At 35.5% G+C, this 72089-nt stretch overlaps 2 protein-coding genes across 3 annotated transcripts; both read left to right on the plus strand.

Moving 5' to 3' along the window:
• The first annotated feature begins 954 nt into the window (after positions 1-954).
• Positions 955-45150, plus strand: LOC133297450 (ubiquitin C-terminal hydrolase 12-like). 2 transcript variants are annotated; one of them, XM_061496597.1, is made up of 32 exons: positions 955-1105; positions 1444-1513; positions 2021-2171; positions 2291-2448; positions 3051-3316; positions 3407-3625; positions 3714-3822; positions 3910-4025; positions 15762-15860; positions 16972-17081; positions 26329-26403; positions 34117-34195; positions 34283-34429; positions 34755-34835; positions 34963-35082; positions 37873-37995; positions 38502-38579; positions 38675-38763; positions 38848-38956; positions 39617-39685; positions 40622-40732; positions 40970-41025; positions 41456-41633; positions 41707-41808; positions 41895-41966; positions 42296-42361; positions 42541-42606; positions 43338-43424; positions 43557-43673; positions 43807-43881; positions 43978-44064; positions 44219-45150. In XM_061496597.1, exons 1-32 carry the CDS (start codon positions 1076-1078, stop codon positions 44258-44260), a joined length of 3357 nt encoding a protein of 1118 aa, XP_061352581.1. In that variant the 5' UTR covers positions 955-1075; the 3' UTR covers positions 44261-45150. The 2 variants fall into 2 exon arrangements, with proteins under 2 accessions (XP_061352581.1, XP_061352582.1); XM_061496598.1 differs by having other exon boundaries at positions 1447-1513.
• A 1080-nt stretch (positions 45151-46230) lies between these two features.
• On the plus strand, positions 46231-56112 carry LOC133297447 (pentatricopeptide repeat-containing protein At1g20230-like). Its single transcript, XM_061496592.1, has 2 exons — positions 46231-46252; positions 53782-56112. Exons 1-2 carry the CDS (start codon positions 46231-46233, stop codon positions 55866-55868), a joined length of 2109 nt encoding a protein of 702 aa, XP_061352576.1. The 3' UTR covers positions 55869-56112.
• The last annotated feature ends 15977 nt before the right edge of the window (positions 56113-72089 follow it).

Here is a 72089-nt window from a genome sequence, read left to right on the forward strand (position 1 = left end):
TAAAAGTAGATATATTTTTTCCCTAAAAAACATATGAATTATAACATTACCCGCCCAATACGATCAAGAAATTGCATTTGTACCGTGTGATCATGCAGTTTCTAAAAACTTATATATAAAATACGAGTTGGGTCACATGTGATCGGAGAAGAAAAACCTTATTTCGAAATTACCCGACAAGTATAATATGTTTTTAGAAAAAAAATGATTTTCTTTGCTTGAGTTTTATTAATTGAAAAATAAGTGTTTAGAAAATTTTATTTCCTAAATAGGTTCATTTCACTGAACTTAAACTATTTATAGTTAAAGTGAATTTTAGGATATTAAATAGAGGGTTTGTTTTTTCTGCAGTTACTGCAGATAAATTATCTGCAGTAAGCCCAATACGATGTCGTTTTGAAGCAGAAATTATAGTATTTTTATTATTTCAGGGTTATAATAGTCTTCATAATTATAATTTTATAATCTTTCAATCCTAAAACAACGTCATTTTAGAAGTAAATGCACAGATAACTTATTTGTATTAACTGTAAAAATATTTTTTTATTAAATAAAAAGAAAATAATAAATAATAATAAATTTTAGCCATTTAAGCATAGAAGGTAAACTGGTGATATATGAAGAAATGAAATCAAATCGTGGTAGCTTATTTAGTGTAGAAAATTGAACCAGTAAGAATAAGAATATGTATTCGATCCTTTTCAAATATCACGTTTAGAAGAGATTGAAGGATTTAAAATCTTAATATCGATTCGTCTCAAATTAAACTAATTATGAAACTAAGAACGGATGAAATATTTTAAATTTTTTTTAGAAAGAAAGTATGAATTATATTTTAAATAAATTGCAGTTGTACCCTGTGATTGTGCAGTTTCTAAGAACAAGGTCCACAGCTTTAATCCGATATAAAATTAAAGACCAAAGACCTCTTTACTTCTTCCCTTTTCTGGAACACTAGTATTGCTGATCTCGTTTTCTAACACGCTACTCTCTCTTACAAACCCCTCCCTCTCCTTCTCATTATCTCTCTCAAAATTTCTCATTCGTTTCTGAACAATAACCCAAAAAAGTCACCATGACCGTGATGATGCCCTCTCCCATTGACGTACGTGTTTCCCTAACCTTTCACTCTCTTTCTCTTTTTCTATTTACACAAGCGTGCCACTTCTATTCATTTATATAACTCAGCGGGTGTGGTTCTTTTAGCCGAACTATGAGTTAGGGGTTCAATTTGATTTTCCACTTTCGGGGTGGTGTAAGTTGGGCTCTGACGGTGTTTTCGTATTTTGTTTGATCTGAGCGACTGATAATTTTGTTGCAATTTCGCTTTTTTTGGTGCTGTTCGGGTTTCGATTTTAATGCTTTGTTGCTATCGCGGTGGATCCGAACTTGCATGATGCGTTTGGATTTTGTTTTTTTGTTTTTGTTTTTGTTTTTCTGCAGCAGCAAGAGGACGAGGAGATGCTCGTGCCACACGCAGATTTACCCGAGAACAATCATCAGCCCATGGAAGGTAGTTGTTGTTTTATGCTTCCTTTGATCCGTGTGGAAAACATGTTTTAACTGTGTTTCGCTGTTTTGTTAGCTTGTATGTGATCTAATTGAATTGGTTTAAGAGTTTAGGGAAGTGGTTTGTTTATTGCTTGGTTGAAAAAAAAGGTATAGAGAGGAAGAGATAGCGGAGAGCTGAGTGAAAATTTTGTTTGGGGATTCTAGGTTTAGGGTTATCACTTTTTAGATGAATAGTAACTCTTTAGTGAATGTTTGATTTGGATTGATTTTTACACAAAAACATATTTTCAGTTCTGCTTTTCTGAGCAAAAAATAAAATAAAATCTAAAATGCCTTTATTGGTTGTGTAATTAATTCTCTCACTTATTTTTACTTATCTCTCCTGTAAGCTGTTGGAGAGTCTAGTTTTCAGATATGGTCACTTTTTTTTTTTTTTTTTTTTTAAGGTTTCAGCTAATTCCAGACATGATAGGTAATTGTTCTTTTTGTTTCTTCTGATGATCATTAGTTGTTGCTCAACCTGAAACTGCCAATACTGTGGAGAGTCAGCCTGTGGAAGATCCTCCATCTTCCAGATTCACGTGGAGAATTGACAACTTTTCTAGGCTGAATACAAAGAAGCTCTACTCGGAAATATTTGTTGTTGGTGGTTTTAAATGGTATTTTCTTAACAATTTACTAAATTGGATAATAATGTTCATTTTCCTTGAATATGCTCTGCTATGTACGCTTGTTTTCAATGATTTACTCCTGAACTTTTTTTTTTTGAACTTTACAGGCGCGTGCTTATTTTCCCAAAAGGAAACAATGTGGACTATTTGTCCATGTATTTGGATGTTGCAGATTCAGCTAGTTTGCCCTATGGTTGGAGTAGATATGCACAGTTTAGCGTGGCAGTTGTTAATCAAATCCATAATAAGTATTCTGTGAGAAAAGGTAGTTCCTTCAGTTTTATATATTAGCCATAAATTTGCATAGGAAAGAGCATTGCTGGATTTAAAAATGGAGAATTTTGCAAGATGTTTGTTGCAATCAGTGGATGGAATAGCATTTGGTACTTAATTGCATGCTGAAGATTTTTTTATAATGATTAATCTATTATTTTTAGTCAATAATCAGTACAGTATTATATATTAAATCAAGTGACACCTTTGGTCATTCTATAATTATTTTGCCTTAGTTTAATTTCTGCATCTGGTCCTTCCCCCCTGTTCTGAATTCACTATAGGTTAGCAGCATTTCCTATTTTCTTTTTGGCAAGGGTGGGGGTGAGGTTTTAGGTTAGCTGGTGTTTAAATTCATTCATACACTCGTGACAAAGTTCATATTGTGATTAAGCTTTTGTTCCACCCACTTGCACCTTGTTTAAAACTAGTTGAAGGATGAGATGTTGAGTTCTATAATCCATCACTGCTAGTTGAACTTGTCAGGCGTTACCCTTCTCAATTTTAAAACAAGAGGAGGGAAGTGAAAATACTTAAAATTTTTGGATTTTCCCATGGATGTTGTCGTAACTTCATTTTACTTACACTATGCAGACACGCAGCACCAATTCAATGCGCGAGAAAGTGATTGGGGTTTCACATCGTTCATGCCACTTGGTGAATTATATGATCCTAGTAGAGGGTATCTTGTGAATGATACTCTTTTAGTTGAAGCTGAGGTTCTTGTTCGTAGGATTGTTGATTACTGGGCTTATGATTCAAAGAAGGAGACTGGCTATGTTGGGCTTAAGAACCAAGGAGCTACTTGTTATATGAATTCTCTACTCCAAACTCTGTACCATATTCCTTATTTTAGAAAGGTTAGAATTGTTAGTCTTATTTTCTTTGGCCTGAAGTTCACTTGTATGATTGGAAAGTTATGGGGAAATTTGTTCCTGGACACATTTCAGGCTGTGTACCATATGCCAACAACAGAGAATGATATGCCCACTGGAAGCATCCCTTTGGCGCTGCAAAGTTTATTCTACAAACTCCAATATAGTGACACCAGTGTTGCAACAAAGGAGCTGACAAAGTCTTTTGGATGGGATACATATGATTCTTTCATGCAGCATGATGTTCAAGAATTAAATCGGGTCCTTTGTGAAAAACTTGAAGACAAAATGAAGGTAACAGAATGACCTTTGGTATATTTGTTCATGATTCTTTTGATGTGATGATATCAAATGGTTATAGTTTGTGTTTATTTGTTATTAGGGAACTGTTGTTGAGGGAACTATACAGAAGTTATTCGAAGGGCATCATATGAACTACATAGAGTGCATCAATGTGGACTACAAATCAACTAGAAAGGAGTCATTTTATGGTACTTCTTTATGCATTTTGAATTTCATTATATGTTTAGTTGTGCCTTGTAACATGATGCTAATTTAGTTTTACATATGCTTGTTAGACCTTCAGCTCGATGTCAAAGGCTGCCGTGATGTTTATGCTTCTTTTGATAAGTATGTTGAAGTTGAACGTCTTGAGGGGGATAACAAATATCATGCTGAACAGTATGGTTTGCAGGTTAGTTGCAACTGATAAATGCTGAAGCGGCTTATAATAAACTATTAGTGTCATTCGGAGAAGTTAAACTTCTTGTTATATGAAGAAAATTTCTCTTCTTGTGTGGATTTGTTTTAATATTTTTATTCTAATGGTTTTTACAACCATTGCCATTTTTAGAGTTAAAATTGAAATTGTGGATGTGTCACTTTAGTCTTCTGCATCAATGTTGGCTGGTCAGTTTTTTGGTGCATCTATAAAAATGTGATGCATTAGCTGGGAGAGAGCCTTGCGTCAAATTTTGAAAATCCCCTATGTGATTATAGAAAAGTTGAAGGGAAGGTTACTTATAGCATTTTTCATGGAGAGTGACTGACAACTATGTAGCACCGACGCGACACGTGACATGACACGATACGACACTCCGACACGTCAATCCTAAAAAAATATGAATTTCGACACGTTGGGACACATTTTAATATTAAATAATATTTTTAATTTATATAGTGTATATTTCATTCAAGGGGGAGAACCGGAACAGTGGTAAAACTGTTCCTTCATGACTGAAAGGTCATGGGTTCGAATCCAGGAAACAGCCTCTTTGTAATTATGCAAGAGTAAGGCTACGTACAAGGATTTCCTCCACCCCACACTCGCTAGTCGGGTTTAACGGGGAGTGATTTTTTATATTTCATTTAATATTCAATAATTTAAAAAATGAAACTAAATTAATAATACCCATCAACATGTTATAAAGGTGGAAGTTTTAATAAAAAAATAGGAACTGGGATGAGAGAGAGAAATCATATCAGAGAGAGAGAGATCAAATCAGATTAGAGAGAGAGATCAGAGAGAAGGAGACACAGCAAGAGCGTAAGAGGTGCGGAGCGGATGACCCTCCAAATTGCTCTAGCGGTATAGCGGGTCATGGAGTGGCTACTACGTGAAAAATACGAGTATTGAAAACTGGGGACTCATTCACTCAAAACATAGGACTCTGGTAGGGATATTTCTTTAACTGAAGAGGTTATGGTCCAATTGATAGATCAAGTTTGTAATAAGCCTAAAACTTGGAAGGTTTGCACTAGGAAGAGAAAAGGAAGACGTGAAAGCGGGGAATGAGGGTAGTTGTCATGGGAAGGGAAGAGAGAGCGAGTGATGGACCCCTTTACTGAAGCATCTACAAGAAAAGGGATAGGAAGTAAAAGGATAACAGACTTGGCAAAGAAGGATAGAATAGGAAATAAAGGGAATACTCGGGTTTTAACTTAATCATGAGTTGGCAAGGTATAGTAGGAGGTTGGAATTCAGTTAGGGATGATGAGAATATAAGTGGGAAGGATACATAGTCCAACATAGGCATGAATTTAGTAAAATGGTTAGGAAGGGGATAGAGGTTCTGAGTTGGCGGGCCTCTGGAGTGGAGTTTTCTTTTCATTTTTCTAATTTTGCTTTATGTAATTTCATGTTTTCTGCATCTTAATTCTTTGTATTGGTGTTGCTATGAAGAGCTATTCTCCTTTATTCTTTATTAATAGAAATAAAGTTCCATCAATTTGGTATTAGAACTTACGATCTAGGAGCCCTAGATAGTACGGTTGAGGATGGAAACGAGAGTGGATGAGGTGGAACGAAGGCTACGAGCGATGGAGCAACATACAAAGGGTATGGAAGGAAGACTAGTGAGAATGGGCACTCTCTAGAGAGTTGAGGGAGACAATATTGGAACATGTGGATCTTCTTGATTGAAGATCTTGTGAAAATAGACCTAGGTTGACGAGGATGGAGGAAATGATTGAGAAAGCCATGCAAGAGGGAGATTAGAGAGCTGATCGCACGATGGAAAGGGGAAAAAAAGGGGAAAGAGAGGAAAATCGGGGTCGCAAAGACCATCACTCTTGGCATGGCAAAATGGAGTTGAAGACTAAGTGAGAAATCCTTAGTAGCATGACGATGGAGCAGAGGCGGAAACAAGTGTGCAATAGCCATAGAGATGGGAGATATGAGTAGTCCAGGCAACCTACCAATGACGTCTGAGCCATCGAACTTGTGATGCAACCATAGGAAGCATCAGTTGCGAGAAAAGCGTGCGAAACAGAGTGAGAGCGAGATTGGAGATGCGGGATTAGCATTACAGAAGTTTAGTCAATCTTTTAACCTAATGGTCCAAGCCCAAAAGACATGGTTGTTGGAAGATAAAAGGATGGGCTTTATCGAAATCATTAGGATCATTTTAGTAGTTATGTTGGACGAAGGCCCAAAACTTGATGTGACCGAATCTAAGGGGTTGGTGACTTGGTGCTGAAAAAATTAATGGACCAAGAGAAAAGCTTGTTGCATGGGCCAGAAATAAGGGAGCAAGAAAAAAGGAGACTGCATGGGTGGCTTCTCATTGCACTATTTCAAGTATACTCTCTTTTGTAGCCAAAGATGCCATAGAAAATAAAGCACAAAGAAAACGGAGTTATACCCTGTTTCGTGGCAAGAAATGTCCTTGGAACTGAAGCACTAGAGGAGAATGGAGGCATAACAATTTGCAAGGGTGTAGTGGGATCCAATGCCGATTTTTCAGCTTCAAGCATAAGATTGATGGAAACCCATCTTCATTGGGATCCATTTCAATAGAATTGTGCATATGTTCCTATCAAATTGGTGTGACTTGCTAGATTCATGAAATCCATCTTCAAGGAGCGTGGAGGCTAATGAATTGAAGCTCGAAGCTGTGCAGACTAGAGTCCACGAATTCGTGAAGTCTTTTGTAAATTTGCAGCTAACTCCATTCAGAGGTAGTGATCTTTGTGGCTGGCTCACTATTACAAAGATGTACTTTTGAATCTGTCAAACAATCTTAGGAATTCGACTTCCAATGGCTCAGGTATGCATGAAGGTACTAGTGACTCATTGGTTCACTATTGTACTGGAGGCTTATTTGGACATTAGATAGGAGATGTTTTCTGTTGAACTAATGAAAAGGTTTAGTGGATCGGAGGTTCTAAACCCGAATGAAGTGTTGGTTGCGTTAAGGCAACGAGGTTTTGATTAGGAGTATAGAGCTGAGTTTGAAGCTTTTGCTTCTCTAGTTCCATGACCACCGGAGAAACAATATGCGGGACATTTTTTAAACCGCTTAAAGGAGGACATTCACTCTTGGGTATGGGTGCATAATGCAGATTCAAGATTGAAGGTGACAGTTGGCCAGAAATGTGGAATTGGCTCTACATACAATGTGGGAGGGAATGTCAGTTTTTGGAGCTAGGGAACTTGGTTATCCACGAGACTATCAAGTCTTTTTCACAACTTTTTCCGGTGGCCAAGTGGGCCTGGGAGTTTCAAATACAGTGGTGAAGCTCCTACATAGGGCAGTAGGGTTGAATCATTGTCAAAGACACAAAGGGGCAATCCGGGAAGAGGAACTCAACCTAACCGCTAATGAGTGGGAAGGGACTTTGCTTCAGATGTGGGCATCATTTTGGGCCTTTACATAAATGCCCTGATTTGAGATTGAGGATGATGTTATTGGGATAGGACGAAACATTGAATGAAGAAGGGTGAATTGTTTTACTTGGAGATGAAGATTAGACAGAGGAAGCAGAGTGCAGTATGGTTGTCTCTAGCCCCACTGATAAAATTGTATGGATTAGCTTTTTTTTTTGGGTGGGTGGGTGGGGGGCGGGGGCGGGGGCGGGGAATGTAACACCCTTACTAATTACAGCGTGCCACATTAAACTGACTATATGTGAATTCAATATTCTAAATTAGATTCAAGAATTAAAACACGACATACTGCAATATCCACATCATATACATAAACAGTATCAGATACATCATATGGTGGTGCATAACCCACTAGTTGATAGAACATACTGGCCTCAAAATAGATATATGTCAGGAGGGTCTCCACCAAATAGTCTATAACCGGTTTACAACTATGAACATATTTACATCACAAAATAACATACAGGTGGTAAATAAGGTGAAACTTCAAAAAAAGTAGTAGTTATGTATATCATAACTGCTAGGAAAGTTTGAAAATGTAAACAACGGCACAGGAACGTTGGAAGTTGAAGTGGATCAGGTAGTCTTTGCAGAAGAACACAAACCAAGTCATCTCTGTGGTCTTAAGATCACCTTACCTGGATGGGTTAGATAACAAAAAATTGATGAGAAAAAATCTCAGTAACCTTGAGGTTTCCTAACTATAACCTCATATAGCTTTGACTATACAGAAAATCCACCTGTCTTATCTAGGCATATTTCTCATTTTAATCATTCAGCATGTGGAATACATTATAAAATTAATATAGCACTGTAAAAACTGGATGAAAATATGTCAGTTTAAAATGTGTCATACATTGGTCCAACTTTTGTCGAAAGTATTGATGTGTCATATAATTACTTTTTTTCCGAACTTTGCGGATTAAACTGGATGAAAATCTAATACACTGAGTCCAACTTTGTGTATTGCCCAATTCTTTGGTCTTAACTGATTAAGTCTGATTTATTGCACGTCTGCACCCAATTTGTGGGCTTAATTGGATAGGTCTGATTAATTATTCCTTATTCCGTGGGCCTGTTTATGTGAGGTTTACTATATTTGGCTGGGCTCATAGTTAGAGTCGGGCATCCCTTACTGTATAAAGCCAATTGAAACCCATTTCTGTGGGCCAGGGACACAGTAAAATAATAAAGTCACCCAACCTTTGAGGGATTCTTCTTGTTTGGCCTCCAAGGGGTCATGCACTAAAACCAATTGCTCATGTGCTAGTCGCTGATTCAACTGCCTTCATTTCCCGTGCCAATGGTTCCAATTGGAACAGTGGATGCGGCCGTGGCTGCGGACAGGGTGGCCGCGGACAAAGGCATTGTTGCAACTATTGTCAGAATCTTGGACAAGTTGAAGAGCGTTGCTATAGAAAGTACCCTCACTTGAAGGCATCAACTACCAACTTTGTTCAGACCGATGCTGCGCCACCTTCTACTGGACCAGTAACTATTTTGAGTGCAGATTATGATGTTCTTCTTAAGAAGGTTTCTTCCCAGGTTCATGCCCAAGATACTAGTAATCTTGTTGCTTGTCTTTATCAATCATCTCTTGGACCCTGGATAATAGACTTAGGAGCTACTTTTCACATTTGGGGTAATAAGGATCTCTTTACCTCACTTATTCTAATAATCCACCTTCTGTTATTCTTGCTGACGGCACCAAAGCCTGTGCTCGTGGTATTGGGCAAGCCAACCCAACTCCCTATTTGACTTTGACATCTGTTTATTATATACCTGGCATTTCCTTTAATTTGATCTTTGTTAGTCAGTTGATCTATTCTCTTTCACGCACTGTTTCCTTCTCTGGCCAATCTGTCTCTATGTAGGATCCGGGTACGGGGAAGACGATTGGAGTGGACCGTGAGTCACGAGGTGTTTACTATCTGATTGCGCCTCATTCTTTAGTGGTGTGCTCCCTCACAGAGTCTCCTGAACTAATCCACTGCCGTATGAGTCATCCAAGTCTCTCCAAACTTCAGCATATGGTTCCTTTTTTGTCCAGTCTTCAGTCTTTAAACTATCAGGCTTGTTAGCAAAGAAAGCACACTCGCTCCTTCTTTGCTAATAGAGTCAATGAAAGAGCTGATACTCCCTTTTCTATTGTTCATTTTGATATTTGGGGTCCGAGTCGAACTTTGTCTGTTTTGGGTTTTCAGTATTTTGTGACTTTTATTGATGATTTTTCTTGTTGTACTTGGGTTTATTTAATGAAAAACCATTTTGAATTATTTCCTATCTATAAAAATTGTGTCAAGATTAATACTCAATTTGGTGCTTCTATTCGAGTCTTGTGCAGTGATAATGCGAAAGAGTATGTGTCTCTTGAATTTTCTGATTTTTTGGAGAAACATTAGACGTTACACCAGACCACCTGTCCTCACTCCACAACAAAATGGAGTGCCCGAAAGTAAAAATAGACATCTGGTTGAAACTATATGTACCCTTCTCATTCATATGAATGTTCCACTCCGTTTTTGGGCAGATGCTATTATAACCTTTTATTTTCTCATCAATCCCATGCCTTATTCCGTGCTTAATAATGAAGTCCCACACAATGTCTTATTTCCAGATGCGCCTCCCTATCCATTGCCTTTGCATATATTTGCGTGTACTTGCTTTGTTCATTACCTCACTCCGGGAAAAGACAAATTAACATCGAAAGACTTCAAGTGTATCTTCCTTGGTTATACTCGCTTTCAAAAGGAGTATCACCGCTACTCTCCTGACCTCAAGTGCTACATTGTGTCTGCAGATGTCACCTTCATGTATCAGCAACCCTTCTCTAGTTCCCAAACTTCTGTGTCACAGATTGATCATATTCTTCCCATTCCTCTTGTTGATTTGTCTTTATCAGTTGCAAGTGCTGGCCCTACTGCAGACCTTACTCCGACTGACTCATCGCCCTCAATGGTTGTCTCTTTCCCTTCGGATCCTCCATCAGAGATTACTCCCATTGCCTATCTTAAAGGTATCCGATCCACTTGCAACTCTCATCCACTTTATGTTTTCTTGAGTTATGACCGACTTTCTTCACAACATTTTATCTTTGTTTCTAGTTTTTTTTGTTTCCATTCCTAAAATTACAGGTGAAGCACTATATCATGCGGGTTGGCGCCAGGTGATGATTGATGAAATGACGACACTTCACTCCAATGAATGGCACATGAGATCTTGTTCGCGCTCCTCCGGAGAATTCGATTGTTGATGGGTATTCGCAGTCAAAGTTGGTGCTGATGGCACTGTTGACCGGCTCAAAGTTCAGTTAGTGGCCAAGGGATTCACTCAGATTTTTGGCATTGACTATGGGGACACTTTCTCTTCTGTTGCCAAGATGGCTTCTGTTCGCTTGTTTCTTGGCAGTTGCTTCCATTTATCACTGGGCCTTCCTTGAGCTTGATATAAAAAATGTCTTCTTACATGGTGATTTGTAGGAAGAAGTATACGTGGAGCAACCACTAGGTTTTGTTGCTCAGGGGGAGTGTTCTAGAATGGTATGTGTTACGACCCATGACTGATATTAGGGGCTCAACTGTAAGCAGAGATGCAGAGAATAATATTTCTATATGCTGACTCATCATGGAGGGAAAGTTTGTTAGGGAATTCATTTATATAGAGAGCAATGCTGAGGGAGTGGGTATCTTTTGGGGCATTTGGGACTTAGGCACCTTTGGGTGAAATTGGGAGAGATCAGGGGCTCTCCAATTCCTCTGAAACTATCAGTCTTATTTTCTTTATTTCATTTATGCAAATCTGAGCTATAGCAGCACTATAGCATGTAACCAGATTCTGTTTCTTGCTGAATATTGTTGGATTTAGTGGTTTGAGAATTAAATAGAGGAATTATGCATAAAAGTCTTTTGTTTATTTGTTTGATTCCTTACAATTGGTATCAGAGCTATCCGATCCGGGTAGCTTTGGACCATGGCCACGTTGAAAAGAAAGCCACAGAGGAGAGAAGTTCCCAAGTTCTATGAAGATGATGATGCTTGGGGATGGCTCATCTATATGGAAAAATATTTCCAGGCAGAAGGAATTGTTGAAGAAGAGAAGCTAATAGAGGCAGTGAAAGGGCTTAGGGGTTGTGCTTTTAATTGGTACAAATGCTGGAGTTGGCTCAATCCAAATGCAAATTGGTCGATATTTTTTAGAGCATTCGTACAGCGATACTTGCCGGAGATCTGTTTCGAAGAGGAGGAAGTGAAATTGGAGCCCCCAAAATCAGAATCTAATACGCAACATTTTGTGTTGGGGAAGCCAGAAATTAGGTAAGAAAATGAGAAGACATAAACTGAAGAGAAGCACACGATTCTTGCTTTTATGGAGAAAAACACAGTTGATGAGGAGTTTGAAAACCAAAAAAGAAGGACTCCTCAAGAAAAACTCATGGTAATAAAGGAAAAACAACCACTTGGTTTTGCATTAATGGAGAAAGAAAAAGAAGAGATGGCGAGGGAAGATCTAAAGGAAGAAACCGAGGTGCTTGAGGAAGCCATAGAAGTGGGGGAACTCTTGGCCAAGGTGGTACATGAATTGAACTCCGATGGTGGTAGTCGACCCACCACCACTGCCTGACCCGCCAGATTCAACCTGGTGTGGGAATGTAGCGCTGCTATTTGCAGCGGCGGCTACTCACAGAAATAATAAAAAGAACAGGGAAGGATTTAGGTTAAGAATGGGGGTGCAGAAAAGTCTAGGCCCAACCCAAAGTAATATGATGTTTTCGGCCCAATCTACAACCCAACCCGAATACAGTAAGTTCTTTGTGCTTATTTTATATAAGGATTGGATCTATGAATCCATAACAATGTTTGGGTTCAGTGGGCCTAAATACTTAGTGCGCAACCCAATTGAGTTCATTGCGGACCAAGTTGTTCAAATATGTGCATTCATAACTCAGCCCAATCGATCCAATTGTCTTGTCTACTTTTTCATCCTATGGCAAACCCTAATCATCTTGGTCAGCACCGGCTGCCACAAACAGAATGGAGCACATCAGGAATTCCACGACAAATGGGACGCTGCTGCCATCCCCACTCCATGGTGGAGTCAGGTGTTGTCAGGAAGCTTGTACATGCGATGGAAGAATTATCTACCATACAAGGGGATTTTCCATGCGATTTGCGCAAGCAAGACAGAACACAGGAGCACACCAAGACGTTGCGTTTTCGTAACGGAGAGATTCATGAATGGTTTTAACATGGATCTGCAGAACCGTCTTCGTCTCTTCCATCGTGGTTCTGCATATGATTTCAGGCATGGGGTTCACAAGTTATTTCCTAGAATGCACGGATTACTTGCTTCTTCTCCTCTGCATTATGTTCTCCAAGTTGATTTGAAACACCTTTCAAAAGTTCAAAAGCCTTATAAAGATCCTTTCACTAACAATTTCGATGGTTTTTTATGTCAAGGGAACGGTCATTCTTATAGCCTTACTTTTAGAAATTTCCAGATTTGAGGGAGGTTGAAAAGCAGTGGGAGCAAAGCCTTATGGCAGAAATCCATCAACTTAATGGCGAATTGCATGATTGTGATGAGGACAAAAACAGCTCTGGTCGTGAAAATTCTGGTGAAGTGGGTTCTTTTCTAGTACTGCAAATTATTATTCAAACCCATTCCTGCTTCAAGGTTTCTGCAAGAGTTATTTGCATTCTGGTTTATTTGTATTCTGGTTTCAACCATGAGATCAATGCCTTGAATATTCTTCAAGGGTGGGAAAGCAACGAAGTCATTAGTGCAGAGGGACAATGGGATCCGGGGGGAGTTTATATTTCTGCAAGCATCTGTTGGCCTTTACAGCTCACACAATGGGATCCTGGTGGCGGTTGTTTTGTTGCTTTATGCATCCATTGGCCCTTATATTTCAAGCAGTGGGATCCTGGGGGAGGACATGAGTTTACTGACCATCACCTTGAGGACAAGGTGAATCTGTTGGGGGGAGTATTGTTACGACCCATGACTGTTATTAGGGGCTGAACCGTAAGCAGAGATGCAGAGAATAATATTCCTATATGCTGACTCATCATGGAGGGAAAGTTTGTTAGGGAATTCATTTATATAGAGATCAATGATGAGGGAGTGGGTATCTTTTGGGGCATTTGGGACTTAGGCACCTTTGGGTGAAATGGGGAGAGATCAGGGGCTCTCCAATTCCTCTGAAACTATCAGTCTTATTTTCTTTATTTCATTTATGCAAATCTGAGCTATAGCAGCACTATAGCATGTAACCAGATTATGTTTCTTGCTGAATATTGTTGGATTTAGTGGTTTGAGAATTAAATAGAGGAATTATTCATAAAAGTCTTTTGTTTATTTGTTTGATTCCTTACAGTATGTAAGCTTCGTAAATCCTTATATGGCTTGAAGAAGTCTCCTCGGGCCTGGTTTTGTCGCTTCGGTTCTGTTGTTCAAGCCTTTGGTTTAACCCGAAGTGAAGCTAATCATTCTTTTTTCTATCGGCATAGCTCTTTTGATCAGTGCATCTACCTTTTGGTCTATGTTGATGACATCATTATTACTGGCAACGATCAAGCTGGAATTGATAAGTTAAAGAAGTACTTAGTCAATTTCAGACCAAAGACCTTGGCATACTTCGTTATTTCTTAGGGATTGAAGTGGCACAATCTAGGTAGGGCATTTCCATTTGTCAGAGAAAGTATGCCCTGGATATCCTAGAGGAGACTGGTATGTTGGGATGTAAGCCCATTGATACACCTATGGTTCCTAATGTTAAGCTATTACCCGGACAGGGGGAGCCATTGGCAGACCCCGGTCGTTATCGCAAATTAGTTGGAAAGTTGAATATCTTACTGTGACAAGACCAGACATCTCTTTTGCAGTTAGTGTGGCAAGTTAATTCCTTGACTCTCCTTGTGACATTGGGATGCAGTTGTCACGATTTTCCGATACGTCAAAAGAGCAACAAGAAGAGGTTTATTAGACACAAATAAAGGGAATACAGAGGTGTGTAGTTATTCAGACACTAACTGGGCATGTTCTCCTTGAGACAGACACTCCACTTCGGGGTATTGTGTTCTCTTTGGAGGAAATTTGATCTCTTGGAAAAGTAAGAAGCAAACTGTGGTAGCCAGGTCAAGTGCAGAGACAGAATATCGGGCAACGGGAAATGCAACCTGTGAGCTCATCTGGTTAAGACAATTGATTAAGGAACTACGTCCCATGAAACTCATTTGTGACAATCAAGCCGCATTGCACATATCCTCTAACCTAGTATTTTATGAGAGGACCAAACATATAGAAATTGACTGTCACTTCGTTCGAGAAAAGATTCAGTTTGGAGAGATAGAGACAACATTTGTCAGTTCCAGCGATCAACTTATAGATATTTTCACCAAAGATCTTAGAGATCCACAAATAGATTACTTGTGTAACAAGCTAAGAGCTTATGATCTATACACCCTAGCTTGAGGGAGAGTGTTAGAAATATTATATGTATATATTTTGTTATTATTTGTAAATATTTGTTTTCTTATTTCATTAGGATTTATGTTAGGTCTGGGCTTCTCCTTTAAGTCTATTAGGGTCTCTATATATTGTACACCTTAGTATTAGTTCAATACACAACAATATTCATATTTCAATGTTCTCAAGTGGGTTGAACTATGCTCACCCCAATTCCCTATGCAACATATTAAGTCATCATATGGCAAGCTCCACTTGCATACCAAAATCTATCAACTTCAGCGCATATTTACTGTAAATGCAAGCCCTTCTTGCTCAAGATATACTGCACCATGTCATAATATATAATACAGCTCACTCGAGGCTTACATATTCACATGCGATTTCACACCCTCAATTTGATAAAGATCATAATTTTCTCTGATAGAATTACTGTTTAACTTCCAAAGTATCTTAGAAATGTGTTTTCGGGGTCACTTCACCATTTAAACACAAGAAAAGGCTGCTGATACACATTCCAGCCAGTATGCTATGTATTTGAATACATTCTGTGTGGATACATAGACAATGTATTCAAGCAAATACATTTCTGGCTTCCAATATTATTTTATTTCTCCGAAGTAATTTGTTTCTGTATTTCAAACACTTTGTTTATTTGCTTGGAATTATTTCTTGATATTTTGTTAAGTTGCTTGCTTGTATTTACAATCAGAATGCTAACATTTAAGCAATTTCGTCTTTATTGAATTTGATGTGTAAACTCATATACCTTGTTATGGTACATGATTATTTCAGGATGCTAAGAAGGGTGTCCTATTCATTGATTTTCCTCCTGTCCTTCAGCTTCAGCTAAAAAGATTTGAATACGACTTTATGCGTGATACTATGGTTAAGGTTGGTAGTCCAATATCCAATATATAAATTGCTTTATACCTTCTCTTAGTCTTTGTTTGGCAGTATAGTATGCAAGGAAATTAGTAATGCCTTTCTATTTAGAAATTTCACCACTTAGTGCACCGACATTGGGGTTCAGCTGGTCTAACTTTGTAACGAGGTACACCGGGTGTGTCCCAACTGTACTATAAAGTGCCTATGAAGATTATTTCATTGAACTACAATTATGCTCGGCAATATTTAGTGCTACTGGTATGCTTGATTGTTGTTAGTATGATTCATTCAAGGTATTGTTAGTGTTACTATTTTATTCATGCAAGAAGCAGTATGATGGGAGAACCTCACTCTAAAAGCTAGCTTAATCCATATAAACTCCAAATTAGTCACCTATATTAACCAATGTGGGACTCCAAGTCCATACCTTGGAGTAGGATTGTAACATTCCACCATGCTCCAGTGCCCACGCGGGCTGGCTTTGCGTTAGTTTTTTACTAGCCTTGGGCAAACATTGTAATGCCAGCGTCACCACCCGCACCTCTCGATTGCAATTCGGAGACATAGTGGAAGGTTCTGATACCAATTGATATGAACCTTAGGAGAACCTCACCCTAAAAGCTAGCTCAAGAGGTAGGAGATCCCAAAGTCCATATAAACCCCACATTAGTCACCCATATAACCAATATGGGACTCCAAGTCCCATACCTTGGAGTAGGATTGTAACACAATGTGACATGTATATAGTATTTGGTAGAAAAATTGGACTAAATTGGTTGGTGGTATTACATGATAATGGCTTGTGGAATTGAAATACACAGTGGAATTCGAAGGGCGTTGTTCCTTAGTATTTACTCTCTTATATGGAAATTTGTTGATCTTTTTCTTTTGCTCAGTTCTGCCGCCAGCCAGGTGAGATTTGTACCTGTGCATATTTACTTCCATCATTTGAAACCATTATACAGAAGAAAGATTTTCTGCGAGAATGACCATGGGGGCTAGCTATTATGATGATTTTCTTTGTTTCTGTCAATGGGTTCTTCACTTTTGATGGAGAGATGGCACTATTTATTAATGCATGGAAGATTCATTTTCTCTTTATGCTCTCACTCTGTAGATTAATGACCGTTATGAGTTTCCTTTGCAACTTGATCTCGATCGTGACAATGGAAAATATCTATCTCCTGATGCTGATCGGAGTGTCCGCAATCTGTACACACTTCACAGGTTAGTAATGGTAATGTCTGCTGTATTTGTTGCGGAATGCAGATTGCTTGAATTTATTGCATCGGCTAGTGAACTTTCGAATTTGTTTATTGACTTTATAATTTCATAATTGGTGTTTTGTTATGTTTTATTTGGTTGTTGGTGATTGGGTACATGATTCCTAATTTTATCTTTGATTTATTTAAAGCATGATATCATTTGCTGAACTGTGCAAGTTTTATGAGCACTTTTTGCTATATGTTGGCAGAGTTTTCTTCCCCGTATACTTTCATCTATTGCAATCAATTAATGCTTTTTTTATATCTGAATGAAATGAATTGTGTGTATACATTGGTCATCTTTTATCGTTGAGTGATCTCATTTTTATATGTGGTTTTTCTTAACATTATTATTAAGAGTATGTGAAAGTGGTTTTGATAAACTTACTATAGTGTGTATTTGGTAAAAGGAATTGTATATTGAATTGTATTAAATATGTACAAGAGGTTCTCTATTTAGAGAGATTAAGTGACTTAATGGGATAAGCTCAAAGAAGATTCCAAAATAACTTATAGGAATAACAAAAATAATTATTTGCAACCCTCCCCCTCAAACTGAGGAATAGATATTAATCATTCCCAGCTTGCTAGTAAGTTCTTGAAATCTATTCGTGGGAAGCCCCTTTGTTAAAATATAAGCTAATTGGCGCCCGGAGGGAATGTTTGGAGTGGAAATCAACCCGTTATGAAGTTTCTCTTTGATGAAATGGAGGTCGATCTCAATATGCTTAGTCTGACCATGTTAGACTGGATTATGAGCTATACAGATGGAATGCTTATCACAAAGCAACTTCATAGGTTCTTCACATCTGATTTTGAGATCATCAAGTATGATTTTTAGCTACAACAATTCACAAATGCCTTGAGTCATAGCTCGAAACTTCGCCTTTGCACTTGATCTAGCAACCACATCATGTTTCTTACTTCTCCATGTCATTAGGTTTTCACAAAGAAACATACAATAGTCGTTGGTTGATCAGCATAATCGTTGTCAGTATACATTTCGAAGGAAAGATTTCCTCCATGCCGAAATAATAGCCCTCTACCAGGAGTATCTTTATGATACTGAAGAATTTTCACTGCGAGCATGTGTTTTCCCCTTAGATTATGCATGAACTGACTGACAATACTAATTGCATAAGCTAGATCAGGTCTAGAATGAGCCAGATTTATTAACTGCCCCATTAGTCGTTGATATTGTCCTTTATCAACTGGAGGACTCTCTTCTTCATTGCCCAGTTTGTGATTCTTCTCAATCGGAGTACTAGAGGACTTACATCCAAGTTTGTCTACCTCTTTAAAAAGATCAAGGATTCTTGTGACTGAAAAAGATTCATTCTTTTAAGCTACCTCTATTCCTATGAAATATTTCAATCTCCTAAGGTCCTTAATCTCAAATTCAGAGGCTAGTTGTTCTTTTAAGACATGTTTCTTCGTTATATCATCCCTTGTTATAAAAATGCCATCAACATACCCAAGGAGGATAGTGAGTTTACCATCTTGTGAATGTTTAAAGAAGAGTGTATGATCTCCTTGACTCTGTTTATATCCTAAGGTCGTCATAACCTTAGTAAATATCCCAAATCAGGCACGAGGAGATTGCTTCCGCTATACAAGGCCTTTCTTAGCCTACAAACTTTATTTTCTCCATTTGTAGAGTCAAATCCTGGTGGGGTTTCCATGTAGATCTCCTCTTCTAACTCACCGCTGAGGAAAGCATTCTTCACATCAAATTGATTGATGTCCTAATTGTGCAACAAGGGATAATAAGGCTCTTATAGTTTTTGCAACTAGAGCAAAAGTTTCTTCATAATGAATACTATTGGTCTGAGTGTAACCATTGGCTACTAATCAAGCCTTATATCTCTTAAGAGTACCATCAAAATTGTAGTTCACAGTATACATCAACCTATACCCCACAACCTTCTTTCCACTAGGCCTATCAACAACTTCCCATGTTTTATTTTTTTCTTAGGCATTCATTTCATCTTGTATAGTTTGGACCCAATTCCCATTTTTCAATGCTTTGTCCACTGATTTTGGGATTGAGATGGAATCTAGTGTTGAAATGAAGCTTTTATGCTGCATATAGAAAAGATATTAGAAGAGACAAAACGGGAGATGGGATGTTCAATGCAAAATCTTTTCCTTTTCTTAAGGCAATGGTAAGTCATTTGAGTCAACAATGGGTAAAACCAATAATATTAGGCTAAAAACGATTGAGGTTGCTGGTGGGGCAATGTGGGTTGTTTCCTTCTCTGATATACAAACTGAGGTGTCCCAGCCTTTCGTTCCTCGTCAACTAAGTCATGTTGCGTAATTGCAGAATCTAGAGTTCAGAAACAGGAAGAGATATAGGTAATGATAAAGACGCCTCAAACTTAAAAAAGAAAGAGACATTGGAACTACTACTCTCCCCCTTAAGATGAGGATCACGGTAAAAGGACTTAAATTCATGAAAGGTGACATCGATAGAGACATAATTTTTGTTTAGGAGGATGATAACATTTGTAGCCTTTCTTATCAGGGGCCTAGCCAAGGAAGTATACTTTAGAACCCTAGGGTCCAACTTACTTTGATGGGTGGCATAGTGAAGGTCTAGTTCCTGCCACAGATTTTTCAATTCATTAAAATAATCAGTAATACTCAAACCTCCTTGATGTAGGTCTTTAACATGTTTCTTAGCTCAAAGACTTGAGAGGCCAATCCCCAAATTTCTAACAATTTAAAATATTTTTATAATAGCGTAATTGTTAAAAATATCCCATTTTATTATTTATTATGATCATCGTGGAAGCTAAAATAAAGCCAATTTGGGGAAATGTTACCGCCGCACCTATAACATGGACAAGTGCAAGGCTAACTTTATTACACTCATAAATGTTAAAGCTTACAAATGTAAAAATATGTCTTATACATTAAATCCCAAGCATAATAAAGAAAAATGTAATATTTATTGTAAAGAACCAATTCAACCCAAAAGCTTAAGCTATTGGGTGAAGTTATATTAATGGTTTTTATATATCTCAACATGCCCCCTCACACGAGAGCCCCTGGGCTTAAAGGGTGGACAATGCACAGGCCCACCTACATGTGCGAAGAAAAAAATTCCACTAGAAAGAAAGTGGGGGGTGGTGAGGATCGAACTCGGTACACCGAGGCTCTGATACCATGTAAAGAACCAATTCCAAGGGTTGCCGGTATGATGCACGGCGAGATAAGGGTTTTATGTGGAAGCGAGGTTTCCCAGAACATAAGCTCTGGTACCAACTTGAAAGTAAGAATGTATATTGTATTCAATTGTGTATAAAACTGTATAAGAGTCCTCTATTTAAAGTGGTTAAATGACCTAATAGAATAATAAACTAATAATAATAAAACTATTATTATTTCTAACATTTATGACTAGCTTGAAAATATCTGAGACCCCGTCCTCACTGCTCACTTCTAACCCAAACCTTTGCAACCTGCTTTACTGAGGTACTTTGCTTCCCCAAAGAATCATCGCAACACATAAACACAAACACAAATAATCAGCTGGTAATCCCAATCCAAAACACAATAAATACAACTTAAATATTCATCATAATCAACTCAATTATTAATCTTATTTATTTTCGTTAAGTTCCTTTCGTGGGAAGAGAACCATGGCAGACCCGGGAGTCTTTGTTGCCAGTCTACCCACGTGACCCGGGAGTCCATGTTGCCAAGTACCACGTTGGGAAGAACATATAACATCTTTTTCACATCATATAAGTCTGAGGGCATAAAGCCCAAAGGTAACATATAACATCTTTTTCACATCATATAAATTTGAAGGCATAAAGCCCAAATGTTGTCTTCATCACTTTCTGGAGGTACCATCCCAAAAACTATCATTCCACCATTATTTTATTACAGTCACACCCACTCAATAAAATTCACTTTTGTCAAAATTTTCCTAATTGGAAAATTTCCTCAAAGAGTATTATTTTTTCTATATCAGTTGCTCAAGGGTATCATAATTTTCCAAATTATTTAAGAATATCATAATTTAAATAATTAAAACCTATTTAAGGGTAAAACCCAAAGTCAATCATCATATCAATTATCTATTACACAGAATCCAATCATCATATCATATATTCATTAATTTCAGGGTATCTAAATCATAATTTCCACAATTATTCAATAAGATTCATATAGCACATAATTAATTTTCCATCATTTTATCAAAGGTAAAATTTATATTATATATAACCTGTTATCTATCATCTCCACTTATTACCATCAAGGCATTAAGATTATTCCCAAAAATAATTAATTCTGTTATTTTCTAGGGGTTAAAATTTTAAATCTAATAAAGTTTCCAACTATATTTATATAATTAACCTATAACTAAAATATCACATGATTCTATATAATTAACCTATAAAGTTCTTAAAAAAATCACTATCACATATAGCAAATTAAATATGAAACTAGCTATGCTATCCTATGTGTCATGATTCAATAACAAAATTTTATACAAAACTGACCTACAATCACCTAGGGATTAGGATTACTGATCTCCGTGTTTGAAAGTTTTTCCTTGGAAGAAGAACGATTCTTGAGAGAAAGCGCAGTTTGGTAGCCAAGAGGAAATAATAATAATAATAATAATAATAGAAATTAAAGTGGGTTGTGAATACGAAGAATAAGGAGAAGAGAAGAAGAGAATTCAAAGTGATTTGTTTTGGTTAGTCTAAGCCCCTATTTATAGCTGAAGTTTTCCTTGGGCTCATGATATGGGCTTGGCTCATCTGTTTCTATTGTTGACTCGTGGCTGACTCATCCTTACTAAATTGGATATTGCTTGCTCACTCATTGCTGACCCGATCTTATTTATTAAATAAGATATGCTGACTCATTCTTATTAACTAAGATATTGCCGTATCAATATTAAAATACACATAATAATATTATTTTTATTATTACAATTAATTTACTTTTTATTTATTAATTTATTATTATTATCTTTTATTATTATTATTATTTTATTATTTTATTATTACTATTTTTCCTGGGGTACTACAGGCATTCTCGAGGTTTGAATGATTTTGTTCGACCGCATCCCAAATCTCCTTAGTAGTGTTGAGAAACAGATACGTCTGACTAATATGTGGCTCCATGGAATTGGTTAACCAAGCCATCACCAATGAGTTATTGATCCCCCAATCTTCATATTCAGGTGGCTTCTTGATTTTCCCATTCATATAACCCATTTTCCCCTTAGCACGAATGACCATTTTGAAAGATTGTGACCATTGTGGAATTTTTTTGCCATTTAATAAGTGACTGGTAATTTGGAGCCCGATATTATCTACAGGGGACTGCAAATTAAGGTTAGGAGATGAAGCAGAAGAGTTTAGGGATGAAGTCATTAAACAAGTATGAGATGCGCGGAATGACCCAAAATTCATCTAGCTCCAAACTCAGTTTTGACACCTTGAACTGAAAGAGGAGCTGACGATTTAAGCGACACAAACAGCGGTAAAATATTCCTTGAGCACAGCGGTGGATGAACGTGCTTCCTTTCAACGGTGACAGGGGTGGATGGTTTATGGGATCATATTGGCTCTTGATACCATGTGAGGATTCTAAGAAGAAAAGGTTTCGTTGAATTGTATTGCAATAAGGAGAGGATATATGTATAAATACACACCATGTGTGATTGAAAAAGGAAATAACATAAGAAAAAGGAAACTAATCAATCCTAAATAAAAACAGAAATAAAACTGATCCTAATTGATTGAATCCTATCAATTAAGGGATTTGACAAAACTCTTAATGAATGGAAATAATCTTCAGATCTTCTACACAAAGACTACGAACCTAGCAGGGTTAAGAAACCAGGACCAAATTGAACGAGAGGAGAGTGTGGGCACGTTGGACACACAGTGAACACCTCAAAACAAGAATGGGGGCACCCCAAATGAACACCGTGCTTAGATCTAGGCAGATTCAAGGACAAAATTGGATGACCAGCACAGATGAACAAGACCTGGCCCGAAACAAGCCTCCATGCACCGCCATGCGTAATGGAGGGGACGACAGAGAGAAGGTTGTCAGAAAGATGACGCGACAGAGAGACGGTTCCACCTTTGACTGGAAAAGACCTTCGAGACAGTTGGAACGAAACATGGCATTAGAAAACTTTATAGATAATCATGAAAATAAAATAGTTATAGATTTTATAGGGAAGGAAGAAAAGTAGATTTGAGTCCAAATAATGGGATAGGTTATTCTGCCCACTCTTATTTTGTCTACCTTTGCCTACCCCTCTCATCACCATTGGATTACAATCTCATTCAACGGTGGAGATTTGTAAAATAAAATAAATCCTTTTCTCCTTTCTTTCTTTTCGCTGACTCCCACACTTTTTCTATTTCCTTCCCTTTCTCTCTAATGATTTGCGTAATTTATAACCAAAGAGGCCTACTTTGATTTTCTTTTTGGTTCAATGTATTATTAAATTTTAAAAATTTCAATAAATTTCTATATTATATACCAGAGAAAAACGAGGTTCTTTTGTTTCAACCACAAAAACAAAAAACAGGCACAGAATTGGTCGTACGAGTTGTAACAATTTTACTGTTCAACAATATACCAATATAAGAGAATACATGCTTTGGAATATTTATGAACAATTTTCTATTCAGCAACTTACAAAAGCAAAAAAGGATCCAACTTTTGGGGAGTTTTGTTGCAAGAGTTGTCCCTTAATTTTCAATAGTATTGGAAGAGAGAAAGGGGAGGAGAGAGAAAAAGTGTGGGAGACAGTGAAGAAAAAGAAAGAGGAAAAGGGTTTATTTTATTCTACAAATCTCCACCGTTGGATGATATTGTAATCAAATGGTGATAAGAGGGGTAGGCAAAATAAGAGTAGGCAGAATAATCTATCTCCCAAATAATATTCTATTTGTAATTTGTATATTGATGTGGTACAAAACATAGTAACAATTCCTATTTATACAAATAATAGACTCCTAAAATATGGAAACAAATCATGAAACAAAGGAGCTATGTAAACCAATCATAAGAAATCATTTAGGATACTCAAAACTATTTCAAGACGAATATAATTTTATTAGATATATTGTTTGGATATTCTAACCAATGTTGTAGAAATCGTGTGATTAACTATTCATATTACACGGTTTGGTACAATTTGCAATCCGAAAGATGCAAATCAGAGAGTGAATTGCATGGTGGCTGAAATTGCTGCACAAATCCCTAGAATCATGCTATACAATTGTGGTGTTCTGCCATTTCAAGATCCTCTGTTTCTTGCTTGTTTTTTGCGCATCCTTTCCTCTGTTCGTGTGGTTTTTGCTAATTTTGCACATCCCTCCCTTTGGTTTTTGCTGTGTTAGTAATGTGTGGTTCCCATATTTCATCTTATATTTGATAGGTCATCCCACTCCGTTCCATTGACTTAAGCACTTAGCAGTTATAATCCTCGAAAGTACTTCCTCGTAATGTCTTGATTTGAAAGGTCATTCTACTTATAAATTTTAAATTTCAATAAAAACTAGTACTCATAAATTTTAAATTTCTAAAAATCTTAGCAATAAAAACTTGTCTTGTATTCCTAAAAACTACTGCCTCATGAATTTTAAATCTCAGCAATAACAACTTGCCTTATATTAGCAATAAATCTTAGTAATAACAATTTAAATATCCATAATAACTTGCCTTCAATAAATTTATTTTCAAACAAACTTTAAATATAATAAAACTATAAAATTTATTATATTTAGAATTTAAACAATTTTAAATAGTTTGTTGGAAAAGTTTATTCAATTCTCAAATCCTGTTAAGGTACTACCTCGCGAGCAAGAAAGCATAAATTCTTCTTTGTTTTCTCTTGCCATATTCCAATTTCCAATTGATTGCCTCCCAAAAATAAAGTGAAGAAAGATACAGTGGATTTTTTAAATTTTAGCATGTATATTCAATGAGATAGGATATTGTAACAACCAAAAAATGTTACAACCACTAATCTCACCGTTAAATTGAAAATCTTATCCGACGGTCCTGATTCAATGTATATATAGTCTTCTTTCTTCCCTTCTCTCTCCCCCTTCTCCCTCTCTTTTCCCTTTTCTCTCTCTCTCTATACTGCGGCCGCCGCCTCCCATAGCTAGACACGTGACGACGCCTAATTGAATTGAAAAAATTATCTGGTTCTTGAATCTGTTGGAATAAAATGATTCAGTTATTAAATTAATTTGAAAAAATATGATTCTTTTGTGCTGTTTGAATTGGTTCGGTTCATTTAATTATTTTCACACGCCTCGCAAGTTTAGAATGAGCATGAAAGGATAGTAGCATGAAAGAATACGCCAATATTAGGGTTATGCTTGTTAACAAGCTCCTGAATCCTGATACTATTTTCCTGTAAGGGTTTATGGAAATTACTTTCCATTCATTCTCAGAAATTCTGAATAACAAATTGGGGAGTAACATGAGTTATGGTATAACTTAAAAATTCACAAATAAGGTCTCATGTAGCATGTTTCATTCTGCTGTCTTCAGTATACTTATTTCTACTGATGGTATTTTGTGAGAGAAAGCAAAGCAAACTCGATCATTTTCCTCACTGGGAGGTGGCGGCGACTGCAGTATAGTGAGAGAGAGAAAATGGAAAAGAGAGGGAGAAGGGGGAGAGAGAGAAGGGAAGAAAGAAGACTATATATACATTGAATCAAGACCGTCGGATAAGATTTTCAATTTAACGGTGCGATTAGTGGTTGTAACATTGGTTGTAACATTTTTTGGTTGTTACAATATCCTATCCCATATTCAATACATAATTTGTATGATATATTTTAAGCTGTGTTTCATTATGTTTTTGCGTCTTACAATTCACAATTCTAAAAACCAGTCCAATGATTCACGATTTGAATTGGGATTCAATAACCTTGATTCTAATAGATATGATTGGCTGAATTAATGTATAATTGGGATGTAGAGTTACTTTCAAAACTACTTTTTTTTACCACCCATCTATTGTTACACATTCTTCTCGTACTAAATACCATTGCCCTTTAATTAATGAAATGCATAAAAATTATAATTTCTATTTATCCATGCTAATAAAGACCATCACTATGCAATTTGCTTTTTTCATATTTGGTCCTTGATGTTCTGTTCTTAAATTTAACATATTTTAAATTTTTCCCCAGTGTTTTGGTTCACAGTGGAGGCGTGCATGGTGGACATTATTATGCTTTTATCAGGCCAACTCTGTCTGAACAGTGGTATGTATAACAGTGTTAAGAGATCTCTGATGTTCATTGCCTTTAGAGCTAGCATGAATATGTTTGTGCATGCGTGTGATGGGGGCATGGGACATGTAAATAGCTACATATGAAGAACAATGACTTGGTGTTGGTTAATACACATTGTTTTCAGATCTCAGATTATGCTACTAGCATTTATTTGTTTATTGGGAGGGAGGTCTGGGAGGTGTTGTGTAGGGATTGACGTGTGATAAGTAAAGCATGTAGATGTGATGATGCATAATCATTTTGGCTACTACAAAACTTAAAACTTTTGAGACCACATAATGTCATCATTGAAGTTACAGAATCAGCTGCTTGTACTCGTCCAGTGTTGAAATAAAATAGCAATTGAGACATGACATTAATTTGTGAGTCTCATAGTTAAAACAAATGGTTAAATAATGTGTAAAGGCCTTGTATGTTGCAAAATCAATTTTTCAACTTCATTTTGTAGATTCTTTATTCTTTACCTCAATATTTTCACTACCATGGAGGTTGACTAATGATACGCAGTGAAACCAATTGTTTTCTTTTTTATATAATAGGGGGAAGAGGAGATACTGTTACTATGATAGAATCTTCATAATTGCCTTCAATTTAAGGGGATCAATTGAAAAGAAGTGAATATTATTGCTATTGTGTTTTGAATTGTACGAAGGATTCTCTATTTAAAGAGACTAAATGACCTATCGGGCTAAGCCCACATAAGGTTCTAGAATAAAATAAATAAAATAATAATTTACAATTATTATTTACAACACTCCCCCCCTCAAGTTGAGGAATGAATATTTATCATCCAGAGCTTGTTAGTAAGTTCTTGAAACCTATTAAGTAGGAAGTCCTTTAGTCAAGACATATGCCAGTTGACGACCAGAAGGAATATATGGGGTAGTGATCAGGCCACTGTCTAGTTTCTCTTTGATGAAGTGGCGGTCAATCTCAATATGTTTGGTTCGATCATGTTGGATTGGATTATGAGCTATACAAATAGCTGACTTATTATCACACAGTAACTTCATAGATCCTTCACATCTCACTTTGAGGTCATCAAGAATGATTTTCAGCCATAATAATTCATAGATACCTTGAGCCATGGCCCGAAATTCTGCCTCTGCACTTGACCTAGCAATCACATTTTGCTTTTTACTTCTCCATGTTACTAGATTTCCACAGAGAAACATACAATAGCCCGAAGTAGACTGTCGATCAGTCACAGATCCAGCATAATTGGCGTCTGTATAAACTTCTAAGGATAGTTTTCCTCCTCTTTGGAATAATAATCCTTTGCCTTGTGTCCCTTTTAGATATTGGAGAATCCCATCCACTGCTTGCAGGTGTTTTTCCCTTGGATCATGCATGAATTGACTAACAATACTAAATGCATAAGCTAGATCAGGTCTAGTATGAGCCAGATATATCAATTTTCCCACCATTCATTGATACTGTCCTTTGTCAACTGGAGGGCTTTCTTTCTCACTTCCTAGTTTGTGATTATGCTCAATCGGAGTACTGGAAGGTTTACATCCAAATTTTCCTGCTTTTTTAAGGAGATCAAGGACATACTTTTGTTGACAAATAAATATCCCCTACTTCGAATAAGCAACCTTTATCCCAAGAAAATATCTCATTTTCCAAGGTCTTTAACTTCAAATTCAGCAGTCAGTCTTTCTTGCAGAGCACACTTCTCACCTATATCATCCCCTGTTATAATAATGTCATCAACATAAACACGAAGGATAGTGACCTTACCTTCCTGAGAATGTTTAAAGAAAAGAGTGTGATCTTCTTGGCTTTGCTTCCCAATGAAATCATAACTTTCATACCAAGCACGTGGGGATTGCTCCAAGTCATACAATGCCTTCTTTAATATGCAAATTTTATTATCTTCATTTGTAGAGTCAAATTCTGGTGGGATCTCCATGTAAACCTCCTTTTCTAATTCGCCATTGAGGAAGATATTTTTCACATCAAATTGTTTCAAATCCCAATTAAAACGAGCAGCAAGGGACAATAGAACTCTAACCGTGTTCATTTTGGCCACTGGAGCAAATGTTTCTTCGTAATCAATACCATAGGTCTGTGTATATCTCTTGACTACAAGTCAAGCCTTATACTGCTCAAGAGTCCCGTCAGAATTATACTTTAGAGTATACACCGATCTGCACCCTGCTGCCTTTTTTTCGTTTGGCCCGTTAAAGACTTCCCATGTATTATTCTTCTCCAAAGCATTCATCTCATCACGCATAGCTTGAACCCAATTATCACCCTTTAATGCTTCATGCACTGATGTCGGGATTGAAATTGAGTCAAGTACTGTAATAAAACTTCTATGCTGCATAGAAAGATTCTTAGAAGAGACGGAATGAGAGATAAGGTGTTGGGTACAAGACTTTTTCCTTTTCCTTACAGCAATGGGTAAGTCATCAGAATTAATTTCAGGCTCAGGAATAGAAGAAGTAGTGCGTTCAGTACTTACCAGTGGCTCAGACGATTGCAGTTGTTGTTAGGACAGTGTGGGTTGTTTCTTCCTTTGGTACAGTAGTTTAGGTGTCCCAGCTTTGCGTACTTTTTGTTGATCGATAGGAGGCATATCACATGAATTATCAAAAGAACTCTCAGCCTCATTGTAACACCCCGTATATATCCGATAATGTTATCATACTATCGTATTAAGCTGCTCTTAATTAAAAATGCGGAATATCTTTTTCTTTTTAATTATGAAGTCATTATCATTACCAACTTGCTTATTAATCAATTAATAAAACATCGCCCATATGCAATTGCAATAAAACACCTAACTGAAATACCTCAATAATTAAAGTAACATAATGTATGTCTCTAGTCACAGAACTACAACACGTAGACCGGACCAACTAGCAGTTTATACAACTCAGACTAACAGTACTAACAACATAGTGGCATGGACAACTCCCATGCTCACCCAAATAAGGCAACAAAGCCCAACATAAGTCTCAACTCAAAACATAAAGAGCAGAAAACATAAACAGCATCCAATCCAGTCATGTCAGCAATACAGCATAAATATCATAATCAGCTAAGCTCTGGCCTCCTGCCGCCAGAGGCATCAGTCACCATACTACCTGAACCTGAAATAAGCATTCCCCAAACGTGGGGTGAGATCTCTAAACAAGAAATCTCAGTAAGGCAAGGGGTCCTCAAGGATCTTCCACCCCAAGCTCACTTACATGTGCAATATAAGTTTAAAAGTAGTTTATCATCATCAGTTCTAAAATAGTGCAATGCAGCAGATAATTATGTCATGTGTGTCAATTCTATTCTACTGATCAGAGAAATGCAGGAATACGTCTATTACCCACACAATATGCAAGACGCTACTTGCACCCACCCACGGACTCACCATCTTGTATGACGCCACATACTCAGGCTTACCGACTAAGTGGAAACAACACATACATATTATAAGCCATTGCACATATCAGCTCAAAAGCATTTCAAAATATCCAAAGCATGTAACACAACATGCATATAACCATACGCCCATGGGACATGGTGGAACCACAACATGGCTAAACCGAGGACACGAAAGCTTACCTTGCAAGCTAACACCCAAAGCCAAGAGTCCACAGCTCAAAGTCCAAACACAGCAGATTCACAATTTGTTATGGACCAACAATACATCAACAATCATACTCGGCAAGCTCATAAGCCCTTAATCCTTTGATTCTGACTTACATTAATAAATTACAGAAGTTCAACTTTCTCAAACTAGGGTCCACAAACTCATAGATCAGTTCTGGATGAACAGTACGCTACTGTTCCTCGCAAACCCAGAATATCCGGATATTCCTCGGGGGCATATCCAGATATGCAATATCCGGATATCTCACAGGCAATATCCGGATATCCAATATCCGGATATCACTCTGGCAATATCAGGATATCAATATCCGGATATCCAGATCCCCATATCCGGATATCAATATCCGGATATTCCACGGGCAATCTCATTATATTTCGCGACAGAATGCAGTTTCTGCATTTCGCGAAGATATTCTTCCGAGGTTCCATTTTTAACACTTCCATAAGCTTAAACATGCATCTTAAGGTTCATTGAGGTTCATATGACAGTTGGTTACTTGATTAATTCATTAACATGCCAAGACTTCATCTTTAAGCAACAAAACTCAAGACCAAGGTTAGTACAACTCACCAAGGTTCAAAACAGAGACAAAAGGGCTGCTCTTGGAGCTCACACAACAGCTCCAAGGTACTGACTTCAAGGGTGCACGAAAATGCTACCAATATGGCCCTTTCTTCACAAAGAAGGCTTCTTGAAGCTCAAAATGCCACAACAATGGCTCAACAACCTCAACCTCCCAAGTCAGCAACCAAAAGCACTCAAGACAACCCACCAACTCAGAAATGGAGCTCACAACACCCTCACCAAAGTATTTCCTACACACCTAAGGTGTTTACAAGGAGAAGTGTGAAGAAATCCAAGAAAAGAGGTGGCTTGAAGGTGTTTCATGTAAAGGTGACCAAGGAGAAGGGTGGCAGCAGCCAAGCTCTCAAAATGTCACGTATGAGGCACCATTTCTGACTTAGAAATGTGTGCCATGGCCTTATATAGGCCCACTTAAGCCATAAACACACAGTATTAGCTTTAATTGCTACGCTTAGCATTTTAATCCCAAACTCAGGATTCTTAACCTACTCAATTTTACAAGAATTATCATATTTTTCTTATATTTTTTCGAGCACCTTTCCGGTAGGGGCTTTTCATAGCCAGTACCAGTTCTCATTATTTTGACTTGAAACTCGTTTTACAAGTCTTACATATTATTCTAGTAATTATCATGCACTTATTATAATTTTCCGGGATACTTTTTCGGTACGCATTTATACCGACTAGCAGAACCGGTATCTGCACTTTTCTTCCGAAAAGCGACTTTCAGCATTCTTAATCACTTACTATAATTATTAAAGCCTCATAATAATTATTAGGGTCAATTATGGAATTATTTTCTAATTTCACATAATTAATTAATTAACTTCCTTAATTAACGGTGCAGGTTCGTACACTCATCAACTAAGTCTTCTTTCTTATTATCAACTTCCGAAACATCTAGGGAAGTAAAGACTGATTGAAGAGGTATGGGTAATGGTAAGGGAGGCTCAGACTCAAAGGAGAAAATTGACGAAGCTTCTAACTTATTCTCCCCTTGAAGTTGAGGATGAGGGAAATATGACTTCGATTCATGGAAAGTGACATCCATGGAGACAAAAAACTTATGACTTGGAGGATGATAGCATTTGTACCCCTTCTTGTATGGAGCATAACCAATGAAGATACATTTAAGAGCTCGAGGGTCCAATTTGCTCCGATGTTGTTTATGAATATGGACGAAGGCAATACACTCAGAGACTCGAGATTGAAGGCTCTGCAGGACTGGAATAGAAGGAAAGAAGGATATCATGAAATGAACAGGATTGACATGACCTAGCCCTCAAGAGGGTAAGCGGTTGATCAAATAAGCTGCTGTTAATATGGCTTTTCTCTAATAAGAGCTGGGAACAGATGCCTGAAAAAGTAATGCTCTGGTTACTTCGAGCAAGTGATGATTTTTTCTTTCAGCAACCCTGTTTTGTTGAAGGGTGTCTACACATGTGAGCTCATGAATCATACCCTTATCTGAAATGAATTGTGACAGTCGCTGGTTGACATACTCCGTACCATTGTCAGATCTTAATCGCTTAATGCTTTTACCAAACTGTGTCTCAATCATGTGATAAAACCGAATAAACAATTCTGGTACTTTTGATTTGTCTTTCATAAAAAATATCCATGTCACCCGAGTGCAATCATCAACAAAGACACAAACCACCTAGCACCTGAAATGCTATGCACTTTAGAAGAGCCCCAAACATCGGAATGGATAAGAGTAAAGAGCTTAATACTTTTTATTGAACTTGAAGGAAAGGGCACACGGTGGTGTTTTGCAAGCTTACAAACATCATAATGGAAGGCGTCAATTGACTGATTCAGAAACAAAGAAGGAAACATTGACTTCAATAGGCTAAATGTCGGGTGCCCCAGGCGCTTGTGATGAAGCGAAATCTGTGAGAATGAAGAAGACGGGTGTTGAGTCATCAATAATTGATTCTTGGTATCACTTGTAGCATGCTCTGGAATGAGATAGTACAGCCCACCCTGCTCCTTAGCAACTCCAACCGTCCTCCCCGTGGTGAGATCCTGAATAACACAATGGGTAGGAAAAAAGGTGACAACACAATTCATATCAGTTGTAAGCTTATAAGTGGAGATAAGATTAGCGGAGAGCTGAGGATCATGAAGAACATTTTTTAAAATTAAGGAAGGTTGAATTTGAATGTTACCAGAACCCATAACTGATTTGTGGGATCCATCAGCTACAGCTATAGTATGGATACCACTAGTAGGGTGATATGAAAGATACGAATCAACTAGACAAGTCATATGATCAGTTGCACTAGAATCCATAATCTACGAATTTTTGAAATCAGTGCAAAAAGCAAGAAGAGATGTAGGGTGTGTGATCTTACGAAACATAGCAAAGGAACAAGTCTCCATGGATGAAAAGAGAATAAGGCATCATAAAAAAGAGTGAAGATAATTACTAATAAGTTCGATCTGATCAAAGGAGTCTTGAGAAACCGAAAAAAATCCGATTTTTATGGTGAGATCAAAGACCCACTTCTGAAACAGTGTCAGATTAAGCAGATGAGCACAGATCTGGAACCAGGGAGTCAAGGCAATTCCAACCGAGGTGGTTTGAGACAAATCGACGGTGTCACGTGCCTTGAAGGTGGTGGTGCGTGCGTCCCACGCGCAAGGAGTCTGAACAACGCATGTAGCTTCCGACGGCGATGGACTTTTTCCGGCAGGGTCGTCTGGAAGTTGCGGTTCTTTCTGTGGTTGATCGGAGTTCAAAGGTCGCCGGAATAGTACTGTTCCGGTTAAAAACAGGTGCAGTTTGGCCTTTGGAGTTGAGAAAACGTCCAAACAGTGGTAAATCTGAGAAAATAGAAGCTAAACAGTGGTCCCCTCAGTCCAAAAAGGTCCCCGAAAATTTTTTCCTGTGGCGGCGAGAGGCAAACAATTAAGATTCTGCTCTAAAGGCGGTAGTTGCGGAAGCAGAGCCCTTCGAATTGAGAGCTCTGTTACCAAATTGAAAAGAAGTGAATATTATTTCTATTGTGTTTTGAACTGTACAAAAGATTCTCTATTTAAAGAGACTAAATGACCTATCGGGCTAAGTCCACAAAAGGTTCTAGAAGAAAATAAATAAATAAAATAATAAAATAATATTTACAATTATTATTTACAACAGGATCGTTGTCTTGTTTTATTCTTTTCAGTTTTTTCATGTGTTCTACTTGTATCATATAAATGTGTATATGTATTAAGAGATTAGTTGCATGAAGTATGTTCTAGGTCATATTTGAAATCAGGCTTTTGTAGTGGTATACATTTGAAAGGAGGAATCTGTTCCTTGTTGCTTTTTGTTGTTGTTAGATTTGGTAACTATAATTCCAATAATGGTTGTATATGAGGATTAGTACGACATGCAACATACTGGGAGGTCCTTTGCCTTATCTTTTGCTGTTTTGATGCCTTTTTGGCTCTGCCAATCACTACATGTGATTGAATATCTGACTGACTTTCAGGTACAAATTTGATGATGAGAGGGTCACAAAAGAAGACAATAAACGGGCACTGGAGGAGCAATATGGTGGTGAAGAGGAGGTAATGGTTTTATTGCTGTAGGCCATGGCATTTTATCCTATTTTGAATATTTCTCTTGTAATGATTGAACCAATTGTGTTTTAACAGTTACCACAGACAAATCCTGGATTCAATAACACTCCATTTAAATTCACCAAATATTCAAATGCTTATATGCTGGTGTATATACGTGAAAGTGACAAGGACAAAATCATATGCAATGTGGATGAGAAAGACATCGCTGAACATTTAAGGGTAAGCATATATTCTTATCTACTTTTAGGACTCAAAATGAAGTAGGCCAAGTTGAATACAAAGATGTTTTCATATTTGTGATTTGCTTGTAAGTTTAACTTTCAAAACAAATTTAGATGGCTGATAATAGATCCAACTCAGCTATTGCAATCAACTCGATGACTATCATCAACTTATCTTGTTTTATCATTTTGTCTTTTATCTCCTTGAACCTTGAACTTTGTACCTTCAATTCGCATCTGTCCTCTACTTTTTTATCACTTTGTTTTTTCTGTTATTTTATTCTGGAAATCTGGCATGAGTTTGTGCGATGCATATTATGCAGGAGAGGTTGAAAAAAGAACAAGAAGAAAAAGAGCACAAAAAAAAAGAAAAAGCGGAAGCTCACCTTTATACTATTATAAAGGTTCTTAGTTCCTGACCTTGACTTTTTTAGAATCAATTAAGTATTGTTTGCCTTTTACTTTGCAAAGTTGTTGTGAGTTACACAATCAAATTGTTTAAAATATTACTGATAGCATGACACTTCTTAGGTGGCACGGGATGAAGACCTTGCAGAGCAGATTGGGAAGGATATTTACTTTGATCTTGTAGACCATGACAAAGTGAGGAGTTTCCGTGTCCAAAAGCAAATGACTTTTAACCTTTTCAAGGTATCGTCATCATGCTCTTCGCTTGGTGGTCTGGTCTTTGATAATAAAATTTTTTCATTGAAAATTGGAGTGGAAGGCACATTATTATGCTGACGTGAAGTGCCTTAAAACTTTCATTTTTGATACACTCGAAAGAGATACGTAAAATTATCACTAGACAAAGAACTATTGATGCTGCTGGATGGGAATACATACACAATAGGAATGAAATTGAGTGACAAACTGACATTGTCATGGTATGGCTTTTTTTGTTTTTGTTTTGTTTTTGTTTTTGGGTGTCAAGACTGCGTATAACGATTTTCTCATCCCTATCCCCGCAAATCAGGGTTCATGGGGAGCTCCTTTTTAAAAAAAAAAAACTTTGTCCGGGAAACAAATACTCTCTAATGATACTTTCAGGCAAGGCATCCAGTGGCTTATGTAGGTATCGACTGCTGGCAGAGTTGTTTCTTGGCAATCATTTTTGGCAGATATTTTGTTTCTCTCTTATCAACATCAACATCAACAACACTTTTATCCCAAACTAATTAGGATCGGTGGTAGATGAACCCAAATGAAAGATACGAAGAGATTGAAAAAAGATAGAAATGATGGTAGATGAACCCAAATGAAGAATACGAAGAGATTGAAAAAAGATAGGAATGAAATTTAAGTGTGTGTGTGTGTGTGTATATCATAGTAGTTAATTGCGCTGCAATAGCGCCGCGAGTCGCGTCGTATGGGCATTGCGGTGCCTCGCCGCAAGAAACCGCGCCGCGCCGTATCAGAACGCAATAGCGGCCATTGCGATCGCATTTGCGGCCATATTGCTGTCATAAGGCAAAATGTCAATTTTGTCTTAAATTTAAATGTGTAACAGAAAAAATTTAAGGGTTTTTTAGCCTATCCGCGTCTCTCTATCACTTCTACTATCTCTACCTTTAAAAAATGTTTCTTTTTGTCATTATTTTTGTCATATATTTCTTCCTCTATTTCCGCAACCGCAACCCGCTATAACGCTATAGCGTTTTTCGGGGTTGGCCGCGACATGCCGCAATCCGCATTTGATAACTATGAATAACTATGGTATATATATATATATATATATATATATATATATATATATATATATATATAAGAAGAGGTAAACAATTAAAAGGGAAAGTATATTAAGGTAAACTAAAGATAGAGATATATAGGAGGGCAAAAACGAGAGTAAGAAAGTAAGACAAAAAATAAAAAATAAAAATAAAAATAATATATATATATATATATATATATATATATATATATATATATATATATATAAAAGTAAAAAGAAAAAGGTGTGGAAAAAATAAATAAATAAGAGAACAAAAAAGATGGGGAAGGGGAAAATAAGAAAGGGAGAGATGAAGAGGAAAAGGGACAATCTGGAACATAAGAATAACAATAAGTCTAACCCTCCACCATTCTTATAGCTTTTCTATATTCCGTCCTAAGACACATCGTCCGCTAATCTATATCCTAATCCATTAAGTCTTATCTTACTACCTTCCCCCAAGTAAGTTTTGGTCTACCTGTACCTCTCTTTGTGTCGAGCTCTTGGTAACAAACTTTTGTTCTTACCGGAGCATCCAGGGGCCTTCTCATTACGTGCCCATACCACCTCAATCTATGTTCTTTCATCTTTTTAGCCACCGGTACTACTCCTACCTTTCGTCGAATATCTTCATTTCTTATCTTATGTATCCTCGTATACCACACATCCATTTTAACATCCTTATTTCTGCTACTCCCGTTTTATGCTCATGTGCTAGCCAACATTCAGCTCCATATAACATTGCAGGTCTTACTACTATTCTATAAAATTTTCCTTTTAGTTTAAGGGGAATTTTGCGGTCACACAAAAACCTGATACACTACGCCATTTCATCCACCCTGCTATGATTCTATGATTTACATCTTCATCAATCTCTCCTTTTTTTTGCAAAATGGATCCCAAGTATCTAAAAACGTCTTTTTTGGGTACCTCTTGACCAATTAGATGCACGAGATCTTGATCTACATCTCTTGCCAGAGAAAACTCACACTTCATATATTCAGGGAAGAAAATTTATTTGCTGGAGAAAGGATTCAGGGAAAGAAGAGAATTAGATGTCCTTTTTACCCAATAGATAAAAAAAAAAAATGATAGTAACTAAAACACAATCTCTAAGCTTATTTGTCAAGGGGTCTCAATAAGTACAAAGTACCAAAGAGGGGATGCAGACACAATTATATCTGTTATTAAATCCAAGCAATGCTATTTCTGTTTCATATCTGAGCTTTTCATTTCAGCCAAATACTCCAATTACAGTTTACGTAATAAATTGCTGTACAAATACCCTTCTTTGCTGCTCACAAAACATGAAATTGATCAAAACAGTGAGGGAAAACACTGCATGCCCTAGATTTACCATACACATAGGAACTGGATGAAATAGCTGGGTAGTATATTAGAAATATTCATTTTACACTAACTTGGTCAAATATTCTTGTGAGTGGGTTACTTCCTATTTGTGCTCGCAAATTGTTTGCTATTATGATAATTGCTTTATGCAAAAGTTTTTTATTTTATTTTTTGAGGATCGGTTTTGAGAATAAATGCATAGCTATTTTTTTGATTTAGTTGGAAGATATTGTATTACATGAATCAATGTGACCTAACATCTTTTGTAGTAATAATTCATAATGTTTTAGAATTACATAGTTTGTTATAGAGCATTTGTTTAAATGATCTAATTTATAAGTTTTATTTTTATGTCTCATTGCATAATCTGTGATATACAGGAAGAGGTTGCTAAAGAATTTGGTATACCAGTTCATTTTCAGCGTTTTTGGCTATGGGCAAAGCGGCAAAACCATACTTATCGTCCTAATAGACCATTGACACACATTGAGGAAACACAATCTGTAAATTCTCTTCTTAAAGATTTTCCTGATTATTATCTCTTTGTTCCCCTTCCCTTGCTTCATCTATTTTTCCAACTCTGACTCTGGGGATTCTTGATTCAAGGGAGATATGTTCTGTAAATTCATAAGCTCCTTTAACACCTTTATATTTCTTGTAATATAGCTTCATGCCATCTTATGTTAGCCTGTTAAATTGCATGATTGTGCTAGCTTGCTGATTGTATAGATTCCATTTATTGGGCTGGACGTATGTTTGATTCTTTTGAGGGTGGTTTTTTTGTTTTCATTTGTATTTTGTTTGCATCTTTTGCAAACTGTTTTCTATTTTTTGAAAATGAAGAAAAAATGCAATCTGTTTAAGTATTTTCCATTATATCCTACGGTGTTTATTCCTTGTTCCGGAAGTTCTCAGATGTTTGTGATTCTTGTCTTTGTTGGTGCTTGATTATGTGATATAATAGCTCTAAGATTTGAAGTTTTTCTTAATCTACTTCTCCATTTTGCAGGTTGGACAATTGAGAGAAGTGTCAAACAAGGTTCACAATGCAGAACTAAAATTGTTTTTGGAAGTGGAGCTGGGGATGGTAACATTTGTGTTGTGGAAGTTGTATACTATTTTAATAGCATGAAACATCAATAACCAAACACAGTCCTGTTGAAAATCTGCATTGTTATTCAGGATTTACGTCCCAATGCACCACCTGACAAGACAAAGGATGATATATTACTTTTCTTCAAGCTATATGATCCTGAAAAGGAGGAGCTGCGGTACTGAGTAATTTCTTTTTTTTTAAGATATTTTTGCATGTGAGTCCTGGGGTCGACTTAAGATTTATTTCCTTATAATGGTAGTTATGTTGGAAGGCTCTTTGTGAAGAGTACTGGCAAGCCATCAGAAATCTTAATGAGGTTGAATGAAATGGCTGGTTATGTTCCCGAGGAAGATATTGCACTTTATGAGGTCGGTTTGTTTTTGTCTCCGTTAATTCAGTTGTAACTTCTTGTAAATTTATAGTAGCAGTTCGTTCTTGTATGTTTGAAATTGGAAAAACCCTTTTTTTCTATGAGTAGGTTTTTCTTTTTCTTCCTTTTTTCTTTAGTTTGTGTTGTGGGGACTTGGACATGCTTAGCTGGTCAATTCTTAATTAATGAAACAACTGGAGTTGTAGCTTGAATGGTAATCATGTGAGTGCTGTAACTTAGGTTATTTAAGGAGAACTCAGTCTTCATCTGGGAAATTCTGGCACAAGAGCCTCATATTACCTAAATTATTCTTTCTGTCTCTTTCTCTGTTTCATTTTTTTTTTCGTTTTAGGAATTGTTAAATCTTAGATCTTCTTACATTTCATTTTCCTAATTTATCCATAAATTTTGCACCATATATTTTATATTATATGTTCTATTTCAGTGTTTTTTGGGCTAAATTTACTGGTTTTGGCATTAATGCATCATAACACATTATTCAGTGCAACATGTTCCCTACAAAATTTACTGGTTCCTGCTTGAGTCCTACCAAAAGCAGGAGGACCTTTAGCTGTAATGGCATCTTCTTTCTGATCTGGACTAGACTTTATTATTGTGTGTCACATTGGTGAATTGACGGGGGCCCTGTTTTATGCAGGAAATTAAGTTTGAACCTAATGTCATGTGTGAACCTATCGACAAGAAATTAACATTTCGAGCAAGCCAGGTGAATTATACGATCCATAATTGATGCACAAAGGGGTTGTATGGTTCAGGTTTTGAAAAAAATATTCGCTGGAATAAGATGCTCTGTAATGGTATTACTGGGAATGATTGTGATGTTTGGTTTGACCAAAACATTCTGGGGAATGACTCCAACTCCCAGCAGTGGCAGGGAGTGATGTGGGCATTGTCAACTTGCCATTGTCTACTGCTGACAATGACAGAGGGCAATAAATTCTGTTGACTGGTGACAGTGGCCATTGTAATGGCCACTGTCAACCGCCAACAAAGGCTGAGGGTGGCGGATTCCGGTGATTGGTGATGGTGGCTGATGTTGCCAGCCACTGTCTATTGATGGTAGCGGCAGAAAGTGGCCAAGTTTGTCTGCAGAAGGTCATGGCAGTCAGTGGCTGCTAATGGCAATGATGTCGGAGCGGTTGATTGGTGACATGGTGATAAAAGGCCAAGTATTTTGGACAACTTAAAAAAAAAAAAAAAATCCCACTCTCCATTAAAGCTTGACTAGTGAGGGTAGGGGTGAAGGAATTCTTTTACGCAATTTTAACCTTGCATATTTGCAAAGAAGCTGTTTTCCAGATTCGAACTTGTGACCTTTTAGTCGCAAAGGAGTAGGTTTTCCATTTCTCTAGGTTTGCCCTCATTATTTTGGACAACTCACATAGCAAAAATATTCCCATGCCATGGGAAGTGAGACAAACTCATCTCCTTCCTTGGGAATACAAACCTGAGAATGTTAAGCAAAAATATTCCCTGGAATTAATATTGAATGGGAATATTTTTTGAAATGTTTTACCAAACATGAGAATCCACCATTTGCATTTGATGATTTCCGTCATTTGAAAAACAATCCTCGAACCAAATGCCCCTATTCAGTTACTGTATCTTCTGTTTCATATTCACTTGTATTCTATATTTGCAGCTAGAGGATGGAGATATCATATGCTTTCAGAAAGCTCCCTCTGCGGATAGTGAAGAACATGTCCGCTATCCAGATGTGCCCTCATATTTAGAATATGTACACAATCGTCAGGTATATTTTTTTGGGTTTATTTAATGTAATTTGTTTGGTTTTAGGTGGCACCGTGAAACTTACCCAAATTTTTATTCAGTCATTTTATATCTAATTTATCTGACTTTACTCCTGTCCACTATGTGCTGTGGGATTGTGCATATCTGCATGTGTAAGCAATTACTCTTGCATGTTTCATTATGTTTACATTAAACATTAACAGCTAAAATTCCTTATCTCTAACTGATGTACTCTTAGGTTGTTCACTTTCGATCTCTGGATAGACCCAAGGAAGATGACTTTTTCCTGGAGATGTAAGCCTTTGGGAACTTATTGGAGTACACTATTATATTTGATACTGTAAAGAACCAATGGAACCCAAAAGCTTAAGCTTTTGGGTGAGGGCTTTTTTAATGGTTTATACTATTTTCTAATATGCCCCCTCACACGAGAGTTCACTGGGCTTGAAGGGTGGACAATACATAGGTTCACGTACCTGTGCTAAGAAACTCTACAAAGACTTGATTAATTATTTATTAAATGGGGGGGGGGGGGGTGAGAATTGAACCCGTGACACGGAGGCTCTGATACCATGTAAAGAACCAATTCAACCCAAAGCTTAAGCTCTTGGGTTAGGGCCTTTTTAATGGTTTATACTATTGTACTATTTTACCAGAGAACATATTTAATGTAATGCTCAACATTCCATCCTTAGTCTTATACTCTTTATGTATTGTTTTCTAGGTCAAGGCTTTATACATATGATGATGTGGTGGAGAGAGTAGCCCAACAACTTGGTTTGGATGATCCATCCAAAATACGGCTTACCCCGCACAACTGTTACTCTCAACAACCAAAACCCCAGCCGATTAAGTACCGAGGGGTGGAACATTTGTCTGATATGCTAGTTCATTACAATCAGGTAGTTATTGTTAAATCCTTCTTAATATTTATTCTTGAAAAACAATACATCTTATTCCTTTCTTCAATGTCAGACCTCAGATATATTATACTATGAAGTACTTGACATTCCTCTTCCAGAATTACAAGGTTTGAAAACTCTGAAAGTTGCATTTCATCATGCCACCAAGGATGAAGTGAGTATGGTGACTTGATTCTCTTCCCTTTTCATCTAGATTTTTCTCATAACCCTTTGCTATATTTATTTAAATTTTTTAATCAGGTGGTTATTCATACTATCAGACTCCCAAAGCAGAGCACTGTTGGGGATGTCCTTGATGATCTTAAAACAAAGGTGAAGTTATTAAGCTTTGGGTCATTAACTAGCCTATATTGCATGTGCTGATAAAAAAATAATGTTACTTGCACAACACTATGGTCATAGGTCACAACACACAATTAGCACACATGGTTTCATCTGAAGTCATGAGGAAAAAATAAAAGCAGTGCCACTTAAAACTCAGATAGAGACATCTTTGCCTGTTTCAAGCAGTTGTGACTGCAATGTTGAGTAAACACCAAACTTTCGTGATAAAGTTGCCAACTTTTCCTCCATTAATAATTTTTCGCATAAAATTATTATATACTCCTTTATCATGCTCGCTTTTTCTTATTGTTGCTCAGGTGGAGTTATCTCATCCTAATTCTGAGCTTCGGTTGCTTGAAGTCTTCTATCACAAGATATACAAGGTATGAAATTACATGTGTTCATGCATTTATTGCAATTTTTTATTGTTGTCACAAACAACAATAAAAGCATATTATGATCCTCCAATTACTTGTGTTGCTGCTTATGCTGTTGACTATTGAACAAAAGCATATTTCTATTATTGAAATCTGTTTATCACTTCCTGTCACTGTCTGTACAGGTCTTCCCTCCCAATGAGAAGATTGAAAACATTAATGATCAATACTGGACATTGCGAGCAGAGGAGGTAGGAATCTCTTTTTATGTGTGGGCTAGAAACAAGGGAGATAGCCTTTAGGGGCTGTTTGGTAGGAGTTTTTCTCCTAATTACCCATGCAAATCAGAATGGGTTTTCAGCTTTACTATGTTTGGTAGAGGTGTCCCAAAAATTTAACTGGTCATCTTCTTTCCCCAGCCATTTCAATTTGTGTGAAAATTTTCATCCTTTTCAATGTACAATTTAACACATCACATGTGGTATTGTCTCCTTTACTGGGAAAGCATTCAAAAAGTATTCACAAGGAAAGCATTCAGCAGTACGATTTCGAGAAAATAAACCAGTAACAATACTATATCGAAGAGGGTTATTTTTTTGTTTTAGATTCAAAAATTAAAATGTCCACTTTCATAATTTTAACCCATTTACCCATCAATATTTTACTTCTAACCAAACATAGACTCAGCAAATTTAACCAAATTTTCTCAGTAAAATTTCGACCTACCAAACAACTTTTTTTTAACCTTCTTACCAAACTCACTTTCCCACCATATACCTAGTAATTGTATTTCCCTAGTAAAAAAAAAATTTCACCTCTACCAAACACCCTGTAAGTGTATGAAGTATTCCTGCTTTTATTTGTTCAAATAATAACAGTGCTAGACTATTCTTCTAAATATATAATTAATACTATTTTTAATCATTCAATTTCTCTCACAAAATGAATGAAACTCTTTCCTGGTTATATTCAAATGTTACAGATTCCAGAAGAAGAAAAAAATCTTGGTCCTCATGATCGTCTTATTCATGTGTACCATTTTAATAAAGACACAGCTCAGAACCAACTGGTAAATAATTTTAATTGATTCATTTTGGTTTTGTGAAGTTTTAAATATTTTGATTTCTTTGATATTTAATGCTTACTTACATCAATTGTATGACAAACGTTTGTATTTTTGTTTTCCCTCTTAAATGTATAGCAAATTCAAAACTTTGGGGAACCTTTTTTCTTAGTTATACACGAAGGTGAAACTCTATCCGAAATTAAAGTACGAATACAGAAGAAACTTCAAGTTCCTGACGAGGAGTTTGGCAAGGTATTTCCTCGTTTAGATTTCCAGCTTTTGAGTCATTTTGTTTGCTTGATGGATTTTTCGTTGAACAAAAATTGACTGGTATATTTGGTTTCAGTTTACCTAACTGTTTTTATTATATTTATTGTTTGGCCAGTGGAAGTTTGCTTTTCTTTCACTAGGGCGGCCTGAGTACCTTCAGGACTCTGACATTGTATCCAGTCGTTTTCAGGTGCATTCATGGAAACTTTCTTTTATAGATATTTATCACTATTTTCATATTTTTGAATTTGTGTTTACATTCTACTTTTTTGGTATCTAATGATAGAGAAGAGATGTTTATGGTGCTTGGGAACAATATCTTGGCCTGGAGCATACTGACAATGCTCCTAAAAGATCATATGCTGTTAATCAGGTTAGTAAATTCCTGATGAGAGCAAGATTTTTAAGTACATTTCAGTCTTTTTTGGTTGTTTTTGTCCACTCTACTGATACTACGGTTTTAGTTTTGAGGTTAAAAAACTTGCATTGTTTACACCATTCAAATTTACATGGTTTTTTTTTTCCAGAACCGCCACACGTTTGAGAAGCCAGTAAAGATTTATAATTAGGAAACCACTACTGATGAGTTCAAAATGGGATGAATTTGCAATGTTCACCCCCGGCCTTGTAGACTTGGCGAAGATAGCAAAATGCTGGCTACTCTGTATAGGCAACTAATGAAATCAGCAATTCAGGTGGTGTCTGCAGACTTTAAGTTTGTTATGTGATATGTAATTCTTTCTGTCAATGGAGTAACATTGCTCTCAACACCTTGTATCTGCCAACCACAGCGCCTTGAGCTTTTTACTACTTCCGTATTTATATGGAGGTTCTTCGAGGTCATTGAACATCATCACTGAACTGTATCAGTACATAAGATTTTTGGATTAGTGAGTGTATACAGGGTATAGTTGGTTGACTTTTTGTCATTTTCTTGATTGCTTAATGATTTGCTCCAGTCAGAAGTGTTGCATAATGGTGTAGCAGAGACAGCTTTTATGTATTGTTGTAAAAGAAACTAGCCAGCCTCCATATACCTCTGGTTAGCATAAAATTTTTGCCATTTCATATGGCTGTTTCTGCTGTTTTTTCCCTCTCTCCTTGCTGTGACTAGGACGAGAGAAAAGGATTGGGAAAATATGGACATTACGAGCTTTTTCACACTTAAGCTATGAAAAGCTTCTGTGTTGGTCTTTGAATGTCCTTCCAATTGTCTCTAGTATGCAAAAAAATGTTAAACGCCAGGGAGGGGCTTGGATAAAAAATTGAGGCAAAGGGTAGCTTGAATTCTAGTTTGTACTTCTCTTGCTTCAGATGCTGCTCGGAAGGGAAATGTTCATTCTTTGTCCTGTCATTGGAGTTTAATGGAAGAAATTCAGATGGTGCTCAGAAGGCAAATGGTCTCATATTCGTTTAATGAAAGAAGAGATGTTTCTTTGTAACTTTTATTTCAATCCGCTCATGCAGAAAAATGATCATATTTGTTGTGCAAAAAAGATAAAATGCAATAGATCTCATTAAGTGCTGAAGTTATGTTATTAGCTCGCGCAAACAGAAAACCAGGAAAAAAAAGTGTAAGAATAAAATGTTTTGAGTGGAAAACGACTTAATTAGATCATGGCAGTATGAAAGAATTGTAACTATGGAGTACGGACTTGTTGAACAGCATCAATCTAGAGATTCGAACTCTAATTATAATTCGAAGTTAGGAAGGCCCTAATTATCGGAGAGAAAAGGAAAAGTAACTTTTTATTATTATTCATACGTGAGGAACAGTTGCTCCACACCTCCTTCCTTATATACAAAAGCTACTCCTACATACGAAGGGCACGTGTCTACAATGAAAGCAACAACTAACGTCCCCACTAACTACTCAAGAGTACAACAGAACTACTAACTAAACAGATCCTATCAACAGCTTCCCAGCACAGACATTGCAACTAATCATTGTAAAGCATGTGTTCAGACTTCAGTATAGTTTTATAGTCACTCTGGCCTATGCGTCTACACGTAACGACTCCTCCCCCATTAAGAGGGACCTTGTCCCCAAGGTCAAGCTGCAGGTACACACGCCGAAGATTCTCCACTGGTTCCCACGAGGCATCCTCTGGTACTGTCCGAGTCCACTGAATACTTCGCGAGGCCAATACTGCTAACGGTTGTTGGACTGGGCGATTAGCAATGCTCAACGTAGGTATCGGCATGGGGTTCTGCTGGACGGAGCTTTTAAAAGGCTTGAGGACTGAGACAGGAAATGTAGGTTGAGTGTGACACCCATCGGGAAGTTGAAGACGACGGGCTACTGGGCTGATAACTTCCACCACTGGAAAAGGGCAAAAAAAAAAAAAACGCTTAGCTAACTTGTGATTTATTCTCCTCTCCACTGAAATCTGACGATGTGGCTGTAGCTTAACCCATACTATATCACCCCCATTAAATGTCTTCTCCTGGCGATGCTTATTTGCTTGAACTTGCATGCGGTTTCTAGCGGCTGCAAGATTCTTCTTTAAGTCAGCTAAAATTTCATTGACGAGTTAACATGGTATCCAAGGCTTCTACTGGTACCAGGCCTCTCAGATAGTGTGGAATCATTAATCGGGGTTTACCATAGAGAGCCTGAAAAGGGGACATCCCTCTAGTAGAGTGGACTCTGTATTATAATGTAATTGTGCCTAACATAGAAAGGTCGACTGTAACACCCTATTCATGACTAGTTTGTTAGTATTGTATATGGCACTAAGGGCAGTTATAATCACAGTAGTTGAATTAAATAATGGATAAACTTTTTCTTTTTTGCTTTCTATTGTTAAACTCTTTCCATATTCAATTAAGGGAAAAGTTTACCAATGCCACTATGGTTTACTCCAGAATCACTTATGTTCCTGTTGTCTTTTTTCGATCACATATGTCCCTGTGCTTTGTAAAAACTAAGAAACCACAGGGACATATGTGATAAAAAATATATCCTTTTACAAACCACAGGGGCATATGTGATAAGAAAAAAACCACAGGGCGTAAGTGGTTTTGGAGTAAACTAGAGGGGCATTGGTGAACTTTTCCCTTCAATTAATTCAAAGACTATAATCATAACTCATATAAATTGAAAGCGTCATACTTTACCCAAATGTATTATACATTGCTTGTAAATCATTACCATGTAGTCTCCATAAACCAACATGGCCTAAAACTATTTAACATTAACATTCATTGATTTTACCCTGCTCACTGATCTCCTCGCTTAAGCGAGTTGTGGTTAGCGAGTAATTAATATTTTAGACAGTAACAAGGGCTGTCAATTATGCCTCCTCGCTAAGCTACTCATTACAACGAGCAAGTCAGCGAGCATATCGTATTTCCTCACTGCACTGCTCGCTGTACCGAGAAGATTAGCGAGTAATTTAAATTATGGGCAGTAGCTACTACCATCCCCTGATTCTTCTCGCTAGCCTGCTCGTTAACCAACTCACTGCCCAGATAGTGGCTACTTCCTGTCTCTTATATTTGCTCGCTGGACTGCTCGCAGTAGTGAGCAATTTAGCGAGCTTCTCTATACTTTACATGGTTCCCTTGGTGTCTTGTTACCAACTTTGGAAGACATACTCCCATTTCTTGGTTTCTCTTGGTACCTAATTGACCAATACATGCTTCCTATGATTGACATATATTAATACACATCAAATCTATGGACTCCAACATCTTATGCATGTTACTTGTTTCTCAAGCTAAGGCTTAATGCATTTCTTGCACATCAAGTTAACTCGTCAACATAATTTTCATGCATGCATTAACACTTATACAATCTCTCAAGGGATACATTATCTTTGCCATCGTCTTAGGCATCATATTCTAAGAGAGAACATTATCATGTTAATGTTTCAAACTTAGACATTCATCTTTACTTACACATTTCTTATGGTAATATATCATTTCTTACATTCATGTCTCATTCTCATTAAGTTACCTAGCCCTCATTGGCATAAGATCTCATTTGTGTAACTTGAGTCCCAAGTATAAACATACGTTTACATCTCTTGCACTAAATAATGTACAACATCATCTTTCTTTACTTCATTACACATTCACATTGTCCAAAATACATATACTTCATTGGAGATACAAGCCCTATACATGATTTCAATTAAATGTACTAGAAGGCTTATACAAAATGTGTAAACTAAACTATCATCTCATCATATCAGGAACTATCCTCAAAATTTGATTACATATACATCAAAACAGTAATCGGGCATAATATGCTAGACAATCATGCTACATCTAGCCTCTTACCATGTGATGCTCCAACATCATCATTGTTGGTACTTGAAATGATATCTCTAACACGGAGTGAGATAAACATCTCAGTAAACTAAGGATTTTTGGAGAATCACTCCACCATTGTGCATTATAGTAAAATAATCATAGCATATATACATCATATCTTCTCAACTCAAAGGAAACTTCTAAGAGAACCCTTTTGTCTCTTAGATGTTTGATCTCAAGGAGGTCCTCGTAGGGCTGACTCTAAGGGAAGTCCCTATAGTATGGTCCTCTCAAGAGAAACCTTTGTCTCTTAGGCATCAAATCCCTAAGGAGTTCCTCAAGGGCTCACACCAAGGAAAATCCATACATGTAGTACACTTTCAAGAAATTCCTTCGACTCTTAGGTACATAACCCCAAGGAAATCCCTGTCGGGTTTCAAGGAAAGTGACTGCAAACATACATAAATCTACTAGCCAAAGATACATCTCATACATACAAAGCATAACATCATCATCATCTCATAATGCATACACACAGAAGGATTAACCCTAATGTCCAGAAGTTTACCCTTTTGTAGACTTCTATTTTTCTGCTTTATTTATATGAAAATGAACACAATCACCACTTCCACACTAGTGCAACCTATGGCAAGGTGAAAATGTGATCAACAACTCAAACAACACATAAAACATTAAGTCAATAGCTATAAACTCAATATTACTACTTAATCATCAACTTACCCTTGTTCTTAGAACCAATAAACTAGGTTTTCTAATCCAATGATGCTTCCAATGGATTCTCCTCAATCAATGAGACACTTTGCTCAACTCTACATCATCAACAACCATCAAAATCCATTAAACATCATGAATTTTCGCAATACTATTCTTCCAAAAATCCAACTTCCTTAAATCACCCTGAAAACATGAAAAGAGGTGAGTTTACTTACCATAGAACTCCCTACAATCAAGGAATGAGAGATTTGAAAGCTCCTATAGGCTGAAACTATAACATTTCACATATTTGAAATGCATATTAATAATTAAATTGTGGGCTAGATAGTGTGTTAAGTGAAAACCCTGAATGTTAGGTCAAAATACACTCGAAGGGTAAAACGATAAATTGACAAATATGTAACCTTGATATGTGAAATGGTAAAATTACTAGAAATAGATTCATAACGAAATTTGTAGTGTATAGGCAAATTTCTGGAAAAATTGATAAATAATGATTTTTACCGGATAAAATACTGCGGTGTAAATTCCACTGGATAAACCAGAAACGAGATTTCTGACCTAGGATTTGGATATAAGTTGAAAGAGGTATTTAGAGTTAAGAAAAATGATTAGTAAAATGGGTGAATTTTGATGATTTTTGGGAAAAAGTGTCGTCGATGCACAACTATGGATAAAATTGTAATTTCACCAAATTACCGTGAAACTCTGGATTCATCTCTTAAAGTGTAATTAAGGGACTTTGATGAATGTTAAATTTTTATTAAATGGATGATTCATGGATTAATTGGTGATTAGTGGGTTAAATGAGTGGTTTAAGTGGTATTTCGTCCTATATATGCTTATGTGGCAATCTATGTCACTTAAGTCATTTGAATTCCACTTTCTCTCTAAAAAATATGCTCCCCTTCCTCCCTTTTGGCTGTAAATTTCATGGTCCCACTGTTGGAGGCCAAAAAGAAGTGCATAAATTTCATATTTTGAGTTAGAGACATTTTTAGGAGAAACCTTGAACTACAAACTTGTTCGCCATTATCTTGTGAGTACCTTTCATGTTTTAAGTTTGGTTTGGGTGTGAATGTATGAAGAGATCATCTCCTCTCATAGTGGGACAATTTTCAGCTTGGAGAGGTCATTGGAGGTAGATTGGTTTGCTTAGGAGCTTGTATATTTCTTGTTTGGACTTAAGGAGTTGTTTTGTGATAAGTATTTTCAATTTCATCGAGTTTTTAATGAGATCATAAAATTCATGCCCTATGTGTATGCGTATGTTGGTTTGGGTAGTTGGAGACCGTGGATGACCATATGGCTTTGATAATTATTTCTTGTAGTGGTGTCTTGTGAAGGAAAAACCAATAAAATTTTAAGGTGAAAAATTTGTAATTTAGACACAATTTGTATGATGAAAAATTGATGATTTTGTGAAGAATTTGATGATGTAATGTGATGTTTAGATGAGGAGTTTAACATAGTAAAAGGTGAAAATTTATTAGTGAGTGAATCATGCCCAGTTCTGTTTAAACCGAGACATACTCTGGTTTGGAAATTGTATCATGGAGTATTTTTGCTTTGTTGGTTTGTGGGAACCACCTAGCAACCTTAGATAGGTGAAATTAAGGAAAGAAGATTTAAAATTTTATTTTTAATCCAAATAGATTTTTACGATTTGATTTTTGATTTGAAAAAGAAAAAGTTAATCTAAGATTAATTTTCTTTTTAAAAGATTTGATTTGATTTTATCTATTTTTGAAAAGTTAAATTGAAGATTTTGATTTTATTTTCAAAAAGATATTTTGTAAAGTTTTCTTAAAAATAATGATAATCTTTAGATTTTTCCTTAAGATTTATTTTGAGAAAAAATCTATAAATACCATACTTGGAGCTTTTCTCTAAAGTGTTAATGAGCATTCAAGAATTTTTTTTTTACCATTCAAAAGAAAGAGCGCATTGAGCATATTATAAGTATTTCTTCTTAAGGCGCATTCAAACTAATTTGGGAATCAAGACATGAGTAGATTCATTGAGTTCACCACTTAAGTTTTATTTGTACCTATTTGCTTATTATTTAGAAGCGTGTGAGTTAACCAATTTTAATTGGATTTTCTTCTTGACCTTGGAAAAGGCCATGGCTTAGAAATAAGTCAGTTTTTGTTTATTGCGAATAAATATGGGAGTCGTTTGGCTTCGAGAGTCTTTGATTATACTCTATTCTTCTTGACCTCAGAAAAGGTCATGGCTTAGAAATAAGTCGGTCTTTATTTGTTGCAAATAAAGACGGGAGCCGTTTGGCTTCAGAGAGTCTTTGATTAGACTCCGTGAGAATCCTACGGGTAGGATTTCGGAAACCTTGGGTAAAGTTTCAGGGTAATTCTTGTAAAATGGTAGAATATGGTCTGTTCTTGTACTTTGAATTGATCAATAGTGAATTTGTCTCTCAATTGGATAGAGCTATCCAAATTACGGTCGTGGGTTTTCCCCCCCTCAAGTTGGAGTTTTTTCCATGTTGAATAATCGTGTCCCTTCATTCCTTTACACTTTATTTTATCGCAGTTGCGTGTGTTTTTAAATTGTAAAATTTTTAATAAACTTAATTCACCCCCCTCTTGAGTTTATCCGGGACCAACAACCCCTTCCTATCTCGATGCAATTATTTCTCGCTGAGGAATCGCAATTTGCATTCATGTTCATTTGCATTTCGTCACGATGAATTGTCTTTTTATCCATGTGGGGGATTGTTGGATTTGTGTTTAAATCTCATGAGTTATGAATAAGAAGTGGGTTGAGGAAGAAGATAAAGAGGGAATGTGAAAGAGGTGTGGACAGAAGTCCCACATTGGACAAGTAATGATAGGTGGAAGAGTGAATAAACTTCCACAAGGTCTCTTTTGTTTGCCCCTTAGGTACACTCCACTTTTGTGGAGGAGAGAGGACTCATGTGTGTCTTAGTCCACCACACACGTGCAGCGCCGCTGCCGCCATCCGGCTTAGCTAAACTCGGTTCAGTTCAATCGCGCGTGAGTGAGAGAAATAAAATTTTTTTATTAAATAATTTTTTATTAATTTTTTGTCCTAAATGCCCCGATCCTATCCGTTGCTTCCCGGCATTTTGAACCATTCGGTTCTTTCCTGCCGTTTTGAATCGAGACGGTGCGTTCGGTTATTTTAACAGGTTCGCTGCCACCGGTCGTAAAGGTTCGTCGGCAGCGCTTCACCGGTTCGTCGACGACAGTTCATCATGCCCTATCGGTGTTTATATATACATCACAAACCCATCAGAATAAGCACCGTTTTTTTTTGCCATGCATCCGCAGTTAGTCCATTTTGTCCATAAGTGCGATTTCTCTCAAACATTTGGTTGTGTTCGTTGGGGCTCTTGATTGATATGTCATCATTCTGGAGACGTGCAATTCGTTCTATCCTGGGAAGCAATTGTTCATCAACCTTCGACATCAATAAAGAGAACAAATTGTCTTAAGGAGACAACATAATTGGGCTCAGACTTCCCTACATACTGACATCTGATTCTTCTATCCTGTGAGTTTGTTTTTTTACAATTTTATTACTTTGATTGCAGGATTAATTATAACATCTTAGTCACACGAATTCAAATCTATCAGTGATTTTTCACCCACTGTCTTCAACAACATCTTAGTCATAATGGTTCATCGGTGGCACGGAGCCAAGTTATGCATGCGCCCATGGATGTGTATATGATCCTATATGGATATCTAGTATGTTTGAAAGTATATACTGTATAAATTGTCTATCAGGATACCTTGAGAGTGAGATTTGTAAATCCCCAGTTGTCCGATTTACAGAGGTTACTCTGTCCGATTTTTCGTCTCCGTCAAATAAGAATTAAATTAGAAGAAGTATGCAATATGATATGTCATGTGAAAAAGGATTAAAGAAAAAGAAAAAGTTAGCTCATATTTTCGTAAGTTAAGTCTTTCGCTGTTTCTGTTTGTATCATATGTATGTTAATTGAACCGGCTCAAGACGGGGATGTTACAATTTGCATGTTTCATTTGGAAATCGTTTGTTTGTCTCTTGGGATTATGTCCCCATTATTAGTTAGAAATGACAAAATAGGACCCGATGTATATTGTGATTGCTTTTCAAAGATTAAAGAGCACACTGTCATTTTTAATTTTTATTATAAAATTTATTTTCATATTTTTTTGAGTACTTTTGGAAAGCAAATATATTTCAAAAATGATTTAATTTATAAATAAATTAAGAATTTTTACAATCTTGACTTGATTTCAATTCACATACTTTGCATATATTCTATGATATACATCTAATTGTTAAAATTGATTTTAATCACTATTAATTGGAATCACAACCCATTAGTATTCTTGTAGTGCTATGTATTCCTAATTTTATTATGTTAAATAAATAATATATATATATATATATATAAAGAGGGGTTTCTTTCGCGATTAAGTTATCTCTTGTAATCTCAAAAAAATCTCATTTTAAATTTGAAAAAATAATACAGAATTTTCAATAAAATTTATAATATGAAAAAAACATAAAAATTTTAAATACGCTTTTTTTTAAACCTCAAAATAATGTTGTTCTGTGCCACAGGGGATAACTTAATCTCGTGTTGCAAGAAGAAATATTTTTCTCATATATATATATATATATATATATATATATATATATATATATATATATACAACAACCAACAAGAGATAAAATTATATATTGTAATTTTAAAACGACGTTGTTTTCGAAGAAATATAGAGTTTCTTTTGGAAATTTTACTTTCATCTTATATCATGAATTTTACTAAAATATTTTTTTTTTCTCTTAAATCCCAAAATGATATCATTATAAAATTAATGGAGATAATTTTACCTCCCATTGCATAAGCATTAATCCTATTTTTTAAATTTTCTATTGAATTACATGAATCTTTTCTGATAATGATTACGGAACAAATATGATTATTTCTGATTTACCCGACCCGGGGGCCGAATCAGACTACAAAATGGATCCGAATTCTTGTGAATTTGGCTGTGCCACACTGCCACGTTTCTTCGTCTTCCTCATTCTCACTTTAACTCTTACACTTTCTCTTCAGCAGTTTCCTCCATCACTGAAGCAAAGGTGGCTCCCTCTCTGCCCACCAACATTCCCTCTCACCTGGGTCTCAAGCTCGTTAAAGCAGCCTTAAATGTGGGCAATTTTATGCGTGCCCACCAACTGTTTGATAATATTCCTCAACCAGATCCGACCACTTGTTCCACATTGATTTCAGCTTTCACCATTCGTGGACTTCCAAATGAAGCTATAAAGATCTATGCTTCACTGCGGGCACGGGGCATCAAACCCCACAAGATGGTGTTTTTGGCAGTTGCCAAGGCTTGTGCTGCCTCTGGTGATGCCTTGAGAGCCAAGGAGGTTCATGATGATGCAATTCGATGTGGAATGATGTCAGATGTTTTCTTGGGCAATGCATTGATTCATGCCTATGGTAAATGTAAATGTCTCGAGGGCGCAAGGCGTGTTTTTAATGATTTGGTTGTGAAAGATGTGGTTTCTTGGACCTCGTTGTCCTCATGCTATGTTAATTGTGGATTGCCTAGGCAAAGCCTGGCTGTTCTTCGCAAAATGATTTGGAATGGGGTGAGACCAAATTCGGTGACTGTGTCTAGCATTTTACCCGCGTGCTCAGAATTGAAAGATTTAAACTCTGGAAAAGCAATTCATGGATTTGCTTTGAGACATGAGATGGTAGAAAATGTGTTTGTTTGCAGTGCACTTGTAAGCATGTATGCAAGGTGTCTAAGTGTAAAACATGCTCGAATAGTATTTGATTTGATGCCACATCGAGATGTTGTATCTTGGAATGGAGTTTTAACAGCATACTTCACAAACAAAGAATATGCGAAGGGTCTTGCCCTGTTTTCCCAGATGAGCAAAGAAGGAGTCAAAGCAGATGAAGCTACATGGAATGCTGTTATTGGTGGATCCATGCAAAATGGGCAAACAGAGGATGCATTGGAGATGCTTAGGAAGATGCAATATATGGGATTTAAACCTAATCAGATAACAATTAGTAGTATCTTACCAGCTTGCTCTATTTTAGAAAGCTTGAGGATGGGCAAGGAGGTACACTGCTATGTCTTTAGGCATTGGTTAATTGGGGACTTAACAAGCACAACAGCTCTAGTATATATGTATGCTAAATGTGGTGACTTGAATCTTTCAAGGAATGTCTTTAGTATGATGCCCAGAAAGGATGTTTTTGCTTGGAACACGATGATCATTGCAAACGCAATGCACGGGAATGGAAAAGAAGTGCTTTTGCTGTTTGAGAACATGCTACAGTCAGGGGTCAAGCCCAATTCCGTTACTTTTATTGGTGTTCTGTCTGGTTGTAGCCACTCAAGGCTTATAGAGGAAGGACTTCAGATCTTCAATTCAATGAGTAGGGATTATCTAGTAGGACCTGATGCTAATCACTATTCATGTATGGTTGATGTCTTTAGCCGTGTCGGTCGCCTTGATGAGGCATATGAGTTTATACAGAGAATGCCTATGGGACCAACTGCTAGTGCTTGGGGAGCACTTCTTGGTGCCTGTAGAGTTTATAAGAATGTGGAGTTGGCAAAAATTTCAGCCAAGAAACTATTTGAGATTGAGCCCAACAACCCCGGAAATTATGTTTCATTATTCAACATACTTGTCACTGCCAAATTGTGGAGCGAAGCTTCAGAAACCAGAATATTGATGAAAGGGAGAGGAATCACAAAAACTCCAGGCTGTAGTTGGCTTCAAGTGGGAAATAGAGTTCACACTTTTGTTGTTGGAGACAAAAGTAACAAGGAGAGTGATAAAATCTATAACTTTTTAGATGAGTTGGGTGAGAAAATGAAATTGGCTGGATATAAGCCTGACACTGATTATGTTCTGCAAGATGTTGATCAAGAGGAAAAAGCTGAGAGTCTTTGCAACCACAGTGAGAAGCTTGCTGTTGCCTTTGGGATACTTAATTTGAGTGGACAATCATCTATAAGGGTTTTTAAGAATTTGAGAATCTGTGGTGACTGTCACAATGCCATTAAGTATATGGCTAAGGTTGTTGGTGTAACGATCATTGTCAGAGACTCCTTGAGGTTTCATCACTTCAGAAATGGAAATTGTTCTTGTCAAGACTTATGGTGATAATTTGAATTAGGTTGTTAGGATTAAGTGGTAACAGTTATTCTATCTGAATCTGTCTTAACCAAATTTCAGTAGACTCAGTGTTTTGCTATAAATACAATTGGAAAGTACAACTCCTGTGATTTCGGTGAGTTGGAGACATTAACATTAACAATAACTGTGGGTAGATCAGCTAATGTATCTGTGTCAGAGATTCTTAGCAATAAAAAACAAATCTCTGTCAAGAAAATGTCTCTGTGGGGCTGCAGGCACTGTGCATACAAGGAGTTTAAAATGATATTGTTCTTTCTGTTGTGATTTGTTGAAGAAAACTTAACTGGGTTCAAAGAAATGCAGTTTTCATAGGATAGAAAGGCAGATTTCAATACAACAGCAACAACAGTTTTTGGCTGCTATTGCATCTGTTATTGCTAACTTCTTGTGCTTCTATCATTAGAAGCAGAACATTGGAAGTAATATGTACTCTTCTCACAATTGACTTAGTGCTGGCCAGTTAAGAAAATTTGCAGGAGTGGTTATTTGGATAAAGCTCCTCTAAAGTGAACGTCATCAAGTAAAGATTTATCCATCATTGATTTAATTGAAAGTACATCATGATCATAATCCACTAAAATTAGATATACTCTTACTTGCTCACTATAGAGGGAAACTCACTTTAGAAGAATGTTTTCCTAGGTTATCCTCAAGAATTTGTGACAATGATAAGCTGGATGCTTTAGTTATAGGAATAGAATAGAATGCATTAACATAAGTTGATATATACTGGATGCTTTACTTGCTCCAACTCATGTTCAGCCATACTGCAAGACTTCTGTTATAGGCAGATCACTTCCTTGGTTATAAAATATGGCCAACAAGGGACCTGCAAACCATACTTAATACTTTGTTAACTGGCACAAAGTTTGAGAATTTCATGTGCAGATATTTATGAACTCAATAAAAAATCTTGAATAACTTTGTCTAAGTTGGAGGCTTGGAGCCGAACAGGACGAACTGAGACACAAGTCTCCAGTGACAGATTGACTGTACTCTGTGGTACTTTCAAAAATATAATGCAACAATATATATATATATATATATATATATATATATATATATATATATATATATATGGGATATGATCAACTTACACCGGTGTAAGAATAATAAATCTTACACCAAATCTTAACCGTTGATTTTCGTGCATCCAATGATTGAGATTTATTGGGAATTAAAAATTAATTAATGAGTGAGACCTAATAAATCTTAAATAGATCATAAAATTTTCTCCTTAACTTTTGGCATTTGGCATTAGCATTTAACATTCGTTTATAGATATCGAACCAACATATTAAAAACACTTCATTGCTAAAATAGCACCCAAAAGAAAAAAGAAAAAAAATTGTAAAAGAAAAATATTTCTCCGTTGAGGTTGGTTCCTTCTGCCCCCTAACCCCAACAGAAAAATGGTCTTCTTTGTCTTTTTTTATCAGCAGCACCGACTACAAGATGATGATGGCATTTCACTCTTTAATTCGGAAAAAGAACTGTCCTCGGGAGGAAGAATGTATAATTAATTAGGTTTGGGTTCAACATTATTCCATAATTTTAACTTCATGAAATATAAAGCAGGGGGAGCAAGGATTCAGGAATTAAATATGTAATGTTTGACCATTTTGAGTGAACAATTGTCCATCTTGTGAAGCAGTGGTTGATTCTTCGTATTGGATTTGTGCACACCAAAAATGCATGTGATAAATATAGCGTATGACATATAGGATCACTGAGATACTTTGATGAAAGTATTAATACATGTAGCAATATAGGATCAAGCCCTTCATTCTTTAAAAATTCTAGCAGTATCATTAGCAGAAATCATTGACATATTTGATGCAATAGGCAGTGTTTCAGTTATTCCAGAAGAGGACTTTTTACAACTTAACTTTTAAGTCATCCATCCATTTCATAAATTTCCTGAAATCAACATCAGTATTTGCCATCAAATGGTAGTAGCTAAGTTGGAGGATGGGAGCTGAGCAGGTGGGGATGAGAATATGTGTTCGATCCTTTCTAGTATCACTTTTGGGAGGGGTTTAAAGCCTTAATCTTGGACTCGCCCCGAATCGGACTAGTTGCGAAGCGATGGACCGATGTGTAGAGAACCAATTCAACGCAAAAGTTTAAGTTATTGGGTGAGGTTAAATTAATGATTTTATATATCTCAACACGCCCCCTCACACAAGAGGTCAATGGGTTTGAAGAGTTGACAATGCATAGGCCTACCTACCTATGCGAAGAAAGAAGTTCCACAAGAAAGAAAGTAGGAGGCGGCGAGGATCGAATCCGGTACACCGAGACTCTGATACCATGTAGAGAACCAATTCAACTCTAAAGCTTAAATATTTCCAAAAAAAATAAATCAGTATTTACCCCATTCAAGCAAATTCATGAAAAGCTTTGCACATCTTATCAAGTCTTTCTGCTTCAGGATTAGCAATTAAATCACCCTAACTACTTTTGAGTTAATTTGTGCCTCTGCTTCATATCTTTCCTCCAACGTGAGAAAACATACTTAGATGGCACCGACTCTATTTTCCTCATAAGCTTGGGCAAAAAAATTAAAATAATATTTTTTAATTAAATAATTATGTATTTATTGCAGTTTTGAGAAAAATTACAGATCTATTGCACACTGTGATGCCTCTTTTGGGCGTCACATGTGACACCCCATTGAGGCGTCTCATCCTAAGGGGAAGACGCCCAAATGGGGCGTCTCTCATGAGGTGTTGACACGTGTCATTTTTTTTTCTAAAAAAAAAAATTAATTTAATCATAAAACTTCTAAAGGCCATAACTTTTGACTCGAGTATCCAAATTAGGTAATTCTTTTTTTGATTCCACATAACTTTTCGAGATCTACGCAATGACATCTCATTTGATATATTTTATTTCTCACAAACATAATTTAAATTTAAATCAAGTAATCCTTCTTCCTTAGATATTTAGAATATTTATTTAATTATTTCCTTTATTAATACATATTTTTCAAATTGATTTTTGAGTTTAAATCACAAATCAAATCTTTATTTTGTTTTCCTTATTAATAATAATTGTTACTTTTAATTTAAATCACAAACCAAATTTTTGTTATAATAAAAAAAAACAAATTTATTTTTTTAATTTAAATCACACATCAAATCTTGATTTATTTTTTGTATTAAATCACAAACGCAGAACTCAGAGGCTTCTGAGTTTAAAAATGTGACACGTGTCAAAACTTAACACATCACCAATCACGTCTAAATTGGGTTTCAATCAAGAGGCAATCACGCCTAATTTAGGTAATTTTATTTTTGAAAAATATTCATAAGCCATCATTAATTTCAGACCACGAATAATAACCCAGAAGCTTATAACATTAATCATTAATTTTAAAAATAATATCATTCTTCCTTAGAAATTTAGAATATTTATTTAATTATTTTCTTTATTTCTACAGATTTTTCAAATTGATTTTTTAGTTTAAATCACAAATCAAATCTTTATTTTGTTTTCCTTATTAATAATAATTTTTATTTTTATTTTGAATTTAAATCACAAACCAAAATTTTGTTATAATAAAAAAAATTTAAATCACAAATCAAAATTTTATTTATTTTTTTATATTAAATCACAAAAATTTATTTGGCAAATGAGATGTCATATAACAAGCGAAATTTTTTTATAATAAGGAAATAATTTTTTTTTATCGTAATCTGAATTCTTAGTGTATCTCACCAAACTAAATTTATTTATTCAACTGAATGAAGGCCTATTTGAACCAGCGAAAGAAACAAAAAGGTGTCATCTAACTGTATAATAACGTTAAATAAACTTTCATATATTTCAAAGATAATCATCAGATCAATATATCTTCGTACCATAATTTTAGCTTCAGAAACATAATGTATTTTTTAGTTTCAAACAATTAGTGGAGTCGTTAAGTTAGAACAATCCTTTGATTGATGCTCGAAAGCTCACGGAAATCAAAAGTTCATAAACAGAAGATCACAACAAAAGAAAAATAAGAAGAAAAGAAAAGACGGTATTATATAATCAAGTCTCTTAGCTGGAAACTAGGTTTTACCATAATTGATGTTATTGTCAGATTAGATGTTTGATCAAACAAAAATAACAGAAAAAAAAATTATATCTAACGGTTGTAAAATAAAAAAATTAATCCCTAAATATATTTAATAAATTAAAGTCGTTGGATATGAATAAAATTAACGACTAAGATTAATACAACAGAACCCCAACATTCTCATAACATAGTCATACTTCAATGTATGTAATCATCCCAATAATTGGGTCTTCTCCGTTTTCGCTTGGGTCTTTGGCTTCTGTGTTGAACTTCTTACATCGAATCATTGGATTTGGGTTGTTGGCATGTTGTTCTTGGACTGTTGATGGTGCTTTTCATGGGATTGATGATCTCGGGTTCAAGAACTTTGATTTTCTCTCCTCCATTGTTATTCGGCCCATCATCAAGAACACCATGATGATGAAGATTGTAACCAGATACTGTTGGAGTGTGATTAAAGGGCATGGATAGGGCTGGCAATATGGGCCAAGCCCGTTTAACCCACTCAAGTTGGCGGGCTGGGTTATGAGTCCCAACCCACTAACCCAATGTAACCCGCCCCGTTTACAAATGAGTTAAAACGGGTTGATAGGAAAACGGGCCGGGTTGGCCCGTTGGGTTACTATTTTTAATTTTTTTAATTTTTAATTTTTTTTAATAGTAAAAAAATTAGAATTACTGAAAGTTGAAATGTAAAATTAGAATTACATGGACCTATACATTGGGCAAAGTAGGGCTGTGTAACAAAAATTTTATAATTATATTTTTACATGTTAACAAAGCTAATACATTTGCCTTGCTAACGTCACCTATATTAAGCTAATACATGTTATTCATTTGCCTTGCTATATTTTATAATCAATTTCCATCCAATAACGTCACCTACCCATATAAGTTAACGTCAATTATATGTATTTATGCAGATTTTTTTGTGTTTTTATGCAAATTTTTTGTGTGTTTTTATGCAGATTTTTTTAAGTGTTTTTATGTAGAATTTTATGTTTTTTATTTTATTTTATGAATTTTTTTATTTTAGGCGGGTTGGCCCGCAGCCCGCCAGCCCACTCATAAAACGGGACGGGTTGTAAAGTTCAACCCATTTTGTCAAAACGGGGCGGGCTGGCCCAACCCATTTTGGGCGGGCCAGTGGCGGGCCAGGGCGGGCCAGCCCATATTGCCAGCCCTAGGCATGGAAAGTTACATAGGATGAAAATTCAAATCTTGTATCAAGGGCTTGGTTTCAACAACTGAGTCATCAATGGTTGGTGTTGCCAAAGACTCTTAATTAAGGGATAAAACAGAGGGAACGAAGGAAGAGGGAAGAGGAGGTTTTTGATCAAAGAAAAGATGAGTTGAAGGTGGTGACGATGGTGGAGTACATGGAATCGATTCCAAATTTGGCAACCATAATTCCATAAAACTCAAGTATTGAGAATAAGATGAAATTTTCGCGAAGAAAGCATTAACATCATTCTCTTTGCTTTCCTCCAAAAATTCCAGATAATCAAAATAAGTTGGTATTTCCAGGTAGTAATCCATGACTCTTCACTCAACAATTTACATTTCAGACCACATCCATATATATAGAGGCAGAATTACGAGTAAAAGGATTTTCTTTTTGTTTTGAGATAAAGAAAAATAATTCTATTAAAGTTTCTATTTATTTATACAATTAGATATAAAAAAATTTATTTTCAAATCAAATCAAATTAAATCATGCACGTGTTGGTATTGTTTCTTGTAATTATTTTGTTTTATATGTTGCTGCAGTCATGCATAAATATAAATAGATAATAAATAAAATTAATAATAATAAAAATTTAAAATGCTCTTATTATTGTCATCAGCAATTAAAATAAATTTTACCAAATCTCATAAGACCAGCATTATATTCAAATCAAATCAATTTTTTTTGGTGTGGCAAATCAAATTAAATTTAATCATTCATGTGTTGGTATTGCTCCTTGTAATTATTTTGTTTTATATGTTGCTGCAGTCATGCATAACATAAAATTTTGAAACATAATAACATCTTTAGTGATTAATATAAATATATAATAAATAAATTAATAATAAAAATTAAATAAATTAAAAAATTAAAATGCTCTTATTATTCTCATCAGCTATTAAAATAAATTTTATCAAATCTCACAAAATCAGCGTTATATTCAAAAGTTTCTTCTAAAAATTTCTTTATTTTATTCAATCATTTTCAATTTTTAAATCGCTTAATATATACAATTTATTTAATTACTATTAATTTTCTGCTCTATTAATTCAATCATATATGATATCATTCAGGTTTACTAAAAATTTCTTCTTTCCTTTTTCTTAATTTTGTTTGAGCTATTACCTGAACTCACCATTTCTCATACATGCACAGTTTCGAAATTTTTCTCTATTTTTAATATTGTTTCCTTTTACACACAAATTTTTCGAAATTGCTCTCTCTCTTTTTTTACCAAGGAACTCCTTATGAAATAAATAAAAAATCATTATTTTTCTTCGTGAAATATATACTTTGCTGAAAACTATTTTTCAATAGAGCTCCAAGATTTCAAATTCTCAAAAATTGAAAATTGAGGCATTTTGATTTAGGGTTTGATGTTTGTCCTTTTAAAGGACATAAGTTATGACATTTTAGGAGATAGATAAACACAAGAAATGAAAATCATGGGGGAGAAAGTGGGTGATTTTTTTTAATTTAAATTTTAAATAAAAAATTATTTTTTTATATCTTTTTTTCTCTTAAAATGACATAATTTTATATCATTTAAAACGACAAACGCTTTTCTCTTTAATTTATCGTTGAAAAAAAAGATTGATAGAAAATTATTATTATGAGCGGGTAAAGAAAAGTGTATTTATACTTGTTTGTGTAAAAAAACCAGAATGATTTATAATCATGGTGAATATATAATAATTTCTGTATGATAAAATCCTTCTGATTGAATAAAAAACTTCTATTTCCTTGTCATATACATGCCAAAGTTGGCTTTCGATTCAATCAATTTTTAACACGATTATCAGAGATTCCTGTTTAGAAATTTATGGTGTGTGTTTCATGCTTCATAAGTTATCTTGAGATTGAAATAATTGATTTAGCATTAATTAAATAAAATAATAATAATAATAATAATAATAATATGTATTTTAATTAGTTTATTTTGTATTCTCAATAACTTATCATCAAATCCTTTTAAAAAAGTCGAAACAAGATTTTTCTCTATAATATAAACAACTTCAAACTTGCACATGCAATTTAAGTTAAATTTTCATGTCAATTTAAGCTATCACATGCCTCATTTGGAGATTCTTAGATCCGGTTATCATCATTTGAAGTTGGACAAAAAAAGCTGATTGCCAACTCCGAACAGAGCCATACACATCTTTTACCATTTTATTGAATTTAATATAAACATTTGGGATATCTTATGCTTCTTTGCAAAATTGATGGGTATTATAAATTTAGCTTTATTTTTTTGTTAAATTATTGAATATTAAATATTATATATACTACATAAATTAAAAATATTATATAATATCAAAACGTGTCCTAACGTGTCGAAATTTAATATTTTTTAGAATTAACGTGTCGGAGTGTCGTGTCGTACTCCATGTCCCGTGTCAGTGTCGGTGCAACGTAGCCCAAAGGTGGTACTGGGGAGATTCGAACACATGCTCTCACCCCCACTTGCTTAGCTCCCATGCGCCAACTGAGCTACCACCATTTGGTGAATGTAAATAATGTTTAACACATTACCTTTGTGTCTTTATTTGAAAGAGTTAAGTCCTTTAAATTAATTTAAGCAAGTGGCAATATCTTATGCTAGTCCACTGTATTTGAACAAGTGACATATCTTATGTTATGTTTGGATGTTTTTAAGTGAAGTGAAGGAGATGTGAAAATAGTGAGAAAAAAGGAGTGTTTATGCATTATATTTATTTTATTTTTTTTAAAAAAAACGATGGTTAATTGGCATTTGTTACAATATCATAATAGCATTTTTTAGTTCAAATCAGTATTTCGAGGAAAAAAGAATGGAGAAATTGTTGTATAAAGAATCCTAATATTTGAGAAAAAATTAAGGTAGAAGTCAATCTCTCATGCTTTATGTTTTTAGATAATTGGAGAGTAAAATAGTGATCATAATATGATAAAATTTAATTGTGTTACTTGGAATTAACAGAGGGATATGAGCTTTTTAAATGTTGGGGGCATTATAAATTAAATAAAAAGTTAGTGACATTTTTTATTCCAAGAAAAACGTTAGGAGACATTTATAAAGTTTTCCAAATATAATTTAGAAAACAAAATTTCAAGCTTGAGATTATGCTTAGGCCATTTGGGAGGAAGTTCTAAAGAATGAGGATTAAATTTGTATAACTATATACCAAAAATAAAATTGTATAACCAATTTTTGAATCATAGGATACTGGTCACAGTCTGTATATATTCCCAAAAGAAAAAAAATGTTAAAAATACCAATACAGATATACGGGACAGAGTAAGAAAAAAAATTAAAAATTGATTTAGTGCAGAAAATCTTCAATTGATAATGAAAAAATAATAATTCAAATTTAAAAAAAAAATCACTAAATGAAAATTTATAATATTTTTCTAAAATTAAGAACAAAACGCTCTCTCTTGAATTAAACTTCAATTCTCTCCACAAATTAGAAGAAAGACTAAGATGATACTGTGTAAATTTTCTATACGAGAACGGAAGGATTAAAACTTGTGAAAGAGCCAAAATTTCCTTGTTTATTCAGTTCCCTTGGACACTTTCAGACAAACTCTCATGCATTCATAATAATATGTTTGTGTCCATTTTAAATTTAAGCCAAATTAATAATATTATTATCTTTTCTTTTATTTTATAAACCCCAGGTATCCACCACGGAAGCAATCCTATTCGGAACGGATAGGTTATATATGGCAAATATATAATGCAATCATGTTCGGAACGTAAGGATTCCTCACATTTAATGCTTTTTTTCTTTGTATGGTTATGATTCTCCGCATTTAATGCTTTCAAGTATATATATGGCAAATATTTGATTGTTGCACGTACAGCAGCTGTAGAAATGTAAACCCCTATATCCCATAATACAAGATTTTGTATTTAATTGCAGATTTTGTTTTATTTTTATTTTATATCCCATAATACAAGATTGAAATATCTATATTTCAATAAAATTATATGCGAAAAAGATTGTGTCCCAATTTACTTTCATTGACTTTTCTGCTAGAGACATCCCCAGTAATTTTCTTTCAACAAGTAATTTCCATGTTAACAATGTGGCATCATGTTGATACCATATCTGAACTACATAAAAGATGTGTTTTACTAATACACATTCAAATATTCTGGCTATGGATGTTTTGACTTAGTAATTAGTGGCATTAGAGAGTATATACTGTAATTAAAATTATTTTAGGGATTTTTGTTTAGGAAAAAATCACCCACAAATCAGTGCGTAAAATTGTCCATATCGCTTCAAATCTATGATTCTATATATCATGAAAATAATAAGATTTTACAGCATGAGATTCCTTTCGGATTTTTGAAAGATCTTACCATTCATGCAATTGTTATATTAATAATCTTCGTCATGCCCCCTATTTTTTCATTCCCTCTCCTTCAGAATTCAGATCTAACAAGTTTCCATCTTTTCGCCTTTGTGCAATGGAAACCCATGGTTCGAATAATTCTCCTTCAGATCTAACTTCAAATTCCCATATGCAACTTGATTTCGTGAACCTCTCCACTAAGAATGATTCAGTTTCAATGGAACTTGATTTGTTCAACTTTGGGAACGGTGCGGGTTCATCTTCTTTGGCTAATAACAAGGAAGAAAGGAGAGAAAACAACACTGAGGAAGAGGCTTATTTTTGCAAGAGAGGGTTCAAGAATCCACAAGCTTTAGTAGGGCATCAAAATGCCCACAAGAAAGAGCGTGCACAAGTAAAGTATAGAGCTATTGGCTCTTATCACAATTTTTCCCGGAACCCCTTTTATGGCGGCGCCTCCAATAATAGGCCATTAGGGATTAGGATGAAGTCCATGATTCACAAGCCTTACTATCATTCGACTCATGCCCCCTATTTTTTCATTCCCTCTCCTTCAGAATTCAGATCCAACAAGGTTCCATCTTTTCGCCTTTGTGCCATGGAAGCCCATGGTTCGAATAATTCTCCTTCAGATCTTACTTCAAATTCCCATATGCAACTTGATTTCGTGAACCTCTCCACTAAGAATGATTCAGTTCCAATGGAACTTGATTTGTTCAACTTTGGGAACGGTGCGGGTTCATCTTCTTTGGCTAATAACAAGGAAGAAAGGAGAGAAAACAACACCGAGGAAGAGGCTTATTTTTGCAAGAGAGGGTTCAAGAATCCACAAGCTGATTCAGTTCCAATGGAACTTGATTTGTTCAACTTTGGGAACAGTGCGGGTTCATCTTCTTTGGCTAATAACAAGGAAGAAAGGAGAGAAAACAACACTGAGGAAGAGGCTTATTTTTGCAAGAGAGGGTTCAAGAAACCACAAGCTGATTCAGTTCCAATGGAACTTGATTTGTTCAACTTTGGGAACGGTGCGAGTTCATCTTCTTTGGCTAATAACAAGGAAGAAAGGAGAGAAAACAACACTGAGGAAGAGGCTTATTTTTGCAAGAGAGGGTTCAAGAATCCACAAGCTGATTCAGTTCCAATGGAACTTGATTTGTTCAACTTTGGGAACGGTGCGGGTTCATCTTTTTTGGCTAATAACAAGGAAGAAAGGAGAGAAAACAACACTGAGGAAGAGGCTTATTTTTGCAAGAGAGGGTTCAAGAATCCACAAGCTTTAGGAGGGCATCAAAATGCCCACAAGAAAGAACGTGCACAAGTAAAGTATAGAGCTATTGGCTCTTATCACAATTTTCGCGAAACCACTTTTATGGCGCCTCCAATAATAGGCCATTGGGGATTAGGATGAAGTCCATGATTCACAAGCCTCACAATTTTTCCCGGAACCCCTTTTATGGCGCCTCCAGTAATAGGCCATTAGGGATTAAGATGAAGTCCATGATTCACAAGACAAACTAAACCCTTTTGCTTGTGAATCATGGACTTCATTCATCCTAATCCCTAATGGCCTATTACTGGAGGCGCCATAAAAGAGGTTCCGGGAAAAATTGTCAGGCTTGTGAATCATGGACTTCATCATAATCCCTAATGGCCTATTATTGGAGGCGCCATAAAAGTGGTTCCGGGAAAAATTGTGATAAGAGCCAATAGCTCTATACTTTACTTGTGCACGCTGTTTCTTGTGGGAATTTTGTTGCCCTCCTAAAGCTTGTGGATTCTTGAACCCTCTCTTGCAAAAATAAGCCTCTTCCTCATTGTTGTTTTCTCTCCTTTCTTCCTTGTTATTAGCCAAAAAAGATGAACCCGCACCGTTCCCAAAGGTGAACAAATCAAGTTCCATTGGAACTGAATCAGCTTGTGGATTCTTGAACCCTCTCTTGCAAAAATAAGCCTCTTCCTCAGTGTTGTTTTCTCTCCTTTCTTCCTTGTTATTAGCCAAAGAAGATGAACCCGCACCGTTCCCAAAGTTGAACAAATCAAGGTCCATTGGAACTGAATCAGCTTGTGGATTCTTGAACCCTCTCTTGCAAAAATAAGCCTCTTCCTCAGTGTTATTTTCTCTCCTTTCTTCCTTGTTATTAGCCAAAGAAGATGAACCCGCACCGTTCCCAAAGTTGAACAAATCAAGTTCCATTGGAACTGAATCAGCTTGTGGATTCTTGAACCCTCTCTTGCAAAAATAAGCCTCTTCCTCAGTGTTGTTTTCTCTCCTTTCTTCCTTGTTATTAGCCAAAGAAGATGAACCCGCACCGTTCCCAAAGTTGAACAAATCAAGTTCCATTGGAACTGAATCATTCTTAGTGGAGAGGTTCCCGAAATCAAGTTGCATATGGGAATTTGAAGTAAGATCTGAAGGAGAATTATTCGAACCATGGGCTTCCATGGCACAAAGGCGAAAAGATGGAACCTTGTTGGATCTGAATTCTGAATGAGAGGGAATGAAAAAATAGGGGGCATGAGTCGAATGATAGTAAGGCTTGTGAATCATGGACTTCAGCCTAATCCCTAATGGCCTATTATTGGAGGCGCCGTCATAAAAGGGATTCCGGGAAAAATTGTGATAAGAGCCAATAGCTCTATACTTTACTTGTGCACGCTCTTTCTTGTGGGCATTTTGATGCCCTACTAAAGCTTGTGGATTCTTGAACCCTCTCTTGAAAAAATAAGCCTCTTCCTCAGTGTTGTTTTCTCTCCTTTCTTCCTTGTTATTAGCCAAAGAAGATGAACCCGCACCATTCCCAAAGTTGAACAAATCAAGTTCCATTGGAATGAATCATTCTTAGTGGAGAGGTTCACGAAATCAAGTTGCATATGGGAATTTGAAGTTACATCTGAATGAGAATTATTCGAACCATGGGCTTCCATGGCACAAAGAAGAAAAGATGGAACCTTGTTGGATCTGAATTCTGAAGGAGAGGGAATGAAAAAATAGGGGGCATGACGAAGATTATTAATATAACAATTGCATGAATGCTAAGATCTTTCATAAATCCGAAAGGAATCTCATGCTGTAAAATCTTATTATTTTCGTGATATATAGAATCATAGATTTGAAGTGATATGGACAATTTTACGCACTGATTTGTGGGTGATTTTTTCCTAAAAAAAATTCCCAAAAATGATTTTAATTACATTATATATTCTCTAATGCCACTAATTACTAAGTCAAAACATCCATAGCCAGAATATTTGAATGTGGTATTAGTAAAACACATCTTTTATGTAGTTCAGATATGGTATCAACGTGATGCCACATTGTTAACATGGAAATTACTTGTTTAAAGAAAATTACTGGGGATGTCTCCAGCAGAAAAGTCAATGAAAGTAAATTGGGAAACAATCTTTTTCGCATATAATTTTATTGAAATATCTATATTTTAATCTTGTATTATGGGATATAAAATAAAAATAAAACAAAATCTGCAATTAAATACAAAATCATGTATTATGGGATATAGGGGTTTACATTTCTACAGTTGCTGCACGTGCAACAATCAAATATTTTCCATATATATACTTGAAAGCATTAAATGCGGTGAATCATAACCATACAAAGAAAAAAAGCATTAAATGTGAGGAATCCTTCCGTTCCGAACAGGATTGCATTATATATTTTCCATATATAACCTATCCGTTCCGAATAGGATTGCTTCCATGGTGGATACCTGGGGTTTATAAAATAAAAGAAAAGATAATAATATTATTAATTTGGCTTAAATTTAAAATGGACACAAACATATTATTATGAATGCATGAGATTTTGTCTGAAAGTGTCCAAGGGAACCGAATAAACAAGGAAATTTTGGCTCTTTCACAAGTTTTAATCCTTCCGTTCTCGTATAGAAAATTTACACAGTATCATGTTAGTCTTTCTTCTAATTTGTGGAGAGAATTGAAGTTTAATTCAAGAGAGATCGTTTTGTTCTTAATTTTAGAAAAATATTATAAATTTTCATTTAGTGATTTATTTTTTTAATTTTGAATTATTATTTTTTCATTATCAATTGAAGATTTTCTGCACTAAATCAATTTTTAATTTTTTTTTCTTACTCTGTCCCGTATATCTGTATTGGTATTTTTAACATTTTTTTTCTTTTGGGAATATATACAGACTGTGACCAGTATCCTATGATTCAAAAATTGGTTATACAATTTTGTTTTTGGTATATAGTTATACAAATTTAATCCTCATTCTTTAGAACTTCCTCCCAAATGGCCTAAGCATAATCTCAAGCTTGAAATTTTGTTTTCTAAATTATATTTGGAAAACTTTATAAATGTCTCCTAACGTTTTTCTTGGAATAAAAAATGTCACTAACTTTTTATTTAATTTATAATGCCCCTAACATTTAAAAAGCTCATATCCATCTGTTAATTCCAAGTAACACAATTAAATTTTATCATATTATGATCACTATTTTACTCTCCAATGATCTAAAAACATAAAGCATGAAAGTTTGACTTCTACCTTAATTTTTTCTCAAATATTAGGATTCTTTATACAACAATTTCTCCATTCTTTTTTCCTCGAAATACTGATTTGAACTAAAAAATGCTATTATGATATTGTAACAAATGCCAATTAACCATCGTTTTTTTTTAAAATAAAATAAATATAATGCATAAACACTCCTTTTTTCTCACTATTTTCACATCTCCTTCACTTCACTTAAAAACATCCAAACATAACATAAGATATGTCACTTGTTCAAATACAGTGGACTAGCATAAGATATTGTCACTTGCTTAAATTAATTTAAAGGACTTAACTCTTTCAAATAAAGACACAAAGGTAATGTGTTAAACATTATTTACATTCACCAAATGATGGTAGCTCAGTTGGCGCATGGGAGCTAAGCAAGTAGGGGCGAGAGCATGTGTTCGAATCTCTCCAGTACCACCTTTGGGCTACGTTGCACCGACACTGACACGGGACATGGAGTACGACACTACACTCCGACACGTTAATTCTAAAAAATATTAAATTTCGACACGTTAGGACACGTTTTGATATTATATAATATTTTTAATTTATGTAGTATATATAATATTTAATATTCAATAATTTAACACAAAAATAAAGCTAAATTTATAATACCCATCAATTTTGCAAAGAAGCATAAGATATCCCAAATGTTTATATTAAATTCAATAAAATGGTAAAAGATGTTTATGGCTCTGTTCGGAGTTGGCAATCAGCTTTTTTTGTCCAACTTCAAATGATGATAACCGGATCTAGGAAACTCCAAATGAGGCATGTGATACCTTAAATTGACATGAAAATTTAACTTAAATTGCATGTGCAAGTTTGAAGTTGTTTATATTATAGAGAAAAATCTTGTTTCGACTTTTTTAAAAGGATTTGATGATAGGTTATTGAGAATACAAAATAAACTAATTAAAATACATATTATTATTATTATTATTATTATTATTATTATTATTATTTTATTTAATTAATGCTAAATCAATTATTTCAATCTCAAGATAACTTATGAAGCATGAAACACACACCATAAATTTCTAAACAGGAATCTCTGATAATCGTGTTAAAAATTGATTGAATCGAAAGCCAACTTTGGCATGTATATGACAAGGAAATAGAAGTTTTTTATTCCATCAGAAAGATTTTATCATACAGAAATTATTATATATTCACCATGATTATAAATCATTCTGGTTTTTTTTACACAAACAAGTATAAATACACTTTTCTTTACCCGCTCATAATAATAATTTTCTATCAATCTTTTTTTTCAACGATAAATTAAAGAGAAAAGCATTTGTCGTTTTAAATGATATAAAATTACTTCATTTTAAGAGGAAAAAAGGCATAAAATAATAATTTTTTATTTAAAATTTAAATTTAAAAAAAATCACCCACTTTCTCCCCCATGATTTTCATTTCTTGTGTTTATCTATCTCCTAAAATGTCATAACTTATGTCCTTTAAAAGGACAAACATCAAACCCTAAATCAAAATGCCTCAATTTTCAATTTTTGAGAATTTGAAATCTTGGAGCTCTATTGAAAAAATAGTTTTCAGCAAAGTATAAATTTCACGAAGAAAAATAATGATTTTTTATTTATTTCATAAGGAGTTCCTTGGTAAAAAAAAATAGAGAGCAATTTCGAAAAATTTGTGTGTAAAAGGAAACAAGATTAAAAATAGAGAAAAATTTCGAAACTGTGCATGTATGAGAAATGGTGAGTTCAGGTAATAGCTCAAACAAAATTAAGAAAAAGGAAAGAAGAAATTTCTAGTAAACCTGAATGATATCATATATGATTGAATTAATAGAGCAGAAAATTAATAGTAATTAAATAAATTTTATATATTAAGCGATTTAAAAATTGAAATTGATTGAATAAAATAAAGAAATTTTTACAAGAAACTTTTGAATATAACGCTGATTTTGTGAGATTTGATAAAATTTATTTTAATAGCTGATGAAAATAATAAGAGCCTTTTAATTTATTTAAT

The sequence above is a fragment of the Gastrolobium bilobum genome, unplaced genomic scaffold (assembly GCF_033153095.1).
Source record: "Gastrolobium bilobum isolate Gb01-03AN ecotype WA unplaced genomic scaffold, APGP_CSIRO_Gbil_v1 utg25662, whole genome shotgun sequence".
In the NCBI taxonomy this organism is placed as follows: Eukaryota; Viridiplantae; Streptophyta; class Magnoliopsida; order Fabales; family Fabaceae; genus Gastrolobium; species Gastrolobium bilobum.

Bases quoted from the DNA above. Each gene is read 5' to 3' on its own strand.
- LOC133297447 (XM_061496592.1), top strand. From the start codon at position 46,231: ATGGTATCCAAGGCTTCTACTG. The intron at 46,253-53,781 runs GTACCAGGCCTC...CTTTCTCTTCAG, and splicing joins GGTATCCAAGGCTTCTACTG to CAGTTTCCTCCATCACTGAA.
- LOC133297450 (XM_061496597.1), top strand. From the start codon at position 1,076: ATGACCGTGATGATGCCCTCTCCCATTGAC. The intron at 1,514-2,020 runs GTAGTTGTTGTT...GATGATCATTAG, and splicing joins CAATCATCAGCCCATGGAAG to TTGTTGCTCAACCTGAAACT. The intron at 43,674-43,806 runs GTATTTCCTCGT...TTGTTTGGCCAG, and splicing joins CTGACGAGGAGTTTGGCAAG to TGGAAGTTTGCTTTTCTTTC.